Source organism: Nomascus leucogenys, chromosome 8, assembly GCF_006542625.1.
Source record: "Nomascus leucogenys isolate Asia chromosome 8, Asia_NLE_v1, whole genome shotgun sequence".
NCBI lineage: Eukaryota > Metazoa > Chordata > Mammalia > Primates > Hylobatidae > Nomascus > Nomascus leucogenys.
In genome coordinates this window covers 74,327,465-74,391,476 of record NC_044388.1, presented here as the reverse complement: position 1 = coordinate 74,391,476, position 64,012 = coordinate 74,327,465, and the positions used below count along the sequence as shown (strand labels likewise).

General features: G+C 39.3%; 1 protein-coding gene and 1 pseudogene across 2 annotated transcripts; both read left to right on the top strand.

Annotated features, from left to right (window-relative positions):
* The first annotated feature begins 21,702 nt into the window (after positions 1 to 21,702).
* Positions 21,703 to 39,702, top strand: SLC17A2 (solute carrier family 17 member 2). Of its 2 annotated transcripts, XM_012508836.2 has the most exons (12): positions 21,703 to 22,152; positions 26,598 to 26,701; positions 28,575 to 28,786; positions 31,088 to 31,321; positions 31,407 to 31,494; positions 33,893 to 33,979; positions 35,375 to 35,493; positions 35,616 to 35,777; positions 36,596 to 36,728; positions 36,818 to 36,965; positions 37,783 to 37,873; positions 39,005 to 39,487. In XM_012508836.2, exons 2-12 carry the CDS (start codon positions 26,674 to 26,676, stop codon positions 39,137 to 39,139), a joined length of 1,437 nt encoding a protein of 478 aa, XP_012364290.1. In that variant the 5' UTR covers positions 21,703 to 22,152; positions 26,598 to 26,673; the 3' UTR covers positions 39,140 to 39,487. The 2 variants fall into 2 exon arrangements, with proteins under 2 accessions (XP_012364290.1, XP_003263286.1); XM_003263238.1 differs by lacking the exon at positions 36,818 to 36,965 and having other exon boundaries at positions 39,005 to 39,702.
* A 21,829-nt stretch (positions 39,703 to 61,531) lies between these two features.
* LOC105740196 lies at positions 61,532 to 63,718 on the top strand (annotated as a pseudogene).
* The last annotated feature ends 294 nt before the right edge of the window (positions 63,719 to 64,012 follow it).

The window sequence follows — 64,012 nt, the reverse complement described above, 5'->3', positions numbered from 1 at the left end:
GGAACAGGAATTTTGGGGTTTATGTAATAGTTAGCTCTAAAAATTATCTCAAGCTATTGCAAGCTCAAAATTGGCTGCTCTGGACTCCTTCTGGGAAGGGCAATGGAAACTGACCAGTGTTGTAGCTCAGCAGCTAAGGATTTGTCATTTTATAATGGCGGCCCAGGTTCAATCCTGGCTTAGGGAATGAGTACTTTCTGATTGATACCTGTGTGATCTTTACCATTTGTTGATTCTGTTCTCTTCCCCTCCACAAACTATCTTGAGTTTTCCTCTCTCTGAGCATCTGGGAGATTATCTTTGGTAAAGTTCAAAAGCCAGAAATAATGGCCGTGTGGGATGGCTAAAGTTGGGTAATAAGAAACTTAAAAGGACTCCTTTTTTTTTTCTTTAAAGTGCTATGGTTTATGGTTAAAAGCTTAATTAAAAGTGGATATTCAATCTCTAAAAGCCAGGGACTCCTTGGGAAAAGCAGAGGAGGCACCACAGACCCCATTTTGGGAAAAACCTCTGTTTTCCTCATGAAACCCCAGGAACTGGAAGTGGATAGATCCTTTGCAAAATCTAAGGCTCTGTTCGGTTTTGCATTGTGTTATCTGATGTTTTTGACTTTTGGGGGTATCAGAAATTACTTTGCATTATGAGGGAGATTTGGTATGTAATAACCAGGTAGGAAATATACTTTTGGGGATAGCTAAAGGCAAATATAGGTGAATACTTGACGAATTCACAAGAAGAGAATTCTTGACTACCTAGAAGGTATGGAAATGTCTCCACCCCCACCGAGAGATAAGATTCCCATGGGAGATGGCTGATCCCCCAAAAGAGGGCCTATTCTCTCTTTTTGGGATCCAGGATCTGGTATAATAATGGGACCCTGGCCAGGCACAGTGGCTCACGCCTGCAATCTCAACACTTTGGGAAGCCTCAGAGTTATGAATGTCCCTCACCATACTGACACTTTGTGATTGAGCTCCTCTCTACCCTGGACACAAGAGACCCTAATAATTAGGCAGGAATATCATTGCCCCTATTTAACCTGAAGAAGTTATAGAAGATGGATCTTCATCCCACTGCAATCCTTAGGATTAAGGGTTCCCTGGTAAAAGGGAGGGGGAAAATATGTCAGAGGCATTTGAATCAGAGTGACTCCATCTTGAACAGGGGCTGGGTAAAATAAGGCTGAGGCCTACTGGGTTAGGTTAGGCATTCTAACCAGGAGTTTAGTCACAGGGTGAGACAGAAGATTGCACAAGGTACCCGTCACAAAGACCTTGCTGATAAAATAGGTAACGGTAAAGAAGCCAGCCGAAGCCCACCAAAACCAACATGGCCACAAAAGTGACCTCTTGTCATCCTCACTGCTCATATACACTAATTACACTGCATTAGCATGCTACAAGACACTCCCACCAGTGCCATGACAGTTTACAAATACCATGACAACATCTGGACGTACCTTATGTGGTCTAAAATGGGGAAGAACCCTTAGTTCTAGGAATTGTCTACCCTTTCCTGAAAAACTCTTGAATAATCCATTAGTTTAGCACATAATCCAGAAATAACTATACGTATGCTTATTTGAGCAGTCCATACTGCTGCTCTGCCTATGGAGTAGCCATTCTTTTCTTTTCTGTTTTTTTATTTTTTAGATAGAGACTCGCTCTGTCACTCAAGCTAGAGTCTGGAGTGCAGAGACATGTTTTGGCTCACTGCAACCTCCACCTCCCAGGTTCAAGCAATTCTCCTGCCTCAGCCTCCCAACTAGCTGGGACCACAGGTGGGTGCCACCACGCCTGGCTAATTTTTGTATTATTAGTAGAGACGGGGTTTCGCCATGTTGGCCAGGCTGGTCTCGAACTCCTGGCCTCAAGTGATCCACTTGCCTTGGCCTCCCAAAGTGCTAGGATTACAGGCAAAACCCAATATGCATGGCCCATTCTTTTATTTCTTAACTTTTTTTGTTTTTTTGAGACAGAGTCTCACTGTGTCGCCCAGGCTAGAGGTTGGAGTGCAGTGGTGCGATCTTGGTTCACTGCAACCTCTGCCTCCTGGGTTCAAGTGATTCTTCTGCCTCAGTCTCCTGAGGAGCTGGGACTACAGACATGTGCCACTACAACCGGCTAATTTTGTATTTTTAGTAGAGACAGTGTCTTGCCATGTTGGTCAGGCTTGTCTCGAACTCCTGACCTCAACTGGTCTGCCTGCCTCACCTCCCAAAGTGCTGTGATTACAGGCATGAGCCACTGCGCCCAGCCCTTCTTTACTTCCTTAATAAACTTGTTTTCACTTTACTGTATGGACTAGCCCCAAATTCCTTCTTGTGTGAGATCCAAGAACCCTTTTGTGTGTGAAAGAATTTATTGCTGCTGTTCAGGCTGGAGCAAGCTGGAACTCATGCTGCTGCTCAGACTGGAGCATGCATGATCTGTGATCCTAGTAAGAGGATCATGGTCACTCCAGCCTGAACAACAGCATGATATCTCATCTATAAGAAAAACAATTACTAGAGGGCTTTAACGGCAAATTTGAGCAGCAAAAAGAAGTAATCAGTGAACTCAAAGACAGGTCAATTGAAACGATCTACTCTCAAAAACAGAAAGAAGACAGAATGAAGAAAAAGAAATAGAGCCTTAGAGACATGGGATGCCATCAAGCATACTACTATATGCATAATGGGACTCCCAGAAGGAGAAAAGTGAGAGGACAGGGAGAGAGAATGTTTGGAGAAATAATTTCTCAAAGCTTCCCATATTTGGCAAAAAAACATTAACTTGCATACATATTCTAGGAGCTCAATGAATTCCAAGTAGGATACACTCAAAGAGATCCATACCTAGACATATCATAATCAGATTATCAAAAGATGAAGATGAATCTTGAGAGCAGAAAGAAAGAAACAATTCATCACATACAAATAGTACTCAAAAGATGTCTGGAGTAGGTATACTAATATCAGACAAAATAAACTTTAAGATAAGCATTGTCATAATAAATAATGAAAGGTATTTTGTAATGATAAAAGTGTCAATTCATCAAGAAAACATAACATTATAAACATACATGCACCTAAAAACAGAGCCCTAATATTCATGAAACAAAACTGACAGAATTGAAGGGAGAAATAGAAAATTCAACAATAATAGTTGGAGACATCAATACCTCACTAGTTAGACAAGATCAACAAAAAAATAGAAGACTTAACACTTGAAAACACCTAACCTGACCCTAACATAAATCTATAGGTCACTACACCCCAAAACAGCAGAATAAACATCCTTCTGAAGCTCACATGAAACATTTTTCAGGATAGACTGTATATTAGTTTATGAACTAAGTCTCAATAAATGTAAAAGGACTATAATAATAGAGTATATGTTCTCTGACCAAAGTGGAATGAAGATAGAAATCAATAACTAGGCCGGGCACGATGGTTCACGCCTGTAATCCCAGCACTTTGGGAGGCCGAGGCGGGTGGATCATGAGGTCAGGAGTTTGAGACCAGCTTGACCAACATGGTGAAACCCCGTCTCTACTAACAAAACACAAAAATTAGCCAGGCCTGGTGGCATCTGCCTGTAGTCCCAGCTACTCGGGACACTGAGGCAGGAGAATCACTTGAACCCAGGAGCCAGAGATTGCAGTAAGCTGAGATCGCGCCACTGCATTCCAGCCTGGGAGACAGAGTGGCACTCTGTCTCAAAAAAAAAAAAAAAAAGAAACTAGAAAAATAAGAACAAATCAAACCCAAAGCAAGCAAGAGGAAAAGAAAAAATTTTAAAGCAGCCAAGAACAAAAGGCATATTATGTACAGAAGAACAAGTATATAGATCACATATTTCTCATAGACACAATATAAGCAAAAAGACAGTGGAGCAAAATTGTTTAGATTAGTGAAAGACCTACAATTTTGTACCAAGCAAAAAAAACTCCCCCAAAATGAGGGTGAAATAAGACAATTTAATACAGAGAAAAGAGGTAGGAATTTATCTAGTCATATGTGAGAGTTTTATGATACATTTTGTACTGTATATGTGGATGTTTTCTATTTCATTTAAAAAATCAACTGTGCAATTAACTAGTAGGTTGTCTTGCTTCTTTTTGATTGACACAGTCGTTAACTAAAATATTGTAGTATTTTTTTATCTCCCTGCCTAAAGGCAATAAACATCTAATAAGCAGACTAAAACAATAAAAAATATTTTTTAAAAGTCCTTTAGGCAGAATGATAAAAGTCCATTAGGCATATTGAAATTCCTATTTATACAAAGGAATAAACAGCACTAGAAATTGTAACTATGTGAGTAAATAGATAACATTTTTTCTCCATAAAAGGTGGTTGACTATTTTCACAAAAATAGTTAACAATGTAATGTGTGATTTATAGCATTTAAAAGTAAAATGCGCAGGGCACAAAGGCTCGTGCCTGTAATCCCAGCACTTTTGGAGGCCAAGGCATGCAGATCACTTGAGGACAGGAGTTCGAGACCAGCCTGGCTAACATGGCAAAACCCCATCTCTACTAAAAACACAAAAATTAACCAGGTGTGGTGGTGCACGCCTGTAATCTCAGCTACTCTGGAGGCTGAGACACAAGAATCACTTGAACCCAGGAGGTGGAGGTTGCAGTGAGGCAAAATTATACCACTGTGCTCCAGCCTAGGCAACAGAGCTAGACTCTGTCACACACAGACACACAAAAGTAAAGTGTATGACAACAACAGTGCAAAAGAAGTGGAAATGAAAATAATATTATTTTATATAAGTGGTATAATTTTAGATGAACTGTGATAAATTAATGATGTATACTTTAAACACTAAGGCAACCACTGAAATTACAAAACAAAGAATTATGGCTAAGAAGCCACAAAAAGAAATAAAATAGAATTAGAAAAAATATTTAAATTGTTCAACAGATGGGAAAAAAAGAGGAAAAAGAGAAAAAAGAACAGATGGGACAAATGGGAAAGTAATAGCAAGATGATAGACTTAACTCTACCCATATAAATTATCACACTTAAGGTAAATGATCTAAATACTCCAATTCAAAAGCCAGAGGTTGTCAGATTGAATTAAAAAAACAAAACAAAACAACAACAACAAAAAACAAAGGGCCACTGTATGCTGCCTATAAAAAATTCACTTTAATATAAAGACACAAACAGTCTAGAACACCATCACTTTTAACCTTATTTATTCAAACCTCCTAACTGATCCCTATTTATTTATTTATTTATTTATTTATTTATTTATTTATTTTTGAGACAGAGTCTGGCTCTGTTGCCCAGGCAGACCCTATAGACCCTGCTACTAAGGAGGCTACTAAGGCGGCTACTAAGGAGTGCAGTGGCACCATCTAGGCTCACTGCAACCTCCACCTCTCGGGTTCAAGCGATTCTCCTGCCTCAGGCCTCCCGAGTAGCTGGAGCTACAGGTGCATGCCACCACGCCCGGCTAATTATTATATTTTTAGTAGAGATGGGGTTTTGCCATTTTGGCCAGGCTGGTCTCAAACGCCTGACCTCAGCCTCCCAAAGTGCTGGGATTAGAGGCATGAGCCACAGCACCCAGCTCCTCTTCATTTATTCTTGCTACGCTTCCTCCAATCCATTTTGTGCATTTGATGATTTTGCCAGTAACTTCTTCATTGTTCTGGTAAAATTACTTATGGGTCACTGAGGACTGGGATGTTCTTTCTTCTAGAGGAGGTTTGTGTCTGCTTTTGCCAGGAAGCTGGGGTACCACCAGTCAAGTATTCCTTTAAACTCAATTGATGAATCGAGACTTTTTTTTTTTTTTACACAGAGTTGTACTCTGTCACCCAGGCTGGAGTGCAGTGGTGTGAACATGGCTCACTGCAGCCTCAACCTACTGAGCTCAAGCGATCCTTCTGCTTCACCATTTTGTATAGCTAGGACTACAGGTGTGTGCCACCATGCCTGACTAATTTTTTAAATTTTTTTTTAGAGATGGGGCTCACTTTGTTGCCCAGGCCGGTCTCGAACTCCTGGGCTCAAGTGATCCTCCAACTTGGTCTCCCAAAGTGCTGGGGTTACAGGCATGAGCCCCTGTGGCTAGCCAAGACTTTTTATTTTTAGCCTAAATGTGTATAAAAGTTCGCTTATAGTTACAACTTATCAGGATTGATGATCTCTCTCTCTCTCTCTCTGTCTCTCCCCGTCTCTCTCACATCCCTTGCTCTACTGAGAAGCAGAGCAAATATTTTAGCAGTTTCCAGAGAGTAGGATGGGATTACTTCTAGTTTACTTTTATCATCCTTTGGGATCTCAGTATTACTGGGAGAACACAAGTATCTCTTATTAGAAATACCACCTTTGTAGAATCTGGACTTTGATTTTAGACTTTATTTGTTTTCTACTATAAGCAATTTCAGTTACAGATCTCTCTACACACTGTTTAAGTTGCATCCCATGAATTTCGATATGCTTTATTTTCATTATTATATAGTACAATGTATTTTATAATTTTTTGTGATTTGTTTGGAGAGATTGATTAATTAGAATGATGTTGTTTAATTTCCAAATACCTGTGTTTTTTTCCTACATTTCTTATTTTTATTGATTTCAAATTTATTTCCACTGTAGTCAGATATAATAATTCGTTTATTTTTATTATTTTCATTTTTTTAGAGACAGAGCTTTTCTGTGTTGCCCAGGTTTGTCCCAAACTCCTAGTCCCAAGCACTTCTCCTGCCTCAGCCACCCAAAGTGCTGGGATTACAGGCACGAGCCACCTGTGCACAACCAATAATTCATTTAAAAAGTGGGCAAGTGAACTGAACAGACATTTCTCAAAAGAAGGCATGCAATTGGCCAACAAATATATGAAAGAATGCTCAACATCACTGTATTAGTCTGTTTTCATGCTGCTAATAAAGACTTACCTGAGACTGGGGAATTTACAAGAGAAAGAGGTTTAATGAACTTACAGTTTCACATGGCTGGAGAGATCTCACAATCATGGTGGAAGGCAAGAAGGAGCAAGTCACATCTTACATGGATGGCAGCAGGCAAAGAGAGAGCTTATGCAGGGAAACTCCTGTTTTTAAAACCATCAGATCTCGTGAGACTCATTCACTATCACAAGAACAGCGTAGGAAAGACCCACCCCACAATTCAGTCACCTCCCACTGGGTTCCTCCCAGGACACACGGGAATTGTGGGAGTTACAATTCAAGATGAGATTTGGGTGGGGACACAGCCAAACCATATAAATAACTAATCATCAGGGAAATGCAAATCAAAAACACAATAAGGTATCATCTCACCCCAGTTAGAATGACTATTGTCAAAAAAACAAAAAATAACAAATGCTGGTGAGGATGTACAGAAGAGGGGACTCTTATACCCTACTGATGGAAATGTCAATTAGCATAGCCATTATGGAAAATAGTATGGAAGTGAGGTAGGTTACATAGGGTGGTCATAGCCTCCCTTGAAAGGAAACAAGAAACTTGTCAAATTGATGGAGAGAACAAATGTCTTGACATTACACAAACTGCATCTGGGGCTAGTGGTTAGAATATCCTCAATCAAGGAGGTAGAAGAGCAGGAGGGAAAATCCCTAAGTTCGTGCAAGTGCAGAAACCCACAAGCTGTGTTCTCAGGTTGACATATACTCATTTTAATAGTAAGAACACACCCTTGGGTAGAGAATTAAAATGCTAATAATACATGTGATGTATGTACTAGCATGTACGGCAATATTGCATGCACATTCAAGAGACCACCCAAAACATGTTTAATAACAATCCTGTTCCCACCCCCTCATGGATAATCATGTAGGACTCCCATAACGGGAGTTTCTTCAGCGTCAATTGGTGCTGAAGTAGCCAACTCTGACTCTGCTATCAGCGTGTACTTTCACTTTGCAATAAACTCCTTTGCCTACTTTTACTTTGGACTGGCTTTCAAATTCTTTTGTGCAGGGAATACAAGAATCTGAACCAGCCCACTGACAACAGAGGTTTCTCAGAAACCTAAAAATAGATCTACCAGATGAGGCAGAAAATCTGCTACTAGGTATTTATCCAAAGGAAAGGAAATCAATATACAAAGAGACACCTACATCCCCATGTTTATTGCATCACTCTTCACAAGAGCTGATATATAGAGTCAATCCTAAATGTTCATTAACAGACAGATGGATAGAAAATGTGGCATATATACACAATGAAATACTATTTGGCCATGAGAAGAATGCAATCTTGTCATTTGTGGCAACATAGATGAACCTGGAGAACATTATGTTAAGTAAGATAAGCTAGGATTGGAAAGATAAATATTACATGTTATCACTCATATGTGAAAGTTGAGAAAAATTTTTAGCTCATGGATTTAGAGAATAGAACTGTGGGTACTGGAAGCTGGGAAGGGTAGCAAGGAGGGGAGGATAGGGAGAGGTTGGTTAATGGTGACAAAATTACAGCTAGATTGTAGAAATGAGTTCTGGTGTTCTGCACCATTGTAGGGTGCATGTGGTTAACTCTAATTTATTGTATATTTTCAAAAAGCTAGAAGAGAATTTTGAATACTCACAACAAAAGAAATGATAAATGTTTAAGGTGATAGATATGCTAATTACCCTGATTTGATTATTACACATTGTGTACACATATAAAAATATCACTCTTTATCCTGTATATATGTACAATTATTACATGTCAACTAAAAATAAAAGAAAAAAAGAATATGATCTATCATGATGTATATATCATGTGTACTTGAGCAAAATGTGTATGCAGGTTTTGTGTATAATGTTCTATAAATCAATTAGCTCAAGATAACAGATAAGATTGTTTAGATCTTCTGTGTCTTTACTGGTATTTTGTCTAGTTATTGCATCATTACCAAAAAAAGGGTGTTAAACTCTCCAAATGTGATTGTAGGATTGCCTATTTTTTCTTTTTTTCCATTTTTACTTTATGTATTTTGAAACTCTGTTATGACATTTTGCTATGTATTTTAAAACTTCGTTATGTATTTTGAAACTCTGTTGTTAGAATCATACATTTATGATTATTATGTTTTCTTGATGAATTGACCCTTTTTTGTTGTTGTTGTTTTTGTTTTTTCTGAGATGGAGTCTCACTCTGTTGCCCAGGCTGGAGTACAGTGGCACAATCTTGGCTCACTGCAACCTCCACCTCCTGGGTTCAAGCGAGTCTCCTGACTCAGCCTCCAAGTAGCTGGGATTACAGGCATGTGCCAGCATGCCCAACTAATTTTTGTATTTTTAGTAGAGACAGAGTTTCACCACGTTGGCCAGGCTGGTCTCGAACCTCTGACCTCAGGTGATCTGCCCACCTCAGCATTTTTTTTTTTTTTTTTTTTTTTTTTTGAGACAGAGTCTCACTCTGTCACCCAGGGTGGAATGCGGTGGTGTGATCTTGGCTGACTGCAACCTCCGCCTCCTGGGTTCAAGCAATTCTCATGCTTCATCCTCCCGAGTAGCTGGGATTACAGGCACATGCCATCACGACTGGCTAATTTTTGTATTTTTAGTAGAGATGGGGTTTTTCTATGTTGGCCAGGCTGGGAACTGACTCTTTTAACAATACAAAATATCACTATGTCTCTGGTAACACTCTGTGTTAAACTCTATTTTAGCTGTTATTATTATAGCCATTTTAGTCTTTTTATGCTTTCTGTTTGCTTTTTAATATGTTTATTCTCAAGTTATCTGTGTTTTTATATTTAAGATGTTTCTCTTCTAGCCAACATGTTTGGTTCTTGCATTTTTAAGTCAATTCTAACGATCTTTGCCTTTCAATTGAAATCTTTACACCATTAACATCTAACATTAACATTTATTTTTCTTTCCATAGTACACTGGCTAGCATCTCCCATACAATATTGAACATAAAGTGTGATAACTGACATCCTTATTTCATTCCTATTCTGGGTGGAAAGGGCAGGGGTGGAGAAAGCATTCAACAATTTGCCATAATTATAATGATTTTTGTTACACTGTTTTCTTCTGCATTAAAAAATATCATTACACTTTGCATGAATTATGAGGAGAAAATATTTTCCAATTTTCCTGGAAAATGCCATAACCATGTCTCTCAATTTTGTTTCCGTCTTTCTTCCACATTTTACATAACCTACATAAGAGACACATTATCAAGTATATTTTACATGGCTTCTCAGTGTCTTCTCTGTCTGCTAACAGGTTTACCAATAGATGGCACTCTTGTATTTCTGGTGGCTATGTCCATATTATTTTGCCTTTAAGACAGCATAACTACTTCTTTCATCAGTATTAAAGACATGTATATTTGATCTGGTTCTTGTGGATGATTTTAAATGACTCAAGCTAATAATCCTAATTCTACCTAAACACTCCATTATTTTAAAATGTATTCCTTTATGCCCACAATAAACATTTATTGACATTAGGCTTGACTTTAGGCTTCTCTATGGCAGACATTAGGCTGGACCCTAGCCATATATCTATTGAGGGAAAAAAAATTATTTTCTATATAAGTTTCCAGAAAGCCAAGATGTGTTTTAAAAACAAAACAAAACATTACATTCTAAATGCTGTAACAAGATAAGAAAAAGTGTTGAGGCTGAGAGAAGAACAAAGCAGCAAGCAACTCCGGAAGAAAAACTGCTGCAGAGGTAATAACTGCTGAACCATGTTTTGGAGAAGGAAAAGGTCACCAAGAGAAGGAGGGGGTCCAGGGTGTCCAGAAAGATTGTATGCATAAAGATCAAGGGTAATAAAAAAAATTCCGTATTACGTAAATGTGAAGTTCCGGGACCATGAGCTTGGAGAGCATGAAGTACAGGAGGAGGGTTGGTTTCAAATAAATCTGGGAATGAAACAGTGAAGCCTCTGGCAGAACTCACATCTCTTTCCTCCCCTCTCCCTTGCACATTCCCTTTATGGAGTAATTGCAGGGATGGGAAAAGTTCAAAACCACCACTGAGCCTGGGAAGTGCTAGGGCAAGGTGGAGAATGAACCTGCGTGGTTTGCTCATCCTTAACGAGGTTCTTCTAGGAGAGCCCTTCCCCATCAAATCTGCCTTCCTTGAAGGGGCCCAGACAGCCTAAGCTCACCTCCCAAAGACCCCTTAGTTGCTGAACTGAATCTGATTCTACCCAGACATGGCCTAAAACCCTTCCATAACTCTATAGCCAAATTCAATTTTAGACAGGCCTCATACCAACCTTTCTTCCTCTAAGTCTGCCACCCTAGGTAATTCTCAACACTCTCTACACACTTTAGGGCCGTGGATATGCTACCAAATTACCAGACCTACACCTGATGGAGCAGTGCTGTAATGATACAACCACTGGCCTTTGAACCAGACCCTTCTCTGTGGTTCCTATGCATCTCCAACCTGTTTTGAGCTCTGCTGCCAAGACATCTTTGGCAGTTTGTTGTGAAGATTTAAAACTGAACTAATCTACAATACACCTAAACTTTACCCTTTAAAAATTCATTGTCATTCATATCATGAAAGATAAAGAAAGACCAGGAAACTGTTCCAGGTTAATAGAGACTAAAGAGATAACAATCAAATGCAATTTGTGATCCTGGATTGAGGGGCATAAAGTGTTGTGAGAGACATGATTGGGACAACTGGTAAAATTTGAATTTGAAATTAAAGATAAAGTATTGAGTAATATAGGAAGATGATATCTGCAACTTTCAAATGTTTCAGTAAGTATATATATATATATATAAAGAGATATAAAGACATATAAATAAATAGATGGATAGGTAGAGAAAAAGCAAATGTATAATATTAACAATCTAGGTAAAAAGTATATGAGTGTTCTTTGTACTGTTTTTCTGTTTTTTTTTATGTTTGAAATTATTTTAAAATAAGAAGGTTACTGGGTTTTTTGTTTGTTTTTTGTTTTTGGAGACAGCATCTTATTCTGTCACCCAGGCTGTAGCACAGTGGCCCGATCATTTCTCACTGCAGCCTCAACTTCCTGGGCTCCAGTAATTCCCCCTGCCTCAGTCTCATGAGTAGCTGGTACTTCAGGTGTGCACCACTGCACTCAGCTAATTTTTATTTTTTAAATTTTTGTAGAGATGGCGTGTTGCTATGTCAACCACGCTAGTCTCAAACTCCTGCCCCCACTTCGGCCTCCCAAAGTGCTAGAATTATAGGCATAAGCCACTGCACCCAGCCCCAAATAAAAAAGTATTTTATTTTAATTAATTAATTAATTTTGAGTCAGAGTTTCACTCTTGTCACCCAGGCTGGAGTGCATTGGCATGATGTTGGCTCACTGCAAACTCCGCCTCCTGTGTTTAAGCGATTCTCTTGCCTCAGACTCCCGAGTAGCTGAGATTACAGGCGCCTGCCACCATGCCCAGTTAATTTTTATGTTTTTAGTAGAGACGGGGTTTCAGCATGTTGGCCAAGCTTGTCTCAAACTCCTGACCCCAGGTGATCCACCCACCTCGGCCTCCAAAGGTGTTGATGAGCCACCACACCCGGTCTAAAAAGTATTTTAAAACCACAAGTCCCACTCTACCTTGTCCTACACTACCAGGGGCCAGGATCACCCCATGTCTTCTAGGCTATGAGATAGAGGAATCCAAGAAAGAAGATAAGCTACTTGGTTCCTCTATAGGGTCTTGTGTGTGCTCTCGTGTGCTCTCTCTCTCTCTCTCTCTCACACCCATACACACACACACGCACATGAATACCAGAGCTATCACTTTCCCAGTCTAGTACTCATCTCATCCCAAGGGTTTTGTGTTGTAGTGGTTTGCTCATTTGTTTGTTTTGTTTGTTTGCGTGGGTTATTCTTTTTCTCTTTTTGCAGCTGAAGGGAGAATTTCCAGGCCAGCCCTTTGGCCATTAGAGTTACAGTGCCTCTATTCAGGCCTCATAGAGAGAGCTGGGATTCAGTAGTGGGGGGCTATCCAGTTCAAAATAATGCATTCTCACCAAGATGTACTTTGAAATAAAACAATACTAAAACACAAAATTTTATTTATGCTGAACATTGAATCACTTTTTTCTGTATTTTGTGTAGAAAGTTATACACACACAAACACATTTGCTCCTGCTTTGTTTATTGGCCCAGGGGTATGTTTGGTAATACTTCATCAGGCATGAGTAGTATGTCTTGGAAGGTGTGGTCTAAAGCCTAGACTGCTATCTGCTTCCTTCAGCATTCTCCAGTGTATCTGTCTTCTGTCTACCTTAGGATAGGGGTCTCCAGAACTTCTTTCCACATTTAGAAGAGGGCAGCGGTTTTCTATGGAAAATACGAACTCTCATTCATCTCTATTCCTTCTTCTAGCTATGGTCCAGCCCAGCTGTTTGGAATAAAGTATCTATATGAAGTCTGTGAATGGTTCTCAGACTGGTTGAACATTAGAATCACCTGGGTGCCTTCTAAAATTCTTATTACCCAGGGCATACCTCAGAATAAGTACCACAGGGTAGGGATAGGATTAGGGATCATGATCTCTGGAGTCTGGTTTAGGCACTAATGCTGTTTAAAACTACGTTCATGAGGCAGAGGTTGCAGTGAGCCAAGATGGCGCCACTGCACTCCAACCTGTGCGACAGAGTGAGACTCTGTCTCAACAAAACAAAACAAAAAAACCAACTACCCTTGTGATTTGAATGTCCATCCAAAATCGAGAACCATTAGGTAAAGCCAAGCTGTATAATTAAAGAGCAGTTTTCATTTGTCTGGTGTGGTGGCAGCTTTTTGATAAGGGAAGTACTGTTGCCATCCACATACCTGAGCCTCGCTCCTGAGAACACTGGTGTGTATGTTGCTAAAATTCCCCAGGTAATTCTGAGGTTCCTTCCTGGATAAAAACCACTGACCCTGGGAATGTACCCACTGCCAATCTCCTGTGTAAACCTTGGAAACTGGGAAGCCTACAGTTGAAAATATTGGGCTTGAGATCCTGAAACAAATCTTGTATTTCATTAAGACTAACATTTCGTACAGTGCAGCAAATCAAGGGAATTTTGGAGGCTGAGTTCTTTTGGAGCTTTTGCATTGAAATAGGTTCAGGCAGCAATAAGTTAAAACTACAACTTCAGCTAAAGGATTAAAAGACACGTGAGCTGGGTATGATGAGGTCTAAGGCTGGGTGTGGCAGCTCACGCCTGTAATCCCAGCACTTTGGGAGACTGAGGCGGGTGGATCACTTGAGGTCAGGAGTTCAAAACCAACCTGGCCAACATGGTGAAAACCCATCTCTACTAAGAATACAAAAAAATTAGCTGGGCGAGGTGCCAGGCGCCTGTAATCCCAGCTACTGGGGAGGCTGAGGGAGGAGAATCACTTGAACTCAGGAGGCAGAGGTTATAGTGAGCTGAGATCGCACCACTGCACTCCAGCCTGGGTGACAGAACAAGACTCCATTAAAAAAAAAAAAGAATTCAGACATATCCAGGCGTCAAACAGATACCTGGGGCAGATGAATAGTCTTGAGATTCAAGTCACACATGAAATTTAGGTGGAAAATTACATTGGAGAAATTTGAGATTATGATGAATGGAAATTTTTCAAAGAGGAATTTCAGGCTCTGTTCTTGAGGGGATAGATGGACTTCCAACAGCAATAACACAGGATTAATGAGGACTTGGGATGTTACATAAATTAGAGATGTTACATGGACAAAGAGATAAAAGTACTCTCTCTAAGAACATGGGACCAGAGATAGGCTCACTTCTATCCATCAGACATAACTAGCAGACTAAACGGTCTAAAAATAAAAATCATGCCCCACTCCTGCTTAAAACATTTTAATTACTCCCAGTCACTCTTCAGTTTTTCTACTGGGTTATCTTTAACTACAGGGATGGTCTGGGTGTGCAACACAAAAAAGCCTGGCATATACATGGATTCAAGTGTATGCCATGTGCATATATTCTTTCATGTATTCTTTTTCACATCTGTTTTTTCCTTCTAAAATTTATTTCCTTTTAAAAATGAAAATTTTGCATTTGACTAAATTTGTCAAATTTAGTCAAATTTGTTTAAAACCATTTTTAAAATGTTTGCCGAAGTTTTGAGTGAAGTTAATACTTCAGAAAAACTGTTTTGTATTTTTCCTGTGACCTCAGTGCACTTCTGTGCATTTCCATTTCTGCGTCCATACACATTTGTTTTGAGGAAATATAGGAACCACAAGATAAAATTCAAGCTCCTGGACATTGCATAAAAGGCCCTCACGACCTGGTCCTGTTGATTTCTTCCCTAGATTTCCCACTATTTCCTAAGTTGAGATTTTTGGTTTGGATGCTTTGTGTTTCCCTAAAATCAAAATAGGTTTTTGCCTTTTATGATTATACAGTAAATAAATGCTATTTGTGTGAAACTTTAAACAATACAAAAAAGACCTAAGGAAGAAAGTCAGATTCATCTAAAAATCCTTGTGGCCAGAATTAACTTAGTTATTATTTTCTCTAACTCTCTCTCTCAATGTATATTTGGTGTGCGTATAGGGGTGTGTGTAGTGTGTGTGTATGTATATATCTGTTTCTATTCCTGTATGTGGATGTGCACAACGCATCCTGCTTTGTACACTACAGTACTAGCATTTTTCTAATGTGATTCAATATTGTTGAAAACATTTTAAAATAGCTTGTATATATATACATACACACACACACACACATGCAGGTATATACATATACACATACAGACAAAAATGTATCTACGTATATTCACACATGTATACACACTCACACATACATAGAGTTTTACATCCATAGTTTATAAATGTTGCTTTTTTTATGGTCACCTTTTTGCTAAGCCTTACCCTTTTTTTTTTTTTTTTTGAGACGGAGTTTTGCTCTCATTGCCCAGGCTTAGTGCAGTAGCGCGATTTCAAATCACTGCAACCTCCACCTCCCGGGTTCAAGCGGTTCTCCTGCCTTAGCCTCCTGAGTAGCTGGTACTACAGGCGTGCACCACCATGCCTGGCTAATTTTTGTAGTTTTTTTTTATAGAAACGAGGTTTCACCATGTTGGCCAGGCTGGTCTGGAACTCCTGACCTCAAGTGATCTGCCTGCCTCAGATTCCCAAAGTGCTGCGATTACAGATGTGAGCCACTGCGCCCGGCCAAGTCTTACACATTTTTTTTTTTTTTTACCACTAAACTGTTTACCCAAACCTGATAACCCAAGTCAACAGCTATTATGGCTCACGCAGTCTTATGTAAACAAAGATACAAATATATAGAATTTTCTTGATTAATATTCAGAAAAAAATGGAGTCCCTTTATATGTACTTAGTATCTGCTTTACTCATTTAAAAATGTATTACATTATATAAAAGTATCCAGGTCATATGTTATAGATGTGATTCATTCTTTTTAACTGTGTTATTTTTCTGCAATGACTATGTATCGCAATGTACCCAGCCTTCCACTGATGAAAATTTGGGCTATTTCCAGTTTGTCTTCCATTTTTCCTTCTTCCACTTGGATTTTTCACTCAATGTGTTTATTAATTTAGGAAGAATCAATAGTTTTTATGGTATTACTTCTCCCATTCAAGAAAAGAGCATATGGTATAGTATAGTAGAGTACTTAGTTCAATTTAGCCAGATACTGTTTTTTGCCCTTTAATAAAATTCTATCATTTTCTGCCTTTGAGTCACATTTCCTCGTTCATATAATTCCTAAAAAAATGTATAGTTTTCATTCTTAGGGAACATAAAAAAAAAACTTCTTTCTATTTCTATTCCTGTCTAGTTAATTCTACTATTGGGAAAAGTGACTGTTAAAAAAATTCTCATCTTTCCAGTCAGTTCACCACATTTCCTTTATACCTTTGTACTTTAATCCCCAGTCATGTTGAACATTTCTTATTCCTCACACCAAGCCTCAACGGGTTTGCTCTTTCTGGAAGGTGCTTCCCCTACATTACTGACTTATTCATACCACACATGGAGACTGGCACATCCCTGTTCTGCCTGGGAAGCCTTCCCCTGATACCCCTAGTTGGCAGGGGTCTTCATTTGTTCTTTTCTATTCACCTGTGCAAGTTTGTATTGTTCATGTTTGTCACCCTTCATCCTAGTTGTCTGTCTCTGTGTGTGGTCTCATTCAGTGGACTCTGAACTCTTATGAAGTCATGTCATGGGTCAGATCTTAATAAATTAATATTCTCAGAAGCTAATATCATGTCTAGAATACAGCAAATTTATATAAAAAAAAATATGTTGGCTGGGCACAGTGGCTCAAGCCTGTAATCCCAGCACTTTGGGAGGCCGAGGCAGTAGGATCACATAAGGTCAGAAATTCAAGACCAGCCTGGCCAAAATGGTGAAACCTCATGTCTGCTAAAAATACAAAAATTAGCCGGGCGTGGTGGTGCACACCTGTAATCCCAGCTACTCAGGAGGCTGAAGCGGGAGGATCACTTGAACCTGGGAGGCAGAGATTGCAGTGAGCTGAGATCGTGCCACTGCACTCCAGCCTAGGTGACAGTGAGACTCCATCTCGAAATAATAATAATAATAATAATAAATAATAATTGTGTGGAGTTAAACTGCTTTGATTGGGAATAGCTGTTTCTTAAAAAAATTACTATTATTTTTTAAGTTCCTGGGTACATGTACAGGATGTGCAGGTTTGTTACATAGGTAAATGTGTGCCATGGTGATTTGCTGCACCTATCAACCCATCACCTAGGTATTAAGTATAGCAATGCATTAGGTCTTTTACCTAATGTTCTCCCCCAGCCCCACCCTATCCTCCCCCCAACAGGCCCCAGTAAATGTTGTTCCCCTCCCTGTATCCATGTGTTCTGATTGTTCAACTCCCATTCATAAGTACATGTGGTGTTTGGTTTTCTGTTCCTGCCTTAGCTGTTAATGTCAGGCCAGAGAGGCTTAAATCTTTAAGGATCTCTGGTCTTTTCTTCTACATTACTCTTAATGTTTATAAATGTTACAAATTCTTTAATTTCATTAAATGTGTACCTTATTGAGTTGATTTAACTGAGTTAACTTCGTTATATGAAAATCATGATTGGGAGTGAGGGGGTTAAAGCAGCTACAGAGATCTTGATTGTTGGTGGTGAAGCAATGCAAGAATTCATTCAGTAAACTAATGTTAAGTGTATACTGTCTTAGTCTATTCAGACTGCTATAATAAAATATCATAAACTGGGTGACTTATAAAGAACAAAAAATTTATTTCTTACAGTTCTGGAGGTGGGAAGTCTAATTAGGTCAGCATTTGTTTTGAGGATTTCTTACTTTTAGTAGCATCTTTTTTATCTACATGGAAGGTTATACTCCTTGGTTTCTAAACTATCTATCATGAGTTTCTGCCTCATGATACTACTGCCAAGCCCTCTTCTATTATCACTGTTTGGGTTAGGATTTGAACAAAGTTTGAGAGATACAGAATTGGATCAAAAAATAACATTTCAGAATGGATAATGATCTCAAAAAAAAATCTTTAAAATTGTAAAAAATAAAAATTATTTTTAAACAAATTGTGCAGTTTGAAGAATCTACTCTGAATCTTACTCAGGGATTGAATACTTCCAGCCACTCTTTCCTTATTATATTAAATATTTACTCTTGTTTAGGGGATCCAGTCTCAGCTTTTTCTACCAAAACTAGTATCAGCTTGTGTCTGGAATTGGTGGGTTCTCAGTCTCACTGACTTCAAGAATGAAGCCACGGCCCCTTGCAGTGAGTGTTACAGTTTTGAAAGCGGTGTGTCTAGAGTTTTTTCTTTCTCGCGGGTTTGTTGTCTTGCTGACTCAGGAGTAAAGCTACAAACCTTCGCAGTGAGCATAACAGCTCTTAACGCAGCACGTCTGAAGTTTTTCAGTTCACTCTCGGTGGGCTCGTGGTCTTGCTGGCTTCAGGAGTGAAGCTGCAGACCTTCACGGTGATTGTTACGGCTCATAAAAGCAGTGTGAACTCAAAAAGAGAAACAAAAAAAGGCTCCAACCGCGGGAAACAAAACCCAAGCGGGTTGCCGGTGTCGGTTCCGGCAGCCTGCTTTTATTCTCTTATCTAGCCCCACCCACGTCCTGCTGATTGGTAGAGCCAAGTGGTCTGTTTTGACAGGGCGCTGAGGGTGTGTTCACACACCGTGAGCTAGATACAGAGTGCCGATTGGTGTGTTTACAATCCGTGAGCTAGACATAAAAGTTCCCCACATCTCCACCAGAGCAGCTGGACACAGAGTGTCGATTGGTGCACTCGAGCTAGACACAGGGTGCTGATTGGCGTGTTTACAATCCGTGAGCTAGACATAAAGGTTCCCCACATCTCCACCAGACTCCGGAGCCCAGCTGGCTTCACCCAGTGAATCCTGCACCGGGGGAGCAGGCGGGGCTGCCTGTCAGTTCCTTGCCGTGCGCTCGCACTCCTCAGCCCTTGGGTGGTCGATGGGACTGGGAGCCGTAGAGCAGGGGGCGGCTCTCGTCGGGGAGGCTCGGGCGGCACAGGAGCTCAGGGAGGGGTGGGAGGCTCAGGCATGGTGGGCTGCAGGTCCCGAGCTCTGCCCCGCAGGAAGGCAGCCAAGGCCCGGCGAGAAATCCAGCGCAGCGCCAGTGGGCTGGCACTGCTGGGGGACCCACTACACCCTCTGCAGCCACGGGCTCGGGTGCTAAGTCCCTTATTGCCTGGGGCCGACAGGGCCGGCCGGGTGCTCTGAGTGCAGGGCCCGCCGATCCCACGCCCACCCGGAACTCCAGCCGGCCTGCAAGCGCCGCACGCAGCCCCGGCTCCCGCTTGCGCCTCTCCCTCCACACCTCCCCGCAAGCTGAGGGAGCCGGCTCCCGCCTTGGCCAGCCCAGAAAGGGGCCCCACAGTGCAGTGGTGGGCTGAAGGGCTCCCCAAGTGCCGCCAAAGTGGGAGCCAAGGCAGAGGGGGCAGCGAGAGCGAGTGAGGGCTGTGAGGACTGCCAGCACCCTGTCACCTCTCAAGCTCATGCTCTGCCTTGATGCAAATTAAGAAAATATCATAGCTTTTGGGTAAGTTAAGCCAAGAAAGTTCTCTTCTTTCTTTCTTTTTCTTTCTCCCTCCCCTCCCCTCTTTCTTTCTTTTTTTCTTCTGAGATGGGGTCTTGCTGTGTTGCCTAGGCTGGAGTACAGTGGAGCAATCTCAGCTCACTGCAGCCTTGACCTCCAGGACTCAAGCAATCCTGCCTCAGCCTCCTGAGTAGCTGGGACTATAGGCACGTGCCACAACATCAAGCTAATTTTTGCATTTTTTTGTGGAGACGGGATCTCCATATGTTGCTCAGGCTGGTCTTGAACTCGTGGGCTTATGCGATTCTCCTGCCTCAACCTCCCAAAGTGCTGGGATTACAGGCATGAGCCACTGCCCCTAGCCATTATAACTATTTTCATTGGCTTATCAGGCACATGATAACTATAATAAATCAGTCACCAGAATTTTTCATTAAAGAAAGGAAGGAATTGTTTCAACTCTTCCTGCTACCCCTCTATCCCTCAAAAGGGTAGGCTGAATGTTGTCCTCCAAAGGCATCCATGTCCTAATCCCTGGAACCTGTAAATATATTACCTTATATGACAAAAGGGACTTTACATGTTTAATAAGTTAAGAATTTTGAGATGGGCAGATTTTCCTGAATTTTGCAGATGGGCCCTAGTGTAATCACACGGGTCTTTATAAGAGAGAGGCAGAAGAGTCAGAATAAGAGAAAAGTACTTGAAGATGTTACACTGCTGGCTTTAAGGTGGAGGAAGGGCCAAGAGCCAAAAAATGCAGTGGTCACTGCAAGCCGAAGAGAAAAACAAATGGATTTTCCTTTCCCCTAAAGCCTCTGGAGAGGGCACAACCTTGCCAGTACCTTGATTTTGGCTCAGTGAAACCCATTTTGGACTTCTGACCTTTAGAACTGTAAATAAATAAATAATTGTGTGTTGTTTCAAGCCACCACAGTTGTGGTAATTTACTACAACAGAAATAAAATAGAATTAAATACAGAGATCTGAGGAGTTGAGTAGGATAAGCCTACTCCAGCAGGTTATTTCGGGAGTATGGTGAGACTCACTAGGATGGTGGAACTCAATTAAGGAAGTTTGACGCTGATAAGCCAGAGAGGGAAGGCTCTCACTTCATTTTATAAGGGTTGCGTCACATTAGGAAGATCCAATAGCAACCACAGTCTCAAAATTAATAATTACAAATATGACACAATTCCAAGAGTCGGGAGCCAAGCAGAAACTGGATTAGGGAAGACGTGTATGATATGAAACAGGAAGGAGGGGTACAAGGCAGCTTCCTGGGAAGTTGCCAGGGCAGTCACAGTTCACATTCATTAGGCTGTGGGCACCAAATGCGTATGGAAAATCTAGCTGACTTAACTGAACTCCTGAAGAGGAATGAACACCTCATTTATTGAGGAGCTACTACCAATTAGAATATGTATTTCATTTGTTCAATAACCCCATGAGTACAGTATCACAATCCTTGCTTTACTAAAGCGGAAGCCAGTTCAAAGAGGTTCAGTGACTTGTCCAAGCTCAGGGAAAACACTAGGAAGTGAATATGGGTCTGACTCCATCTCTGATTTCAGGAGCCCTGCCCTTTCTTCCACACCATGCCCCCTTGCTTTCAGAAAAAAAGGTCGGTTGACTGAATGGTTGTATGCACAGTTCAAAGCAGAAACACACGATGACATCTTTTGTGATACTCTAACAGTGAGAACTTGAAGTTAAAAATTAAGCGGCAAAACCAAACCGAGGCTTTCTGAGAAAGTGGGGCCAAACCTGTTGCTGTCTGACTGCCAAGTGGCTTACTATTTATCCCTGTAAAACCCTGCAAAAGTATTTGAAAGGGAAGAAGGGACAGAAAACTCCCTCCTTTTCCAAGTTAGCCTTATAGTCTAGGGCTTAAAATACTGGTTTAATGGTGAAGGTAAGTGCTTTTCTTCTTTTTGGGTAGCAGGATAATTACTAACTTAACAAAGGTCCATTAAGGGGAGGGAACAGTTTTAGGAGAAGTCAGAGAAAAGACATTAACAGCAACATAAGGATCTCCATCTGGTAATATTGCCTAATTCCAAAATGAAGAGACTTTCTGAAAAAGATAACTGATTCAATGAAGACCCTAGGGCAAGGCTTGAGAAGCCACTGGTACCAATGGACACTGTGGACAATGGTCATTTCTCCAAGGACGCTGTGAGTATTAACTGTGATGCTGTGATTAGTCGGACTGGGATTGGCTGTGGAATGAAATACTGATCAGAACTGACAAGATTTGTGTGTGGGACTGTGGCTAACGAGTCTTTTCAGACTTTTATATGAATTTGAAATGGATTCTCAGGAAAATGAGAACATGGCCGGGCACGGTGGCTCACGTCTGTAATCCCAGCACTTTGGGAGGCTGAGGCGGGCAGATCACTTGAGGTCAGGAGTTTGAGACCAGCCTGGCCAACACGGTGAAACCCTGTCTCCACTAAAAATAAAAAAATTAGCCGGGCATAGCGGCGCGTGCACCTATGCGTGTGCGTAGTGCACGTGCCAGCTATTCAGGAGGCTGAGGCAGGAGAATTGCTTGAACCCGGGAGGTAGAGGTTGCAGTAGTTGAGATCATACCACTGCACTCCAGCCTAGGTGACAGAGTAAGACTCTGTCTCAAAAAAGTAATAATAATAAAAGAAAAGGAGAACATGACCAAAGTTATGAATAAGACTGAAGGCAAGAAAATTGTATGTTTGTAGAGATCACCCAGCTTGTTGCCCTCACTGTACATCTAAGAAAAGGCACCCAGGGACATTGTGGTCAGCACCAATTTCTCAGAAAGATAGGCAGATGATGGGAGGGCCCTCAGTTTTTCTAACACTGAAGGAATTGCTTCTTCCTATGTTTTCTAGTGAACCCCTCCCCACTCATCTTGTGGATTCCAGGCCAGAAGAATCCACTTTAAAAAAGAAGCATTTAAAACCAATTTAATAACCAATCGAAGGCACTTTTATAGAAATATATTTCATTTGCTGTAGGCCTGTACTTACGGATCTGAGAGGGCCAGACTGCCAATATTGTGACTGTTTATTATTATTGCTTTTGCTAGTATCTAGAATATTATACAACGTATAACACTTTGCAATTTACAAGGCATGTCTCATACCTTTGTTTTCACTCCAAACTGCCCAGTGAAGTAACATTATCCCAATTCTTCCTATGAAACAGTGAAGGCCCTAAGAGTTTATGAAACTTTACCTGGTTTACTCAACTTGGGAATGTCAGAGCAGAATTCAGTCCTTGAATATCTTCCCACCTCAGGTTCATGCTCTTTGATCTAGGTGTAACATTTACTCTGAGTAAACTAGGACTCTGGGCTAACAGAGATGATGCAAGACAGGCTGGATATTAGGAGAATCTAAGAGCAATCTAATGACCATTATAATAAAATCATGAGTTCTAGACTTAAAAAAAGGGAAAAACCTGTTTTTTTGCTTATGCATATACCATAATATTTACATTATTGATTTTTTTCTCAAATTCAACCTATACTGTGTCAGGTAATTTTTTTTAATATAACATTTTCCTTTAACTTAATTTCAATTCATTTTTCTGTGTCTACTTAAAACTTTGGCACTAGAATTCACAATTTTTTTTTAGAGGTATAGCTCCTTAAAGGGAAGGGTTCTGACACTGTTACATGCTCTCAGTTGTTTACAAATAGGCTAATAATTATTCCAGTGTCTCCAAGTACATATCAACCATGCCAGTTTTCAGCCTCCATAATTTAATTAGCTTCTGTGCTTATTTTGGAAAAACATTTCCCATTACTATGAAAGACCTCAGTTTAGGATGGTTTGGTATGTTAGCCTGATTTCTGCATTCGTCTCATGCAAAGGAAAATAGGAAATGAAGAACTGAAATTACCTATTGATACAAAATCAAAGTAGCATTTGAAACCATAAAACTTGAGTAGGACTTTTCATCCTTTCTCATTAGATAGCAACAGAGAATGGGTAGAAAAACTAAAGTGACGGGTTTGTGATACAATTCCAGTAGCATAAAGAGCAAGGAGAAGTAGTTTTGTTGTGCTTATGTTTAATATTCAAAACTCAACTCAAAAGTATTTTGCATTATCAAATTTCCTTCTAGAATAAATGATTAAAACTTGATTTAAAATGTACAAATTCTCCTTTATAATACCTCAAAATGGAGCTACCCCATTGAGTTTTAAGCTTGTGCTTAAAATATTATGAAAATAAAGGGGAAGTTGTATTAATAGGTAGAACAAGCAGCAGTCTAGGCATTAGGGGATCTGGTGCTGGCTCTGTGCATCATGTGGTTTCAGGCAACTTTTCAAATTTTCTGTACACAAATTTTCTTATCAATAAAATGAACAGTTGGGCCAGAGGATCTCTGAGTCTCTTTCAGCTTTCAGTGTTTATAAGATTGGAGAAGTTGGTGGGAAAGCTTTAAGTGGAGTGTAAATAATTGCAGCTGCATGTACAGTTAAAGAGTTGCCTTCAGCCAAGCCATGGGATCTTGCATAAAAAGTGAAATCAAATAGAAAACGGTCCAAACCCTGGGTTTGACCACAGATGACTTCAGCTAGGATCTGAGTGTAGAGCAATGAGCTGAACACCTGATATCCAGATGTTAGCAAGACTTGGAGGCTTTCTAAGGCAGAGCAACAACCAGTATCTGTCCTGGTGCTGACCTGATCTTACTAGCAATTGGGCCTCCATTTGGGTCCATTGTACAAAACAACAACAACAACAACAATAAAACCCCCAAACACCCAAAATTCAAAATTTAGTTCGAGAGATATTATTCCCAGAATTCTAGAGATATTTGGAAAGCAGAAAACTATACTTGCCATGCTGATGAAGTCCAATTATTGCTCTTTTAAATACATTTAGATACTTCTAAATATAAAATGAGTATCTACTAATTATTTACAAAATCACTTGGTAAATATAGAAAATCATAAAGAATGAAGTGACCATCCTGTTTTGTAACCCAGAAATAGTCATCACTGGCACTTGTGTGAATCAGTTTCTATTCCAGATATGGAATAATCAGTATGTGGATGTGCACAGCGTATCCTGCTTTGTACACTAGAGTACTAGCATTTTTCTAATGTAATTCAATATTGTTGAAAACATTTTAAAATAGCTTCCATCACAATAATCTATCTAATTGACTTGCCAGACTCTCATTATTAGGTTAATTTATCTCTAACATTATGCGGTCATGATATCCAAAAACAAAGGATCCAAACTGTATCCAAAAACAAAGGATATTTTTGGACACAATTTTTCATCTATGCCTTTCTTTATAATCCTTCATCCTAAGGTCACAAATTATGAATATCTTTAAAGTATGGACAAGTCTTTTAAATTTTGTGTGCAAAACCAGTGCAAAGCCTTGAATGATAAAATATAAGTTTGATACATGTGTTTTTTTGTTTGCTTGTTTTGAGACGGATTCCTGCTCTGTCCCCCAGGCTGTAGTGCAGTGGCACGATCTTGGCTCACTGCAACCTTTGCCTCTTGGGTTCAAGCAATTATCTTGCCTCAGCCTCCTTAGTAGCAGGGTCTACAGGTGTGTGCCATCACACCTGGCTAATTTTTGTATTTTTAGTAGAGACGGGGTTTCACCATGTTGGCCAGGATGGTCTCGAACACCTGACCTCAAGTGATCTGCCCACCTCAGTCTCCCAAAGTGCTGGGATTACAGGTGTGAGCCACTGCACCCGGCCGATACATGTGTTTTTAAAGTCATAGAAATTTCAAATGTCTTGAAGGATTTTAAACAATTTAAAAAATAAAGTCATAGAAGCTTCAATTTAGGAATGAATGGAAAATTGATGATATTCTTAGGATATGGATTTTTCCTAAAAGAAACAAATGTATGCATCCCCAGAGATAATTTGATTAGTGTACAAATATTAAATTAAACATGTCCATATTTAGAGCCATGAATTCTCTTTGCCTGTCACAATAGCTGGATTTATTCACAATTGTAGTAAGAAGTTCCTGTTCATTATAATTTTCTAGGTGACATGAAGACTTTATCAGTCCAATCAAGTGTCCACATTGTGTGTAGCAAAGATGAGAATAAACATTTTAAACCTTTAAGTGTAATACATATTAGTGTTATGTAATGTCATGCTTCATGTTCGAAGGCACATGGAACATTGTTCTGCTGGTACAGAGGGGAGAGAAACACCATCAGAATGAAAGGAAAGACCGCTCTGGAACCTTCCTCCTTAGCTCTTGAGCTTAGTTTAATTGTCCTGTCTTATGGTCTGCTACAAGCAATACTACTCTTCACCTTTGCATGCTTCTCTGTGGTTTGATAAAGTACATGCAATTTTTCATTTAATTCTTCCAGCTGCACTCAGAAAGGAGCTTTATCTTTATTGAACAGATGAGGAAATGATTAGAGAATTTAAATGACGAGCTCTAGGTCACACAGCTGGAACTTATAGCCAGATTTCCTTTTAACAATCCTGTAACCAAAAGCATACCAGTAGTGCCCTATAAAATGTAAGTTATAGAGCTGTATTGGGTCAAAACTTTTACTGATGCTAAGAGGAGGCAACATTAACAAGGGGAAATTATTTGTGTATTATGTTTTGGATTATGTTTTCTCCATAGATAAAAGACTGTCGTAGTAAAAGAGATTCAGGGAAACTCCACCACAAAGCGTGGTACCATTTCCCACAGAAGCTAAATGGACGGGAAGCCTGCCACCAGGAAAGGTAAAGCCACTGCTCTTGTTTGCAGGCTATGTTAATAAGCTGAAGCTTATTCCGACACATTTACACATCTCTGCATCACACTGCCCCTTTGTAAAGATACTCCCAGTGTAACATTGGAGCCAGCTCCAGCCCCTGATCCTGTTGCTTTTTCCTTAGCCCCACGAAGTCATCTGTGAGAAATTAAGCCAAATAAGCAATAAATCCTGGGATCTAGGGAGTGGAATAAGTTTTGGGAAAGTCTTTTTTTTTTTTTTTTTTTTTTTTTTGACTGAGTCTTGCTCTGTCTCCCAGGCTGGAGCGCAGTGGCGCGATCTCGGCTCACTGCAACCTCTGCCTCCCGGGTTCAAGCGATTCTCCTGCCTCAGCCTCCCGAGTAGCTTGGACCACAGGCACGCACCACCATGCCCAGCTGAGTTTTTGTATTTTTAGTAGAGATGGGGTTTCACCGTGTTAGCCAGGATGGTCTTGATCTCCTGACCTCGTGATCCACTGGCCTTGGCCTCCCAAAGTGTTGGGATTACAGGCATGAGCCACCATGTCTGGCCCGGGAAAGTCATTTTAAACCAACCTATATATGAATCCCTACTATAATATTCTCACCAAGCGGCTGGCTCTTTCTCCTGAGCTTGGAAACCCCCAGTAAAATGAAAATAATTATTTCCCAGACCACCACTCTTATCTGTGAGCTTTTTTGGCCATTAAAAATTATTTCTTCCATTATATTTTTATCTGTGTCTTCACAGGTTTTCTCTTTCTTTCGTTTTAGTGCTTTTCTTCAAATAAGCAGGAAAAATCCAATCTATCATGCACATGGGAACCCTTTCAATATTGGTCTGTGGTTGTTCCACTTTATGGGGATGCTTTTAAAGAAAAAATTTTTCCTTTCAATATATTGAATATCTACCAGCACCACATCACCTACAAGCTTTGTAAAAATAGTTCTACATATTAATTTTTTTTTTTTTTTTTTTGAGACTGAGTCTCATTCTGTCACCCAGGCTGGAGTGCAGTGACATGATCTTGGCTCATTGCAACCTCTGCCTCCTGGGTTCAAGTGATTCTCCTGACTCAGTCTCCTGAGTAGCTGGGATTACAGGCATGCAACACCATGCCTGGGTAATTTTTGTATTTTTAGTAGTGATGGGGTTTCACCATGTTGACCAGGCTGGTCTCAAACTCCTGACCTCAAGTGATCCACCTGCCTTAGCCTCCCAAAATGCTGGGACTACAGGCGTGAGCCACTGCGCCCCACGTAATTTTTTTTTTTTTTTAGTTGAACATATGTGAAGGCAGGACCTAGTGACACATAGCAAAAACATTTCCAAGTAGACATTACACTAGGGAATTAGTCGAAGTGCTCATTTAAAGTACGATCTCTCAAATGTATTAAAAGAGAATCCTTGGATGTGCAATACCTTAATTCAAAGGCAGCTCATTATGTATAAACTCTCAAGCTTTGTGATAAACGAATGTGCATAACAGATGGGACTATTGACTTACAGCCCAGAGAATTTTACTGATGCTGAGAAGGTTATGTGACTGGCTCTGCCACTGTCATCCCCATTCACTTCATTTTGGAGCAATATGACATAAATGCCTTACATGTGGGTTTTCTCTATTTATCTTGTGTTTCCTACCCCCTTGAAAGATGGCCATATTTGCTTTACTTAGTTGTAAGATCCCATATTCACTGTCTTGAAGCCAACCAAATAATTTGACAAAGTGGGTTTGTAGTGCTGGCTATTTTGGTGAAAAAAAGACAATGAGACTTCATGATGTCATCCAAAGTTCTATCAGATCGAGCTGTGAGAGAAAGGAAAAGAAAGGGGTCTCAGTTAGGATGCTCATTGCATACATCTGTGTTGTTGTCTAGGTCCAGATTTCTGTTCATTACGCTATGGGCTGGCTCTTATCATGCACTTCTCAAACTTCACCATGATAACCCAGCGTGTGAGTCTGAGCATTGCGATCATCGCCATGGTGAACACCACTCAGCAGCATGGTCTATCTAATGCCTCCACTAAGGGGCCTGTTGCAGACGCCTTCAGTAACTCCAGCATATCCATCAAGGAATTTGATACAAAGGTAAGTATGATGGAAAATAGGGCTCTTTGTTGAGAGGAAAAAACTTCGAAAGGAAGGCATAGATCTTGATTCTGTGGAGTATAGAAGTATACATTTCCAATGACAAATTAAAACTGACTGGAACTATTTTTCTTTGAGACATTGCTTACTTCTATAATAAAAATAAGATTTCATTGAGATTATTATGATTATAAGGTGGGGGAACTGTAGAGTTAACTGTGAAAAATTTAAAAATGGAACAGTTTATGTGATGTCTTCAGTGAAAAACTAGGTATTACCTGGGCACATTCTTATAGGTTACTCAATCCTATACAGTTCTCTGCCTTTTTTATTGTTTCTGAGCAATTTTATAACCCTGTAAATTCTATATAACAAATAGAAATGCAAACGATTCTTGTCCATAGCTTTGCAAATAAATTTTGCCAAGAGAAAAATCAGTTAAAACTTTTCTCCACTCACCTTCCAGTTGAATCAGCCAATTTTGCTGTTTGTTTGTTTGTTTGTTTGTTTGTTTGTTTTCTGAGATAGAGTCTCTGTCATTCAGGCTGGAGTGCAGTGGCATGATCTCAGCTCACTGCAGCCTCCACCTCCTGGGTTCAAGAGATTTTCCTGTCTCAGCCTCCTGAGTAGCTGGGACTAAAGGGGCGTGCCACCACGGCTGGCTAATTTTTGTATTTTTAGTAGAGACAGGGTTTCACTAGGCTGGTCTTGAACTCCTGGCCTCAGGTGATCCACCCGCCTCAGCCTCCCAAAGTGTTGGGATTACAGGTGTGAGCCACAGCACCAGGCTCTGCTGTATATTTAAAGTCTATTTCAGCATTGCTTCCTGCTTGTATTATGCGTGATTCTTTCAGTTTTCCTTTGAACCAGTTATAACATCTTACTTACTCCATTAATCAATGAGTTAAATAAAATCTTTGTTGTATGTTTATTTTACATTTATATGAAAACCATGAATTTACCTAATTAAAAAAATTATCCTTTAAATTATCTTGTACTGTACATTTCCCATGTCATCCCTATAATTCATGATTAATGATTTTATTACATTGGACCCAGCTTATTTACAATGAGTACATAAATTTATTGTCTCCAGTCTTTCCTCCATTATCCCGTCTACATATCCACACTGAGTAGATTCACTACTCAGGAATCTTGGATACCTTCAAGTTGCCAAACATGCAGTGTTCACTGGACAAGCTGTGTTCCTCCAGAATTTGGGCCTACTTCTCAGCACACTCACATCTGCTATCAATGACCCATGGAAAGTTTTTGCCCTGAGCAAGCCAGAGTCCCTGTTAGTTTCTTCCAAATGCTACAAGTTCACTTTTGCTATTTTTTCCGATGAGATAAAATTTTCCTTTTTGACTTTCTACAAATCATAGTCATTTTTCAAGGGATAGCTCAAGTATTGCTTCCTTTCTGGGACCTTCCCAAATTATTCTTTTCTCCTCTCAAAGTCGCTGTTTTATTTATGTTCATCTTCAAATCTTGATTCTCACATGAATCATATACCTTGTATTATTTATAGTTTTTTTGAGTGGGTAAAATATTTCATATTTTATATTCTTTGGCTGTCTACTTTATAGCATGATGCCAGATATTTAGAGGCCTTATTGCATTTATTTTTTATTTTATTTTAAAATCTATTTTATTTATGTATTTATTTTATTATTTTATTTATTTATTTTAAAATCTGTTTATTTTTAGGTAAATATTCAGGTAATGTAATTTATATAATTATTTAGGCATTTTAGGTAGTTATTTAAAAATAATTCAAATTATTTATTGAGTTATATCAGAAGAATGTGATCTTATTCATTTGTAATATGTGTTTTAGGAACTCAGTTCAGCCAGGGCAGACCATAATTCCCAAACTTCACTTTTCTTTTTAATTAGGCACTGATTTTGGTTAAGAGTTCAGTAAAGTTTTGTGTGTGTTTTTTAAAAATTCTTTGATATAAGAGTCAACATGTTACTCAACTTTTACTAGAAGCAAAACAGAGGAAGCGCTTTCACAGATGAAATATCTCTCAATGTTTTCTTCCATTTACTTCTTCCTATTATTCATCTATATAATCATTTTCTTTACCTCTTTTCTTCATTTCTTCTGTTTTTCTCTCCTTCTAAGACAAGCAAATTAGGGGTATAATTGGTGGTTTGGGAAGGTAGGAAGAATATAGAGAGAAACAAAAATCAATATTTTATACTAGGGTCTCACCAACCTCAAGCAACTCTGACTGTAAAGTAGATTTTCATAACAGGACTTCTTGACAAAGAGTTTTCCTATTTTTCCCCCAGGCCTCTGTGTATCACTGGAGCCCAGAAACTCAGGGTATCATCTTTAGCTCCATCAACTATGGGATAATACTGACTCTGATCCCAAGTGGATATTTAGCAGGGATATTTGGAGCAAAAAAAATGCTTGGTGCTGGTTTGCTGATCTCTTCCCTTCTCACCCTCTTTACACCACTGGCTGCTGACTTCGGAGTGATTTTGGTCATTGTGGTTCGGACAGTCCAGGGCATGGCCCAGGTATCCAGATACTTTCTCATTCTGGGTGGGATCCAGATTCCTGAATTCTACAAAATATCAAAGGTCTTAATGATTTTCATTTCAGGGAATGGCGTGGACAGGTCAGTTTACTATTTGGGCAAAGTGGGCTCCTCCACTTGAACGAAGCAAGCTCACCACCATTGCAGGATCAGGTAAGTGTGCACACATGGGTCATAGCTTTGTCATCTGTTCCATCCCACTGTGTCTTATCTTCTATGAATCAAATGGTTTGGGGAAGAGGGAGAAAAAGTGCTACTGAAAAATTCAACAATGTAAGACACTTGCATCACAAATAAGAAAGATGCAACTGTGCAGTAAAGACATTGAGGCTTAGAAATAGAAAAAACCATTGTGAGCTAGGTTTCAGGTCAGCAAAGCCTTAGTAGGCAGAAAAGCCTTGTAGGAAAAAGTTTAAACCTTTAAGAATTGCATAAATGGAAAAAGATCAAGTAAACTATATATACACCATCTTAGCAATGATTTTGAAGTGAGAATTAAGGCTACCACAGCTCCAGGTGGTAAGGAGAGAAATCAGGCTGGAAGAGTTTGAAGTTTCTGTATTATTCTAAGCTCTTTACTATTCTATTATGAGCTCATTAATCCTCACAACAACCCTCTCATGTAAGCACCATTTTAAATTCTTATTTTACAGAGAAGGGAGTTAAGGAAGGTGGAGATTAAGAAAATTGCCCAAATACAAATAGCCAGCAGGTGGTAGGTTTGAGATGCAAGCCCATGCAGATTTTAGCCCCAGAGCAGACACTCTCAATCACTATGCTAGACTACCTTTCCATGGTATGTGATCCTACTAAGGCCTCTACAGCTTTATCATTGCTGTTCTCCCCAGCCTGTCGTGCTGAGAGTATATACCCGAAGAGCAGAACTAATTCCATCCAGCTTCTCACTCCTAGGTCCACTACACAGCTGCATCCTGCAGACTTTTACCTCAAGCAACCCTCCTGCGTTCTTGCTTCCTTCCATCATAGTTGTAACCATCTCCTCTATTTGCAAATACTATTTGCTGATCTCTCTCTTCTAGACTGGTTTCTTTCAACCTTCTTCCCACCAAAACCAAGTTAGCTTGCTAAAATAAAGATGGGGCATTTTTACTCACCTGCTTGAGAATTTTCAATGTGTTCCTTCATGCTTATAAAGACTGACCTCTTTATTGCATGGATACAAAAGTTCTCAGCCGTCTGGCCCCAACCTTGTTCCACTCCACTCCCCTGTGCAAGCATGGCTCTAGTGGCACTGGACATTGGCTCCTCCCCACATAGATCCGCACTGCACTTCCCTCTGGCTCTGCTTCCATTAGTTTATATGCCTGGAAAGTTCTTTGCCCCTGTTCCTTGTGCCAAAATTCCATCTATCCTATTGCATAGCTTATGTAAAAACTTCCTAAATCTTTTTTTTTTTTTTTGAGACGGAGTCTCGCTCTTTCGCCCAGGCCAGACTGCAGTAGCGCTATCTCGGCTCACTGCAAGCTCCGCCTCCCTGGTTCACGCCATTTCCTGCCTCAGCCTCCCGAGTAGCTGGGACTACAGGCACCTACCACCATGCCCGGCTAATTTTTTGTATTTTTAGTAGAGACGGGGTTTCACCGTGTTGGCCAGGATGGTCTCAATCTCCTGACCTCGTGATCCGCCCGCCTCGGCCTCCCAAAGTGCTGGGATTACAGGCGTGAGCCACCGTGCCCGTCCAAAACTTCCTAAATCTTATAATTATTATCAATTTATCCTCAGATATACTTCCACGTACATTGTAGTTTTATTATCATATTTATATTTTACATCATTTTTTTCAAATTGCAGATTGGGACCCATTAAGTGAGGCATAACATCCATTGAGCGAGTTAAAATCATTATTTTAAAAAATGAATAGACTAGAATAGAAATTGTTGGAGTGCATTCGACATGGTAAAGTTAAATGTCGATTCATGAAACCATTGTTTGAGGCATATGTGTGTAGTTGTATGTACAAGTGTTTATGTATATTGGTGTGTGTGTTATGTTACCCTGTAAAATGCATTTCTTACTATGGGTCTCTGTGAATTATGTTTCTTGTTGTTTTTTAATGTAGACTTCCAAAGCCTACGTGGCATTTCACTAGTGACAATCAATTTTATTCACATTTTTCTCTCCAATTGGACCAGAAGCTCTTTGAGGGCAGAGGCTGTATCTTACCAATTTTTGTTAAGTCTTTCATTTCCTGCCCCTAGCCTCATATTAGATCATGCAAGAATGCAACTGTAATCACAAGAAAATACTAATGGGCTATGATAGCAGAGAGTTACTGTGACAAACTAAGGGATTTGGATTTGGTCACATTGGTGTTGAGGAGCCACTGAAGAATCAGAGGGTGTGTTACTATTATTTATTAATTTTAATTATATCATTTTACTTTATTGGGAAAATCTGTGAGCAGAAATAAATACTCTCATTGCCCAATAATTCTAAGTCTGCCACCTCACTGTTGGGACAATGTTTAGGGAGGCCACGAAGTCTCAGCCTTTGATATTTTCATAAGTGTTTTTCTCCCTCTTTCCTTTAGGGTCAGCATTTGGATCTTTCATCATCCTCTGTGTGGGGGGACTAATCTCACAGGCCTTGAGCTGGCCTTTTATCTTCTACATCTTTGGTGAGTCACTTTCTCTTAAATCCTAACACCTCCATTTCCCGAGCATCCATTTTGGCACCTACATCACCCACATTCTTCCTATATGAAAGAAAATATCCTTTATCAAATGGAAGATGATAAAAAATGTCAACGGTTGGTATCATTTTTAATCTAGTCACACAACTTGATTAACACCTTCCTGGTGGTTCTGGGAAGCCACACACACAAGGTAGAGGAGTTGACTATTCACACGGCACCGACTTGTGATGCAGTCTTGTCCTTCCATATCAAGCATCTTCTGCAGAATCTCTACTACCACATCTGAAGTGCCTGCTATATGCAGTTAAGATGTCAAAGACAGTGAAGTACATTTTCAGTGTGTCTTCATATTTCATTATAATTATTATTTCTGCCCAAGATGCCTTTCACCTGTTCTCTACCAAGTTAATCTTGCAAAGCTCAATTCAAATGTCCCCTTCCCCATGGGCCCTTCCAGGGCTTACTCTATCAGATTCTGGCATTCTCTCCTTTATGATATTTCCACTCTAGGTTATGTTGGTGTGTAATTATTTATTTCTCCTTTTCTTTCCACTAGACTGTGAAATGCTTGAGGCAAGGAATCCATTCTATTTTTTCATCACTTGGGTGTCATCATGGTGCCTGATTTTTAGCTTTAAAATAAAAGAATTAATGAATCCAGTAATTAGAGGGAATTTAAAGAAAACTAGTCCTCAGAATCTTTTAACATAGAATGTTCTTCAAATAACAAATTCCAATAATAAGACAATTTTCTACACTTGATTTTGTTTTTATAGCCAAATGGTGTCATTAAATATAGTCCTGGCCTGAATGGCTTTCTCATTAATGATGCTAATTATTTTGGTTTGTACATGTTAACCAGGTATTGTACAGAAATATTTCTTTTGGGAATCCATAATGGATGTATGGCTTGAATACAAATAATACTGTCTCTTGTATGTGCATTGGAAATTTTTCCCTGACACATGATTTCATGGAAGGTTGTTTCGTGTATGTATGACTGCAATCCTGACTATTCAGATCTTCCACAACAAGACAACTTATGTGTGCATTAAGAATTTGCTGCCTAAAATACATAACACTGTAATCATTGGAGGCTTTACAGTAATTAATCAGCTATGCAATGCCATGCTCATGTTATCTCCAGAGGGCTCTGACATTGACAACTGGTGGCTTTCTATTTGAGACGTAATATCTAAAAAGCTTTAACAGGTTTGTAGAAGGACTGAAAGAAAGAATGGGAACATTTAGGTCTTTATGGTAGAATAAGCATTAATTGATTAGTATGTAGAAGGGAGAGGCATGCCACTTCAGAGGAAACTCCCTTCCCCCAGTAAACAAATCTACCTAAAAACTAATTTTATCCCTTCTTCCCAGGTAGCACTGGCTGTGTCTGCTGTCTCCTATGGTTCACAGTGATTTATGATGACCCCATGCATCACCCGTGCATAAGTGTTAGGGAAAAGGAGCACATCGTGTCCTCACTGGCTCAACAGGTACAGTGCACACCTTGTAACTGTGGCCCATGCAGAGGCCTCTAGGGCAAGGTGTGGATCTCCTCTGAGAGGCACCATCTTGGCTGCTCTAATACTCAAGCTGATTAGGTATTTCTTTTTAGCCCAGTTCTCCTGGACGAGCTGTACCCGTAAAGGCGATGGTCACATGCCTACCACTTTGGGCCATTTTCCTGGGTTTTTTCAGCCATTTCTGGCTGTGCACCATCATCCTAACATACCTACCAACGTACATCAGTACTCTGCTCCATGTTAACATCAGAGATGTGAGTTTACTTCCTATACTTCTATGAAAATGATAATGGTAATAAGGAGAAACAGTTCTGTGTTACCTATTACATTCTGGCTTTACATATAACCATTAATTTAACCTTCACAATGACCTTGAGAGAAGCATTGTTATAATTCCCTTTTCACAGATGTGGAAACGGGACACTTAGAGGTGAGATAACTTGCCCCAGGTTGCACAATACTAAGTGGTAGAGCTACTGCAGCATCCGTATTCTTAACCACTATGCTATACTACCACACCAGCTGATTCCAAAGCTTCTTTTAGAAATAATATTGCTGGGCCAGGCACAGTGGCTCATGCCTGTAATCCCAGCACTTTGAGAGGCCGAGGCAGGCAGATCATGAGGTCAGGAATTCAAGACCAGCCTGACCAATATGGTTTACTAAATATCATCTACTAAAAATACAAAAATTAGCCAGACATGGTGGCAGGCACCTGTAATCCCAGCTATTCAGGAGGCTGAGACAGGAGAATTGCTTGAACCCGGGAGGTGGAGGTTGCATTGAGCCAAGATCATGCCACTGCACTCCAGCCTGGGCGACAGAGTGAGACTCCGTCTCAAAAAAAAAAAAAACCCGAGAAATTAATATTGCTTTTATCTGGAGCCCAGAGTGATGCAGCTTCTGGCTGTCTTATCTGAGACAGTGTTCTTTTAGTGTGAAAAAGGATGCCAATTTTCCCCCAAACAACCTACAGTATCATGGGGGTAAGTTAATGGCTGGTTTGTGTAACTGAAAAATTTTGGTGCTAATGTATCTCTATAACTACTCTGTATAAACTTCCTTCCTTCAGAGTGGAGTTCTGTCCTCCCTGCCTTTTATTGCTGCTGCAAGCTGTACAATTCTAGGAGGTCAGCTGGCAGATTTCCTTTTGTCCAGGAATCTTCTCAGATTGATCACTGTGCGAAAGCTCTTTTCATCTCTTGGTAAGGATAAGCGTGTGGGCCCATTTAACCAATCCCTTTTCTGCACATGGTCTCAGAGGGTTCCCTGACAGCATGTCCTCATTGCCCAGGGCTCCTCCTTCCATCAATATGTGCTGTGGCCCTGCCCTTTGTGGCCTCCAGTTACGTGATAACCATTATTTTGCTGATACTTATTCCTGGGACCAGTAACCTATGTGACTCAGGGTTTATCATCAACACCTTAGATATCGCTCCCAGGTAAGAGCTCTACCTGTTTTTTCCCCTCTTCCAGACCCTTCCAGAGGTGTTAGACCTCAGTGGTCGCTGTGAAACTCTTTAATGTTACTGACAAGCACTAATGGCAGAATGACAAATAACTACAAATGTCTGTCTGTGGCCATTTTTAGAACAATAAATGTGGCATTTTTAGAACAACAATTTCCAATCTTCACCAGTAATCATTTTGATAAAAAGCTTCCCAAGCTTCCCTAACAGAGATTGAACTGTGTATGCTGGGAAAAGGCCCACACACAGGTGATTTGGAAAAGTTTCCATGGTGTTGTTCATATTAGCTAGCTACCACATATATATATATACAGTCACAATAAGCCAGCTCCTGTGCCAAGACTTGCCATATATCAACACATCTAATCCTCACAGTTATATTAGGTAGGTCCTATTGTTATCCCCATTTTATAAGGGAGAAGGCTGAGGCACAAGGAAGTTAAATGGTGTGACTACGGTCACATAAAGGCAGAGCCAGGATTTGGACCTGGGGAGTTTGGCTTTGGAGTCTGTGTCCTGCCCGTTGCACAAACTGGCTTCTACACTGAGCAGCCGGGGTAAAGAAACGTGGTTCCTAGAAAGACTGCATTGCTCCCTGGTTATTGACTCAGTAGATTGGTAATTTCAGGTTTGGCAAATAGACATTGCCCTGAATGTCTTTAGGTGAATGAAAAACTGCATTAAGCAAAATGACTTTGCCATTAGAGATGAATTGTGTTAAAGTTGAGTTGCTGCAGAAGCTGTAAGTGGCTTTCTATATAAAATCATTTATAATATCATCTTCCCACAGATATGCAAGTTTCCTCATGGGAATCTCAAGGGGATTTGGGCTCATCGCAGGAATCATCTCTTCCACTGCCACTGGATTCCTCATCAGTCAGGTTGGGCCAGTTTATTGAACATCTTCAAGTGGCAGGTATTGTTTTAGGTGTTGGAGATACACATGGTGCTCTCAAGATCTGGATGGCAACACAATTACTCTATTTACATGAACCTCTAAATCAGACTCTGGTAGGTCAAATTTCCCAGGGGAAGAAAAATATAAGCTTATTTTCTCAAGATGAATAGATCTTAGATTGATTAAAATGAGCTGTTCCGGTGCAGAAGACAGCACGTATGACTTCCTAGAGGTACACGAGCATGAAACAGTTCTTAGTTATGACCAGAATGAATAACACATGCCAAGGAATAGCAAGAGATGAAGACAGAGGGGCAGAAGAAGATCATGAAGAATATGTTCAGACTAATCCAATTTTTAAAAAATCACAAAAGGGAAACAAAGTGTCCCTAGGCCAGTTTAAAGATAATTTAATGGCTGAAAAGAGATTGGCTGTGAGACATTGCAAGGAGGCTTGCTCTGTGTTTGGAAATGCAGGCTGGTGAGGAAGATGAAAAGACAGGCCCAGGCAGGGATGGAAGGACTGACAAGAACCAACTTACAAAGAGAAGTTTTGTTTTTACTACATTTCTATGTGATCAAGTTCCCAGGTTAATATTTGACTAAACTGCTAGGAATCCACTGTGACTATAATGCTGGAAATGACTTAGTAGGGCTTTCTGAGGAGGGTCACACGGAAGACCAAACAGAACTCGTATTGAATTGAGATGGGTTGTAGTGATAGATGTCAACAGCCAATACAAAAACAAAAAAACCCAAAACAAACAGCAACAACAACAACAACAACAAAGAAACAGAGAAGACACAAACACGATGCCACAATGCCATTTTAGGCATAATTTTAAATGAGTAATATTATATGTTGAAATCCAAATTTTCAGAAAAACATTAGTGTATTTTATTTTTGTTTAAAGAAATAACCATCTCAACTCAGAACCCCATGTGCATTTTGGCCATTTTGTTTCCAATAGTTTCATCAACTTCCTTAAGCTACTGCACATTGTTCCTTATATTCCTTGTGATCAACATTGCAATACACAATTTGGAGGGCTACTAGAACTGGTGTAGAAGGAACTTGTGAGATTGATCATTTTTCTGTGTTTTTTACATCTAGGATTTTGAGTCTGGTTGGAGGAATGTCTTTTTCCTGTCTGCTGCAGTCAATATGTTTGGCCTGGTATTTTACCTCACATTTGGACAAGCAGAACTTCAAGACTGGGCCAAAGAGAGGACCCTCACCCGCCTCTGAGGACAAAAAGTTACAAACTTAAATGTGGTACTGAGCATGAACTTTCTAAACATTTTTTACTTATCTTCATATTCTTGACCATAGACTCAGCAGTTCTTAACTCTGACTGTGTGTTAGTCTTCCCTGGGGAGCCTTTATAAGATACTGATGCCTGGGACCCACTCCAGAGATTCTGAATGAATTGGTCTGGGGTAGAACCCAGATACCACTAATTTTTAGATACTCCTTAGAGGTTTCTAGCATGCGCCCGGGGTTGACAACAGGTGGACAAACTTGAAAAGTCAATTCATGTGGCCTTTGAATTTTCCTCATTGGAAAGTACTAAATAAATAAAAATTCATGTGAAAATGATCACTGATAAATATCTTTGTGGTGGGGCAGGTTATTGGATACAGACAAGATCTGCTTGGAATTGTAGCCATATGTTACAGATCTCAGCACCGATCAGAACTGTAAAGCTATAATCCCCAGAATTAAAGTTTTTATTATTTTTTATACATTGCAAAACATGGACGTTTATTTATGTGGTTAAATTCTATTAAAATTTACATGCTAAAATAAAATAGACCATTTTCAAATTATTTAGATCCAGATATTTCCATCAGATTAAACAGATATTTATCCTAGCCCAATTGCAAGATATTAATGACGAGAAAATGACCAATAAAAGATTAAATGAATGAGGTTAACTTAGAAATCAAGGACAGAGAAGATAGAATTGGAAAGCTTGTATTGTGAGAAGAATGGATGTGAAGGAAGGCAATGTAGACACTTCCAGAAGGCATAGCAATATAGTTTAGACCATATAATGAAAATTGGAGAGAGATGACAGAGACACCTTCAAGTGAAATGACAATTTATATGGGGGAGAAAAATATTGAAGATATAACAAGATGAGAAAAGGCATAGAAATGTATCACATACAAGGCATAGAAATGTATCACATACAAGAGAAGTTCTTTTTGAGCGTAGAAAAAGATGATTTAACCTTCTTCATGTTTTTCTTACTTTCCCAAGATACTCAGATAGGCAGCGTCAACTCTAACAGGAATTAATTTGGCTCCTAACACTTAAGACATATCCTTTAGTTTGTCTCCTCACACAGAGCTGATTCTGGTTTTGCCACAGCATGTCTAGAGAAGAAGTTCCCACCATATTTTAAATCCTATTAAAAAACTGCTAGGACAAGAAACTTGGGCTAATTCAGCAGATGAAGAGAGTCTCCTAATGCAAATCAATGAGTATTTTTGAGCAGGTTTTTCAGAAAAACAGAGTGTCAGGCCCTGAGGTGATACTAAGATGAGAACATTGATTTTGCCTTCATGGTATTGACAATACAAAGAGGAAGGGGGGTTTGCAGAAAACTAAAAGAAGAAGTAGAAGAAAAAAGAAAGACATAGTATAATAGGTAGTCAAATTATGTACAGAAAAAAGAGAAAAAAAGACCAAAAAAGGGTGGGGGGCAGACAACCCAACTAAAAAATGGGCCAATGACTTGAATAGGGACTTCATAAAAGAGAAAATGGAAGTGGCTCCTTAACACATAAAAAGATGTTTAACTTCGTTAGTCATTACAGAAATGAACATCAAAACTACAATGAAATACCACTATAAAATTAACTAATGGATAAAATGAAAGGAGATGGAAAACAAAATGTTGCCAAGCATGTGGGGCAACTGGAACTTTCATACGTTATGAATGTGAACTTTGGAAAGCTGCTCGGCAATATCTCCTAAAGCTAAATGTACAATTCCAGTGACTCAGACATTTTACTTAGAAATGCACATATACATCCATAAAACATGTACAACAATATTCATAGGAGCACTATCTGTAATAGCCTGAACAGGAAGTTGTCTGTTAAGAGAAGAATGAGTAAATAAACCATGGTCTATTTATATAGCAATGAGAATTAACAGACCCCAATATATAATAGATGAATGGGTCTCATAAACACAATATTGATTAAAGGAAGACAAAACGCACATTCTTTTAAAGGTTTATAAAATACTCTTTAAAAATAGCTACAACCAATCTGTCCTGTTAAAAATCAGTGAGTGATTTCCCTTGGGCAGGGATGGGGATCGTGGCTGGATGGATGGTACTTAAGAAGTGCTCCTGGGATACTAGAAATATTTCACTTCTTGACTTGGATGTGTGCTTACTTTGTGAATATTGTACATCTATGATTTGTGCACTTTTATGTATGTAGAAAATAAAACAGAAAGCAAATTCAAAGTATCATCCTTTTGAGAGCTTCTGCTCTGTTTGACTTCGTTTTGACCAATGGAGCAGTTGGGAAGGGGTCTTGGTCCTCTGCTTTTTTTTTTTTTTTTTTTTTTTTTGAGACGGAGTCTCACTGTGTCGCCCAGGCTGGAGTGCAGTGGCTCGACCTTGGCTCACTGCAAGCTTCACCTCCCGGGTTCACGCCATTCTCCTGCCTCGGCCTCCCGAGTAGCTGGGACTACACACGCCCGCCACCACGCCTGGCTAATTTTTTGTATTTCTTAGTAGAGTCGGGGTTTCACCGTGTTAGCCAGGATGGTCTCGATCTCCTGACGTCGTGATCCGCCCGCCTCGGCCTCCCAAAGTGCTGGGATTACAGGCGTGAGCCACCGCGCCCGGTCCCTGGTCCTCCGCTTTCATGTTCTTCTTGGTCCTCTTCCTCCTCTTTTGTTGGTACTTCCAGTATCAGAGCAGGAACGAAGGCAATGGGACAATCGATGCTGTCAGCTTTTGGATCAAACTGCAAGTTCTCAAACAGCAAAATTAATGAGCTCAGGCTTCGAAGAAACCATGACCCTGAAAGCATCAGTTACTTCCAATTGCATCAGTTGCCACGGGTGATAAGAACAATGATGACTCAGCATGCCTAGGTTTTTCCAGCAGCTTCTCTGATTCATTCCTGACAGATGACTTGGTGTGTCAGACCTTCAGGGTATGTTTCCTTATGTGATGGTTTGAGGAGGAGTTACCATTCACATTCCTAATGGCTTCAGAATAGATGCAATTGTGAACTGCTAGGAAACATTTCTAACTCATCTCCCCTCCCTATCCCTAGAGGTTTGTTTCTAACATTAATAGTCATGAAAATTAATTCTTTTTTCTCAAATAGCTTATTGTCTTCTATCTAATGATGAGATGACGCTTTTCCTCCTTGACTGTTAAATATTATGAATTATATTAATGTATTTCTTAATGTTGAGCTTTCCCTTGAATATTCTTTTGATGTACAACAGAATTTGATTCACTAATACTTTATTTAGGACTTTGGCTGATGTACTGATATATGAGATTGGCTCTGTATGCATACATGTGTTTTGTGTATCTTTTTTGTGTCTGGATATGGAGCTTATGCTGATTTCAAAAACAAGAAAGGAGAACTTTCCTTTTTCCTCATTACTCTGAAAAAGATTGACTAGAATGGAATTTTTATAATTGCTATTGCTATTTGAAAGCTTGAAAGCATTGGTTTGTAAAAATTAGGCGGGCTGAAAGCCATTTTGAGGAGACTTCTTCAATAACTTTCTCAATTTCCTTCAGTTATTGGTTTTTTGAGGGGTTCTATATTTTTCTTTGATCAATTTTGACCATTCATGTTATCTTGGAGGATCATCTATTTTACACACTATTTAAAGTATATTTGCAAAAATTCAACTATTTTATCAGACTATCTTTTTAATAATATATTCATTTTATCTATATCTGAGGTTTTAACTTCTTTGTACTTCTGACCCAATTGCATGTGTGCTTTCTTTCTCCTTCATTAGACTACTTAGTCATTTACTAATTTTAAGAATAGCTTGTCTTTTATTTATTTATCTATTTATTTATTTATTTATTTATTTTTGAGACGGAGTCTCACTCTGTCACCCAGGCTGGAGTGCAGTGGCGCGATCTCGGCTCACTACAACCTCCGCCTCCCGGGTTCAAGTGATTCTCCTGCCTCAGACTCCCGAGTAGCTGGGATTACAGTCACGCACCACCATGTCTGGCCAATTTTTGTATTTTTAGTAGAGATGGGGTTTTGCCATGTTGGCCAAGCTGGTCTCAAACTCTTGACCTTAGATGATCCACCCCTCATGGCCTCCCAAAGTGCTGGGATTACAGGCATGAGCCACTGCGCCCAGCCCTGCTTGTCTTTTTATTTTATAATCGATTAGCATTGTCTTTTATCAAGCTTATGTCCTATTTCCCTTTGCTTTACTTCATATAAATTTTGTTTTGGATAGTTTATTTATTTTTCATTTATTTTTATTTAATTATGAAACAGGTTAAAGCTTAGAGGAAAATTGCTCCTCTAAGTCCACTTTTGTGGGCAGATTACATTTTGCTGTGCTGTGCTCCCAAATTCATTGTTCTTTTAATGCTTTATTCCTCAAGTTAATAACCTATATAGTAAAAAAGTGGCTGTTGACTCTCAGCTTTTTTTTTTTTTTTTTTTTTTTTTGTAGATACAGGGATCTTGCTGTGTTGTTCAGGCTAGTCTGAAACTCCTGGCTTCAAGGGATCCTCCTGCCTTGGCCTCCCAAAATGCTGGGATGACAGACATGAGCCACCATGCCCAGCCATGTCTCTCTCCTTATATATAATAAGAAAACAGACACACTGAGGCATCCTATCACCTCACTCTTGGTTCCATTACTGTTCTCTGGAAGTTTTGCTCTGACTTTTGCAGTTAATGTATTAATTTTGCATTGAGTAGTTTCCATACAAGAATTATAGCATTTGCATTCTATCGGGTATTATACTTGTCACTGTTATTTGAACATAATTTGAGGGCTGAAACCAAGGTGAGGCAAGTGAGGTGCCCAGGGAGCAATATTTAAGGAGGCATCCTTTCTCAGGCTCATGCAAGAACAGAATTGGCACATGAGAGTGAGTGCCTCCTTAATTTTGAGTGCTGGACACTTCTTGCTCACTTAGCACACCCCTGGACAATGAAGTGTTTGTTTTTTTGTTTTGTTTTCTCATGTCCATCCTTTATCCTTCTTCATCTCAAAACATTTCAATGGAGTATTTTTTGGAGCAGTACTTGGATGAGCCTCTGAGTCCCAGAGTAGCTAAGAATTTATTTCTTAATACTCTTTATGATCACTGTGGAGCCTTAATACATTGCAATATTAACTTAGCTGGGAATAGAAATTTTGTTTCACAATTTGTCTTATTCAGAACAGTATTGACTTCCTGCTAGTCTCTTCTGATGTCCAATATGAGGAAGTCTAGTTGGCCAGCTACTTTTTGTAGGAGACCTATGTTTAGGCTAGGTGCTATAGGATTCTCTTTACCCTGGAATTCCTTCACCAAGGTGTGCCAAGGTGTTAATCATTTTCCCTTGCTTTTTGGCTGGTGGTCTTAGAGTTTCCTTCGATTTTGTTTTATTTAGTGATTGTCCTCAATTTGTTGTGTTTTCTTTACAAAGAATCTCTCTTCTATGTATCTGTGTGGTAAAACCTTGTTGCCCATCTTTCTGTTTTCTGCTGACTTTCATTTTTGGACCTTTTACTTTGCTTTCTCCATGGACTTTTTGGTGGTGGAAGCAGGCAAACACTTTCCAAAGTCTTTCTCAATTTCCATCAATTTCAACTTATTTCCTAAAATTGCCTGAGAATGTGCCTATGTCCACAATATCCCTCCTCCCACTTTAGAAAGGAAAGGCATCCACACTTTATTTAGGTGCAATGCCTGAAGTGTAAACACTTTCTGGTTGTCAACAAAGGGGTACTTCCAAATATTGGTTTGGGGATAACCTGCTAATGATTAACACATTCACCTTGGCTCTTGGTTTGCCTGCTCCCTCTTTTTTTGTCTGCTGTGTGTATTTTTTTTTAATCACTGTGAATATGCAGAGTATTGTATGTTTTATTATAAGAGAGGCCTGGCCAGAGTGGGAATGTTCTGAATTCAGAATAACTGAAGCAGTACAGGATAGGAACTGGTTCTTTCAAATGAAGCTGGCATATTTTCCCAGAGCACCAAGTTTCAATATATATTTTAAAAACTTGATATGAATGATACAATAAAGTGGTTAAAACTTTTATTAAAATAAAATTATGCCATGAAATACTTACTCTAATTATAGTCACTCTTCATCTAATTTCATCTTATAACGTTTAATGTTTCCCTTTATTTACAAAACAATTTATTTTTTGATGAAAAGTTTTAGAAATCAAGTTAAAAATATTCAAAGGAATGCCTAAAGTTTTCAAAATTCTTTTACATATTGTACAATCAAAAGAGTCTGAAGACCATTTATCTATCCAAATTGTTTATTTTTAAGCAGTATCCCTTCTAATATTTACTATTTATAATCCTTAAAAATTTGCCTTAGCACAGGAGAATTGCTTGAACCCAGGAGACGGAGATCGCAGTGAGCCGACACAGTGCCACTGCCCTCCAGCCTCAGTGACAGAGTGAGACTGTCTCAAAAAAAAAAAAAAAAGCCAAAAACCAAAAACAAACAAAAAATTTGCCTTAGCATTATTTGTTCATTAAAAACTTTCTTTAATACTACTAGTTTCCCTTTCCTCTCAGCCCATTGTCATATTTTGATTTTTATCACTTGCTTTGTAGGATATATGAGTTTTTTTTTTTTTTTTTTTTTGGAGATGCAGTCTCCCTCTGTTGCCCATGCTGGAATGCAATGGCGCGATCTCGGCTCACTGCAGCCTCTGCCTCCTGGGTTCAAGCAATTCTCCTGCCTCAGCCTTCCAAGTAGCTGGGATTACAGGCACCCACTACCACGCCGGCTAATTTTTGTATTTCTGGTAGAGGCAGGGTATCACCATGTTGGCCAGGCTGGTCTCGAACTCCCGACCTCAAGTGATCCACCCTCCTTGGCCTCCCAAAGTGCTGTGATTACAGGCATGAGCCACCTGCCCAGCCAGAATATATATGTTTGTTTGTTTGTTTGTTTTTTGAGACGGAGTCTCGCTGTGTCCCCCAGGTTGGAGTGCAGTGGCGCGATCTCAGCTTACTGCAAGCTCCGCCTCCTGGGTTCACGCCATTCTCCTGCCTCAGCCTCCCGAGTAGCTGGGACTACAGGTGCCCGCCAACACGCCCGGCTAATTTTTTGTATTTTTAGTAGAAACGGAGTTTCACCGTGTTAGCCAAGATGGTCTCGATCTCCTGACCTCGTGATCCACCCGTCTCGGCCTTCCAAAGTGCTGGGATTACAGGCATGAGCCACCACGCCCGGCCTATATGTTTGTTTTGAGTCCTTTAATAGTTATAAGAGTTTTAGGAATTCACTATTACTTTCTTGAGAAAATCTCTTTGAAAAGATGCCAATAATTTATAGCCAATTATATTGATTTCTCTTTCCATATTGAGAATTGTTTTTTAAAATTTGTATGTGTGAAGATTTTTGCACTGTAGTTAAAGAAACCACCTGTATGTTGGTTAAGCCACAGGTACATTTATTCAAATAAATTGAGGTGGGGTTACTCTGAGGATCAAAGGAAAACCTGAAGAAACAGGCAGCCTCAAAAGGTCTTAGCTGTAGCAACTTGCTCCATTGTTGAAATAAATAGGTTTGAACTTGTATTTTCCCTCTACTCAATATTTAAGGTCTCAGAAGATAATATAATTGGTGAAATTTAAGTAAAGTGCTCACTCTTTTGCTTTAACACACCCTACAGAGCTGGTAGGTAGAGCCTCAACAGACCCTTTTAGCTTCCAAAGGGAGTTCAGGACACCATGATTCACGACCACAATACATCACACATAATTGAGAAAAGATAGTTCCGCCAAATAAAATTGAAATGCTGACAAGAAGGAGTAAGAAGTCTTGGAAATAGGTTTACATAAAATTTATTTTTTCCTTTTTTATTATTATGGAATAGGGCCAGTACTACTTAAGCCAACCATCTGCCAAAATAAAGTGAGAATCGTTTCTTTTGGGGACTCCTCTTTGTAGCTCCTAGTGCCACTAACAATTCTTAGGACCTGAGCTATAAGCCAGGTGATTTCAGTTAATATGATCAATTACTTCATTTAAATGGCTCTAATGTGCAGAGGGAACGGAGCCCATCAGCATTCCCTGCAGGGAACTGCAATGGCTTTTATCAACTTGAACAGCTAGCTTTCAACTGTTTTGAAACCACTTTCAGGGTGGTCATGTAGTTGCTTTTTTGAAATCAGAAGATGGTCCTGCCTCTTTTAATATGTGACTCTTCAGATTCAGAAAGTGCTCGCTAGTCTTAAGAGTTAATTACCCTCAGTGGTCCAGCACTTATGAACCCACATCTAACCCTATCCCCTGGGGGAACTATCAGAGAAATTGGTGCCATGGACATAAGAGGAAGGCACAGAGAAGCAGGGAGGACCGCATTATGAAAATCAGTGGACAACATCATTATTTACAATTTTGTAATCACCCAGGAGCTTGAAAATCCAGGCCAATCTGGCACCATGAACTCTAATTTTTGTTGGAGTTCTTGGAACCAATTCTGACGAATGACTGTTTAGCCATTTTGGAGTGTGGCATACGTGGCTGCTGGCATACAGAGGTTGGATGTAAATGGGCCTTTGCCCTCTGTTATGAACATAGACAGAAACTAAACTATGTCAAATAGGTTCCAAATGGTGGCCTGAATACTATTTACAACTAAGGTACAATGAAATTAAGTCTTTTCCTCTTTTGCAGATACCATCATTATTCATATATTTCTTCAAAGTTAACTATTTGTATTGGGTAATTTTTAACAGAAATGTAATAATTGATTCTCAAGTTTAGTTTTTAGTCTTAAGGTTGATGCTCTCCATGCCCTTCCAAAAAGAGGTATGTTGCTTTTATTATGTCCTGGCCTTCAGATGGGATTATTCCATTTTTTTCTTTGTTAATATATACTTTGAGCCACTTTTTTTGTGGCTCTGGGTGAGCTGCTGTAGGTACAATGACAAGTGATACCTGTGTAGTCCCTGTCACAAAAGTGGATAGCCTAAGTGGGGACTTTTACCTCCACTCCAAATACATGTATCACACACCTGCCATATGCCAGGCACCACTCTAGGTGCTAGGGATACAGCAGTAAACAGACAAATGCAACCCCTGCCCATGTGAAAGAGAATAAGACAATAAATAAGTAAAGTGCATGTTATATGGAGGTGGCAAATGCTAAAAAGAAAAATTAAGCAGGCAAGAGGACTCATTGAAAAGATGACATTTGGGTAAAGGCCCTTGTATATATGTTCTATTGGTTTTATTTCTCTGGAGAGCCCTGACTAATACACAATGACTTTGAGAAGTTCCTGGCTTTTGATTTATCATACTATTCAGAGTGCTGAGAGCCTTCTTAGTGTATATTCAGTGTTTTAAGAGAGCTTGTGGATGAATAATAAATAGGACAAATTTATCCAAACTTGAGCCTTGCTTTAGTTAAAAGGGCTCCTCTTACAAGGTAGAAGGTTATTATTTGGCATTTAAATCCAAATGAAGGCTAATAAGACTAATTAATTAAAAGTTTTTAAATCACAACTGGGCACAAAATAAATGGAACTGCCATGCTCGCCAAGTGTGCATGAGTGGTATGCATGGGAGACAGCACGAGGCTAATCCCACTTATCTTGCAGGTTGCTCCATTTTTCTCCTAAAATCAGTAAGACACAAGCTGGTCAGATTATCAAGAGCCCTAGTTAAACACAGCAGTAGCATTTGGAAGGGGTTGCTCTCAACAGGCAGTGCCTGACCACACCAGGAGATGAACAGGCCCTGTATCTGAAGCCATCATGCCTAGTTATGGTCCCCCATGTTCATGATGCCTGAAAGGGAGGTCCCCTGCACCCTAGAAAGCTGGGTGGGTTCTACTGTCTGCTTTATGGCTAAAAACCCTCTTCTTTGGATCTGGACTTTACCTCTATCTGATATTTTCTTTTCTGATATATGATTTGGCACTGAGTCTGTCACTGCTGCTAACTCAGCAGTTCTAGGGTCATTGCCCCATTGCCTCACAGAAAGAATTTCATAGCCTCCAGCATCCTCTCTCCTTCACTATACTTTGATTTCAGCATTGCTATTTTTCCTCTTGGGTGTTGCAGCTCTCTCCCTCCTTCCCACATCTTGTTGGTTTTCTGCTAACTCCTGCTTTTTTTTTTTTTTTTTTTTTTTTTTTGAGACGGAGTCTCGTTCTGTCACCCAGGCTGGAGTGCAGTGGCGCAATCTCGGCTCACTGCAACCTCCACCTCCCGGGTTCAAGCTATTCTCCTGCCTCAGCCTCCCAAATAGCTGGGACTACAGGCGCTCACCACCACGCCCCACTAATTTTTGTATTTTTAGTATTGCTGTCATCAATCCACATGTCCAGAAGCACCTAGAAACTCTAATTCTTTGTGGGTATCAAACCCTAGGAATCTTTCCTCTAATCACAATATATAATCCCTGATTCCCAAACACGGTCTTTTCATATACATTTTCCACTGTACATACTTTCCGACCTGGAAAACTCTTACACAAACACGCCCTCCCCTAGGAAGCCTTTATAAATGTTACCAGGAAGAATCAGTCACCAAATAGCGTCCTTGTCACATCTTAGGTTCTACACCTTTACTTGTTCTATCTGAATGCAATCTCCCAGAGGGTGTAATCATTTTTTTTTTTGTTTTGAGATGGAGTCTTGCTCTGTTGCCCAGACTGGAGTGCAGTGGCATGATCTCGGCTCACAGCAACCTCTGCCTCCTGGGTTCAAGCGATTCTCCTGCCTCAGCCTCCTCAGTAGCTGGGATTACAGGCGTGAGCCACCATGTCCAGCCCCATCTTTTTCTTTTAGTTTAGTTCTTAACAAATAGTCTGACACAAAGTGGATATAACAATATTTTGAATGATGAATAACTAAATGAATATTTCCAGATTCCCTGATGCTCTCAAAGTTTTATGTTACAAAAGAAAAACAAGTCTAAAATGCCTGCCTCAAATTTTTATCTGGTACTATGATTTCAAACCAAATAAAAAACAAGTGGGGTAAAAACTGACACAGGAAATACATATAACTGAAAAATTTTGGTGTGTTAGTATGATAATACTAGGTCATTTTTTCTGTTTCCCCAAATTCATTTTATATAGCAATAAAAAGAAACAAGTAAATGTATATTAATTTAATTTAAAAGAAGTAGTCTACCATCCCTTCTGTTAAAAAGAAAAAAGTATTTTAAAAAATTGTCTCTGGAAGGATGCACAGGGAACATTACTCTGGTTTCTTCCAAGAGGGAAATGAGGAACTAGAGAGCATGGCTAAGTGGGGTTTTGCTTTTGTTTTTGTTTGTCTATCTGTTAGCTTTTTATTATTTTCTTTTATAGGTTTGAATTTCAAACCACATAAATCTGTTACATGATCATCATAATAAGTTTAAAATAAAACTTTTGGCTGGGTGCAGTGACTACACCTGTAATCCCAGCGCTTTGGGAAGCTGAGGTGGGAGGATACTTGAGGCCAGGAGTTTGAGATCAGCCTGGGCAACATAGACCCTGCCTCTGTAGAAATAAACAAACAAAAATTAGCTGGATATGGTGGTGCATGCTTGTACTCCTAGCTACTTGGGAGGCTGAGGCAGGAGGATCCCTTGAGTCCAGGAGTTTGAGGCTGCAGTGAGCTATAATCACCCCACTGCACTATAGCCTGGGCAATAAGGTGAGAACTTGTCTCAAAAAAAAAAAAAAAAAAAGAAACAAATAAATAAATATAAACAAAACTTTTGTTTCAAAATATGTAACATTTAGCACTAAAGAATTCTGAATTGTAGAACTAAAAAGTACTTAAAATATAGTTAATAACTATTGTCTCATTTAAAAGAATTTTTATCAAAGTATAATTTGTATCCAGAAAATTATCCATATCAGCAAGGTAAACTTTCTCAAAATGACATATCCATATAATTAGCTCCCAGGTAATTAGCAGGTAGCCTCTACTCAGGTTGAGTATTCCTAATCTAAAAATTGGAAATTCAAAATGCTCCAAAATCTGCAACTTTTTGAATGCTAACATGACTCTCAAAGGCACGCTCATGGAGTATTTCAGATTTGGGATTTTTGGATTTGAGATACTCAGTATAATGCAAACATTCCAAATCTGAAAAAAATCTGAAATGCTTCTGGTTCCAAGCATTTTGGATAAGGGATACTCAACTTGTGTTAGCTAATAAGACCCTTCATGGTCTCTTCTAGACCTCAGCTCCTTCAAGGTAACCTCTATCCTGACTTCTAATAGCGTGAACTTTTCTGTTTTAGAATAATTTGGATTTTCAGGAAAGTTGCAAAGATAGTACAAAGATAGTACAGGAGAGTTCCCATGTATCTTTCACCTAGCTTTCCCCCATTGTCAGGATTTTACATTATTATGATACACTTGTCAAATATAAGAAACTTACATTGATACATGAAACTCTATTAACCAAACCCTAGACTTTATGTGGATTTCACCACTTTTTCCACTAATATTTTCTTTCTGTTCCAGGGTCCAATCTGGAATACCACACTGCATTTACTTGTCGTATCTCCCTAGTGTTTTTTTGTCTGTGACAATGTCTCAGTCTTTTCTTGCTTTTCATGACCTTAACAGTCCTGAAGATCATTTGCTTTTTTTTCGTAATTACACTAGTGTTATAGATTTTTTGAAATAATACCACAAAGGCAAAGGGCCCTTCTTGTCACATCATTTTAGGGAGTACATGATATTCACATGACATCACTGACATTAACCTTCATCATTTGGTTTAGGTAATGTTTCAGGTTTCTCTACTGCAAAGTGATTTTTTTTCCCTTATTTTAGCCCACACTGAACTCACCAATTTTGTTTTCTCCCATGAATAATACTTTTGTTATTATAGCTAAAACTTCATTGCCAAATCTTAGATCATGTAAATTTTCTTCTATATTTTATTCTAAAAGCTTGACTGTTTGATATATTACATCTAGTCCTTTGGTTTATTTTTAGTTACTTTTGTATAAGGTGTGAGAGATGTCTCCAGGGTCATTTATTAACACATTGTGGTGTTCCAATACTATTTGTTGCTAAGACTATCTTTTTTCCATTGATTACCTTTGCCTTAGTTGACAATATTTTTGTTGGTTTATTTCCAGACTCTTTATCTCATTCCACTGATTTGTGTCTGTCTTTTTGATGATACTATACTGTGTTGATTACAGTAAGCTTTGAAATAGTTCATTTTATGTGTCAACTTGACTGAGTCAGGGGATAACCAGCTATCTGGTTAAACATTACTTCTGGCTGTGTTTGTGAGGGTATTTCTGGATGAGATTAGCCTTTGAATAGGTGATCCTAGTAAAGTAAACGGTCTTTCCCAGTGTGGATGGCATTATGCCACCTGATATTCAGGGTCCGAATAGAAGAAAAGGCAGAGGAATGGGGAATTTGGGCCTTTTTTTCTGCCTCACTGCTTGAGCTGGGACATCTCATCTGGTCTCCTGCCCTTGAACTGGGATTTACATCATCAGTTCCTCTGGTTCTCAGGCCTTCAGATTCAGACTGAATCACACCACCAGCTTTCCTGGGTCTCCACCTTGCAGATGACAGATCATGGGACTCCTCACCTTCCATAAATGCATGAGCCAATTCAGTCTATGTCCTTGAGAACTGCCCCACTGCAGATTAAGGCTTTTTTCCACTAGGTGAAATAAAGAAGCTTGTTAGGCAAATTTCCCTTTATCCAGTCCCCTCTCCTCTTTAAGTTACAACACATTGGCTACACCTAAGTGCAGGGGTGAGGATGAGGGTATAGTCCTCTTGTTTGCTGAGAAGAGAACTGTATTGAGAAAGCTCTAGAAGTGTTTGATACATACATAAACAAGGCATGGTTTTTGCACATAATTTCACGTTACATTTTTCCCAGAAAAAAAAAAAGGAATGTATAGGCATCACATAATTGTACTAACTGGAGTCATTCTTCCTGATTATCAAAGGTAAACAGAGTTACTCCTATACCAAGATGTCACGGAGAAGTACTTTTGGAACACAAGGAATTCTCTGGGAGTCCTTATTACTCTCAAGCCCAGTGAAAAGGTTAAAAACTATAGCACCTTCATATAAGCAGGATCACTAATTACCAGGCTCATTTAGGAATTTGCCTTACCAAGTAAAACATAAGGGCAGCTGAGGTGCTGACTGAAGACAAATGGAGCATAGAATAAGAGTAGTAAAGAATGCCATAAATACTGTCATGTATCCATTGACAAAAGGAGCTATAAAGCTTTTAGGTATTTTCACACTTGTTCTGTTACATAAATGTGTGTGTGTGTGTGTGTGATCGTTTATTTTTTCCTTCTTTCCCACTAAGATGTATTAATACTGATTAACACTATAAGTTAAGCTTATAGGATAGGATATCAAAAAATGATTGTGACCGAGCTCAAAAGAACATTACTCAGAGACGGATACAGTGAATTTCAGATGTTTGTATTCTACTTGGGAGCTACAGACAATAAAAAAGTAAAAGCATATATAGTTTATCAGATAGTTATGCATAAGAAATGTAAAGAAACCAGATAATTACCATCATTGAAGAAAAGCAAGGCCTTAACATGTGAGTTAAGTAGTAAATTAGAGTAGCTGAACTCATGAACTGGAAATACTGGTTTAGACAGCTCAAAAGTAAGGCAGTGATATAATGATGACATCAAAGATCGAAGCTCACTCTACTTCTTGAGTCCATCAATGATTTGTATGCAGATATTTTCTTCCCCTCTCTTGAGGAAGGATTATATTTCCCTTTTTCATTAATATCAAAATTGTTCACATGGTTTAATTTGACTACTGTAATTTGAGCCAAAATGATGTGTCATTTCCAGTCAAAAACTTTTTCAATGCTCTCTCTTTTCGGTCATGAGACTTATTATGTTCTAGATGGAAGCCGTCCTATCAACCCAGTGCTATTGTGAAGATGATGTGGAACAGAGCAACAGCTGTCCATTGCATATGTAGAATGAAGGAGGTTCTAGTAAACTATTGAGATTTGGGGGATTATTTGCTACTGCAGCATAACCTACCCTGTTCTGACTGATTAAAGAAAAATTAGTACTAGAAGTCAAATGCTACCATAAGAGAAACAAACAAATGAACAAACAAAAGTCCAAATGCCCGTAGTGTTGGCTTCAGGACTTATCAGGAGGCAAAGGAAAAAAAAATTTTTAGAGGCTAGAAGCATAACCTTTGAAATACATTAAACTTTTGCCTAAAGCAACTTGGAAAGCTGATAATATATCTAATGAGCTTCTTGCTTTGGGTGAAGTGGTTGAGATATTGGCTGTTAGTAGTGTGCCTTTGTTACTATTGATTGCATTGGACAGTGTTCTCCAAAAATATAGGAGGCCCAAAAATAATTGGCCAGTTTCAGAATATCTAGACTTTTAGGTTTGGAAGAAAAAAACTTCATCTTAATTGAGAAATGACTTAAGAAACAAAAAACTTGTTAAAAGTCATTCTCATGACAAGAACTAAAGTCAAAACAATGAGGGAACCATGTTCAACCATGTTCATGTTTGTTGTTTAAACCTCTGAATTAAGATAGTATCTAGTAAATACTTTTGATTCAACAAAATGGCTCAGAAAAATGAGACAACGAACATGGCTTTCCCATGGGAATCTGATAGGCTTGAAGTGCCCAAAATTAAGTTGAGAGAAAGATTTGAAGAGAGGAGCACATCTTCACATTAATTGGGAAGGGAAGGGTGGCAAGTAAAGTTAGCATGCAAAGTTGGTTGTAAGCAAGGCAATGAAAAGGGCCTTGAGAGTTGTACAAATCAGCCTGGACTAAAGGAGACCATAACTTCAGGACTCAAAAAATATATTGGTTTACCCTGGTATACCAATTTTTAAATTTTATTTATTTTTAAATTTTTTGGCAGAAGATGGACTGTGAAAGATGCTCAGTTCCTAAGACGGGGCATATCCAATGTCCTCTTCAAATGTGGCCAAAAGGAATAATGGAAAAGAAAAGATTTCCCAGAAGGTGGAGCCAAAGGCTGTGGAAAACAATGAGCTATTCTGAGGATGTAGAACTACGGACTAAGCAAGGAATTAGTCAGTACACCTCCAGTGTAGAAAAACTTTGCAATATCTTCCCTGGATGATTTCATAATTTCCTCCAACAAGTGAGTATTGTCTGTTTCCTATTTTGGTAGCTATCCTATTCCTGTTCCACTGTTGTACATGCGGTTGCGCGGTAGAGTAGAGGTGGGCCAGACTTGTCATTTTATTGGTTTCAGAACAAAAGGACTCAAATCCAGACTTATGCAGAGATTATTATGAGATCCTGCACTTCAGTGCTGATGCTGTGACTGGATAGGACTTTTGGGTTTTCTTTCTTGGAGTGGGAGAGGGGCACCCATTGAATATATTTTGTGTGTGGAAAGGAGCATGAACCGAATATTTGTGATCGGAAGTTTGGATTGTGATGAATTATATTTTTAATTACAAATATCTATGCCTTTCCTTTTGGGATGGTGATACTTTCCTAGGCAATTGGCATCAGGCATATCTATATGACTTACTTTGGTCAATAAAATGTGAATAGAAGTCACATGAGTCACATCCACAATAAACTTTTACCATTAGTTCATGGCTCACCAATTATTTATTTTCTCTCCATAATGCAACCATCCATCTTCCACGTAGAATCTACCTTATTCACCTAGATCCTGACAGGAAGAGGACATGGAGAAGGGCTACAGCCAATCTCAATGAATGTAGTGTGAATAAGATATACACCTTTATTTTTGTAAGCTACTGAGATTTTCAGTTTACCTGTCACCTCTAGGCTAATATACCTATGCCCAGTCTTTTGGCTTCCCTTCTCATTCTTTTGTTTCATCATCACTGGATGCATATCCAGAGTTCACATCAACTCTCAAATCAGAAAATGCTTATGTGTTCCTGACCAGAAATGGGCATCAAGACCACATTAGTGGCAAGGAGGCTTGAAAACTGAGCTTTTTGCTTTTAGAGTTCTTTTTAAAGTAAATACAGGTGAATAAAGAAGTAAGGATCTTAAAATGGAGTTTGGCACAGCCAACAAAGAATGTGAAACATGCCACACTCCCCTTGAAAACTAATTGGCTGTTAGTTGTCTGCATCCAGTTTGTGCCCCATCCTCATTGAAATACAGTTTATACTGCATCATCTTCACCGCCCCCATGATTTTTTCATGGACCAATGACAGCAGAATTATTTTAGTTTTTTGTTAAGGCAGTACTCCACTTCTGGTACCAATTTCTGAACTAGTCAGAGTGAGCTAGACTATACAGTGTTAACAAATAAACTGTACAAAATCTCAGTGGTTTAAGAAAGCAAATATTTATTTCCTACTGGCATCACCATCCAATGCAGGCTGTTCAGTGGAGGCACACAAGGTGACTTCAAAGGATGATGGGAATGAGCAGGCCAGTAGCTCAGGAAAAGAAAAATGGGTTTGTCAACATATAAGACTGTCTTTTCCACAAGAGGTAAAAGACTCGTAACAGTGCCTGCCATGTTATTTAACAGCTTTGCTCCTCAGTTTCCTCATCTGTCATGTGGGATGATAATTGCTCTGGCTTCAGAGGATTGTTGGGAGAGTTAACAAATGAGTTAACATATGTAAAGCACTCTTAACAGGGTGTTCACCATATTCAATGCTATATGTTTTATATTATTGATTTTATATTATTGATTTATATTATTGATTTCTTTCTTTGCTATTAACAATGTAGCAATAAATATTCTTGCATATGCTTCAGCCCACACCAGTGCAAATGTAACTACAGGTGAAAATCTCTTGGTTTAATTTGTGGGTCAAAAGTATCTGTGTCTGTGTTTAAATATTAATGGACACTTCTAAATTGCTCTTCACAGAGGGCTGCAACAAATTACACATCTATCAATAATTTATTTCATTGCTCATTTCCTTGTGTTCTTACTAACAATGTGTTATAAAACTTTTAGATTTCTGAAATCCAAATGGTGAAAATATTATTTTCTTTTACTATACATTAACTTAAGTGTCTTTCTGTGAGTTGTAAAATTTTTCAGTCTTCGTCTATATGTCTAAATTTTACTCTCATCCTATAATTATAGTTTAGCAGTGCATAGAATTCTAGATTGAAAAATGTTTTGCCATAGCATTTTCAGGATATTTTTCCATTATTATGGCTTCTATTGTTGCTAATGATAAAAATTATAAATGTAATTCATGATACAAATTAAAGGAGAAAAGTACCATATGCATCTACTAGTTGCTAAATGGGTAGATGCTAATATTTTATACTTATTTTTAATTAAAGCCTGTTAGTAACATGGCAGAAATATATGTCAAAGAAAAGTGTGTATTATATCTGAGAAATTCAAGTCTACTATTATCACTATTTTAAATCACCACTTCAGACTATTATATAATGTATTTAGAGAAGAAGTTTAATTACTGAAACAGAGTAAAATAATTGTATGATTTGTGGAGGACAGTGGCTCTTCTGTGGCACCCTGGCAACTTTGCAGATCTGCACATAGGCCACACAGGCAAGACTCAGTTGCACTCTGATCCATTACGGTAGAATGCCCTGTGATCCTCCCAGAATCCCCTGTATGGCAGAATTCCCTGTAATATATCATATTTTAATTATAATTATAATTATATTATATTTATATGTGAAGAGGCAGTTTTGTGAGGAATTGTCACAAGGCCTCTTATCATCAGCCTCCCCAACTAGATGGAAGTTACTTATATTGTGGGAGACTGCTGCGAGGTAGTTTCTCATCTATCACTTCTCTGGTTCCAGTGAGGCATAGGACTTTCTACATCTGCCCTTTGGGTAGATGCAAGCTATAAAATTGCATGGCCGTAGTGTGGAGTTGGCTCCTCAATGACAGAACAGCCCACCTCTTGTGTCATTTGTCATTTGGCCCTTCCAGTTTCATGTCTTCTTTTGGAACTAGGCAAACAGGGATGTAACATCATGTTGATTTTGTTTTTGCTATTTGTTTAAATAATAAACTGTGCTATGGACTGAATGTTTGTTCTCTCCAAATTCAGATATTGAAACCTCAACCTCAATTGTGATAGAATTAGGAGGTGAGGCTTTTGGGAGGTAAATGGGCCATGATAATGGAGAGCTCATGAATGGGATTAGCATCCTTATAAAACAAGAGAGAGCTTGCTTTCTCTCTCTTTTTCTGCTCTCTGCCATGTGGGGATACAGGGAGAAGAGGGCCATTTGCAAGTCAGGAAGTAGGTCCTCAGCAGACACTGGATCTCCTGGTACCTTGATCTTGGATTTCTCAGCTTCTGGAACTGTGAGAAATAAATTTCTATTTTTTAAGCCTATAGTAATTTTTCATGGCAGCCCAAACTGATGAAGACAAACTGTCTAACATTTGGATTCATTGTCTCCTTCCTGGCTAAATATGTAAAAATGTGGCAAGCTATACTAGCAGCTGCCCCTGTGCTGCTGCTTAGAAACTGCTTACCTGCTTGACAGATTACTGTCTACCTGGAAAATCCTAGAGGAAAACCTGGAAAACTGAAATGATAAAATTTAGCAAAGCAGCCAAATACAATATTATAACACAAATATCAATAGCATTCATTCATAGAAAAGCAGTTAAAAATATAATGTAAGAGTCTCGTATTATATTTATACACAGATATGTTAATAAGCAAGAAAAATAACTTAAAATAAGCTCCATAAAATATATAAAGCTCCATGAAGAACACCATAAAGCTTTACAGAAGTATATAAAGAGTTTGCATACCTCAACGCATCTAGCTTCTTAGATGGCAAATCACAAGTCTATACAAATGTCTATCATCTATATTAATCTAAAAATTCAATGCAATTCTGATAGAACTGTCTTCAGAAGTTGCAAAACAAAATGTTTGTACAGTTCAATTGGAATCAAAGATGATTCCAATACTTTCAAAGGGCAGTTCCCCTACTGTGGCCAAAAATATGTTAAAACTAAGACACAAGATCATGGCAATTGAAACCAGAAAAAAAATAAATCCAACAATTATACAACATGTGTCTAACCTCAATAATTAGATAAATTAATTCAGGCTATTCACATTAAAAGCAATGGGGCTGATAAGGTTTGGCTCTGTCCCCACCCAAATCTCACCTTGAATTGTAATAATCCCCACGTGTCAAAGGTGGGGCCAGGTGGAGATAATTGAATCATGGGGGCAGTTTCCCCCATCCCCCATACTGTTCTCATGATAGTGAAGAGGTCCCATGAGATTTGATGTTTTTGTAAGTGGGAATTCCCCTGCACAAGCTCTCTTTTGCCTGCTGCCATGTAAGATGTGCCTTTGCTTCTCATTTGCCTCCTGCCATGACTGTAAGGCCTCCCCAGCCATGCTGAATTGATGAATTATTAACACAACCAATAGATTATTAGCTAAAACACATTAACTAGAACTCTAATTTTAAAAACCAAGGTAGTTCTGAAACTCTCTTTGTGCAACACTGTGAGTCCGTTAAACATCCTTCCTTTATAAATTACCCAGTCTCAGGTATGTCTTTATCAGCAGCATAAGAACAGACTGATACAGGGGCCTTCACTAAATCATGTGGTGAACTGAGACCATTTTTGGCCACATAGTAGGTTTTTTGAAACACAAACATACAAGCATGTGCCATCCCTCATTAGGAAAAATCAGAAACAAAATAGACCTACTTTTTAATATTTAAGGTAGAAAGGAGAGAAGTTTTACCAAGTCAATTACATAGGATCTTGAACAATTCACAAAGAGGTAATACAAAGAGCTATCCATCAGAAATATGAATAATACATTAAGAGGTAGCTATTAACAGAAAATGTTGACGGCTGTGAACAGAGCCTTTGTCTTATGCTCTTTGAATCCTCAACAGCAGCTTATTTGGATAGAGTTGGTGTAGTTGATAATGGCCTTGATGTCCTCAGATATAGCATGCCTAGTCAATTCCCTGGGTAGGAGCAGGTGCACAGATCATTAGCTCTCTCTGGAGTCGATAGTGCAGTATCTGTTACAACGAGCCTAGAGGGAGTCTTGTCCTACTGTGTGCTTGACGATATCCTTGATAAAATAGTTCTCAAAACATGTTTCCTTGGATGAAATGCCCATGTTGGAGCACACTTGTTTCAAGACCTTGTTAAAGTAGATGGAGTAGTTCTCTGTAGGGCATCTCTCATGCTAATCTTCTGAGTTTTGGTAAAAGTTAGAATTGTTTTTGCAGATGGCAAACAAATGTTCTTAAAGTCATTTATGGTATAGCAAACTACTTAAAGGAAGATTCAGGCATAGTAGATTCAGCCTCCCACTACTTAGAGATAAAAAAGACTGACAGCCAGTACCAAGTAGGAACTATATATAGTTGCCATATTCAAAGAAAGCATAGGGACAACCCAATCTCTCGGTGGATGAAAAATAAATAATGCATGTAAATGAGTTGATCAAATTCCACTCTGATTTAATAGTGTTCATATTTGGCATGAACCACTCAGAAAGCAACACCAGACAGCCTAGTACCCGAGTGTGGCCTGTACCAAGAGTACTTTGAAAAGATTCTTCCTACAGCACCTAAATTTTGTAGGTTTCAGCTTCAACTACTTGAGAGAAACTAACCTCCTCAACCTAAGTCTATGAGAAATGACACTGATCAAATTTGGATCATAAATCCAGCTACATACAATCAACTGCTGTCAGAAGCTGCCTTTTCGAGTCAACCCTAGCTTGAGCAGGAATTATCCGACCTGGAAAAGAAGAGTGATCCCGGAAAACATGACACTTAGACTGAGGGACCAATGTCTCCAGGACTGATTCAAAATCTTAGTAAATTGGAAAAATTATTTTAAAAATTATGGAGAAGGAGTTGGACTAGCAAATTAGGAAACAGATTAAACCAAGATACCATAAGAGGTTGAGAACATTATGAAGATGATACTTAAACTTCAAACAGAGCACGAAATGATATTTAAAGACTTTAATGAAAAAGCAAAGGAACAGAGGCTGTCACGTCATAAGTGGTACATTAGACCATATGCACACAGTACTCTATAATCTTGAAAACAAACCACTAAAGAAAACAAACCACATAAGAAAACATGTTAAAGTTCAGAGAAATTTAAAATTTCTCCCCCACCCCCTGCTGTGTTAATGTACTAGTTGATTGGGTGATTCACAATCCATGAATTATTAATTACTAACACAACCGATAGATTATTAGCAAAAACACATTAACTAGAACGCTGATTTTAAAAACCAAGGTACTTCTGAAACTGTCTTTGGTATATGATGTTCAAGTCTGATAAAAGGAACTCACTGGCAGCTAATGTACTTGGTGTTGGCCAATAGTGTGCTTGGCCAGCTCCCCAGGCAGTAGGAAGCATTTGGCCTTTTGAACTGCCTGGAGGTATGGTCAATCATCTGTTACAATGGGCCACGTGGGAGGCCTTACCAGTGATCCACTCAAGGATGCCATTGCAAAAGGAATTTATGATTCACATGGCCTTGGATCAGATGCCAGTGTATCTGTTTCAACATCCTACAAGATTACTAGTTGTTCACTTAGAGTCTCCCAGCAGCTGAGCTTCTATTTCTCTCATCTTTCTTGATCTTAACCCTGGCATCTTGTTGGAAATATTCTGATGCAATGGAGCTTCCAAGTTTGCTATATTTCTGTTCTATGGAACAGAAAATCTCACAGGCCAAATAAAGATGATAGATATGCATGGTTGGTTAAATAAATTTAAAATCCACTGCAAGAAGCAAGGGAAAAAGATAGCGTAATTTTACATACTTAGAATAGGGAGCAAGCAAGATGGGAGGACCATAGTGTTGACCTGGGAGTACAGAATGTGCCAACATCCTGTCTTTCTCTGCCACATTAACTTTCCCAGCTAATGGTGTGATTACAAGGACTTGCACGGAGATTCCAACAAGGGAGCCCACAGACAGGAAGTGCCATAGGAGAGGATAATGACACACACTTGCTCTGTGAGAAAGACGTGCTAAACAGCCATGGGTTTTATTTATTTCTTTTTTAAAATTGACAAATAAATCTTGTATATACATATTTATGGTATACAACATGATGTTTTGATATATGTATACACTGTAGAACAGCTAAATCAAGATAATTATCCATTACCTCACATATGTATCTTTCTGTAGTGAGAACGTTTAAAATCTACTCTCATAGCAATTTTCAAGTATACAATACATTGTATTAATTACAGTCACCATGTTTTACGATAGATCTCCTGAACCAAACTTATTCCACCTGTCTAACTAAAATTTTGTATGCTTTGACCAACATTTTCCCAACCTGTAACGTTTGGTAAACTCTGTTCTCCTCTCTGCTTCTATAAGTTTGATATACTTAGATTCCATATACAAGTGAGATGATGTAGTGTTTGCATTTGTGTGCCTGTTTTTTTTTTTTTTTTGCTTACCCTAATGTTCCTTGGGTTCACCCATGTTTTCACAAATAGCATGACTTCCTTATTGTTAAAGGCTGAATAGTAGTGTGTTTCTTGAACAGAGAACACATGGTGACAGAATGGGTGTCCCCAGTAGGTGGCTGAATCAAGGCCTTGAAAATACTGGGTGCTTGTATAACCTTCAGTGTACCCTGGATATCTAGTGTTAGCTGTATATTTAGTATATCGTAAGTATCTTGTGCCCAGGTGTCTTGTTTATTTCAGGCCTCATGAATATAGTTATCTCTTTGTCCTCCCATTTCTTAACCTATGTATGATATACTTATTAATTTCCATGAATACATGACATATGACTTTCATACATCCACATCCCATTCATTTTCTTGCCCTCTGTAGAGGAAATAAATATTCTCAAATTGTACAAACAATGCATATTACACATGGCTTTCTTGGAGCCCTTTCTAGAGATTGTAGAACACTTCAAAACTTTAGGTATATCAAAATCTGTTTCTAGCTTCCTTGAAAAGAGAAAAAGTGTCTACAGGTGACAAGGAAAATCCTGCAGATACTTGTATTCAAAGGAAGTCTGAAAAAGTCTGATTGGATAAAAAATAATGGGAAAAGGCATGTAAAAGTATCTGCAGTTCTGCTTTGCTTGGATGAGGCACCTTCCAGAGAAGTTAGCCGTTAAGGGGTGTGTGTGTGTGTGTGTGTGTGTGTGTGTGTGTGTGTGTGTGTAAGGGATATAGTCCTTACGACCTCTGCTTTTGGTTTGGCATTAGAGGGCGCTACTTCGCAGGGGACATCTGGTTGTGGGAAGCAGGGCGGCGAGGCTCGCGCTGAAGTCCCAGACTTGGTCTTCCCTGGCCGGGCTCCAGCGCCTTCTGCTCCGCAAAGGCAGCTATGCCGAGCGTGTCGGGGCCAGAGCGCAGGTGTACCTGGCGGCCGTATTGGATGGAGTACCTGACCGCCGAGATCCTGGAGCTGGCTGGCAACCCGGCCCGCGACAAGAAGACCCGCATCATCCTGCGCCACCTATAGCTGGCCATTCGCAACGGCGAGGAGCTTAACAAGCTGCTGGGCAAAGTCACCATGGCGCAGGGCGGTATCCTGCCCAACATTTAGGGCGTGCTGCTGCCCCAGAAGACCAAGAGCCACCACAAGGTCAAGGGCAAGTAACGTCCCCAGATAATAAAGCCCAGCAGAGCAGATGACCTACTTTTCGAGGGGAAAGATAAAGTAAAACCAAAAGCCAGCCACGAGTTCAAGTAAAAGTATAGGCAGATAATGCCCAAGAGTATTTCAGTAAAGTCTCTCCATTCCTTTCATTCATTACCTTCATACTCTCCACTTTGTTTTCTTTACCAATATTATGTCACATTGGTTTCCTGAAAGCTGAGTTTAGCACTGGATTTCAATGCAAACTGTATTAGGTTGATGCAAAAGTAATCACGGTTTTTGCCATTACTTTTA

Bases quoted from the DNA above. Each gene is read 5' to 3' on its own strand.
- SLC17A2 (XM_012508836.2), top strand. From the start codon at position 26,674: ATGGACGGGAAGCCTGCCACCAGGAAAG. The intron at 26,702-28,574 runs GTAAAGCCACTG...GTTGTTGTCTAG, and splicing joins GAAGCCTGCCACCAGGAAAG to GTCCAGATTTCTGTTCATTA. The intron at 35,778-36,595 runs GTGAGTTTACTT...TCCTTCCTTCAG, and splicing joins TCCATGTTAACATCAGAGAT to AGTGGAGTTCTGTCCTCCCT.